Source organism: Jatropha curcas, chromosome 3 (genome assembly GCF_041381405.1).
Source record: "Jatropha curcas cultivar XTBG-Jc1 chromosome 3, XTBG_Jcur_1.0, whole genome shotgun sequence".
In the NCBI taxonomy this organism is placed as follows: domain Eukaryota; kingdom Viridiplantae; phylum Streptophyta; class Magnoliopsida; order Malpighiales; family Euphorbiaceae; genus Jatropha; species Jatropha curcas.
Window position 1 is genome coordinate 22,403,446 of NC_143153.1, and position 72,089 is coordinate 22,475,534.

At 35.6% G+C, this 72,089-nt stretch overlaps 1 protein-coding gene and 1 non-coding gene across 2 annotated transcripts in view; both read left to right on the forward strand.

Moving 5' to 3' along the window:
* The first annotated feature begins 39,879 nt into the window (after positions 1-39,879).
* LOC149497713 (small nucleolar RNA R71) lies at positions 39,880-39,985 on the forward strand. The gene has a single exon (XR_016320268.1). It is a non-coding gene; the product is annotated as a small nucleolar RNA R71 (small nucleolar RNA).
* Positions 39,986-65,735: 25,750 nt separating this feature from the next.
* Positions 65,736-72,089, forward strand: part of LOC105629573 (uncharacterized) — a 6,395-nt gene continuing 41 nt past the window's right edge. The window contains exons 1-2 of the mRNA XM_089719265.1: positions 65,736-67,895; positions 71,453-72,089. The exon at positions 71,453-72,089 is cut by the window's right edge and continues 41 nt beyond it. Of these exons, the coding sequence (XP_089575391.1) occupies positions 65,926-67,895; positions 71,453-71,999 (2,517 nt within the window). The 5' untranslated portion in view covers positions 65,736-65,925 and the 3' untranslated portion in view covers positions 72,000-72,089. The remainder of the gene's footprint in view (positions 67,896-71,452) is intronic.

The following is a 72,089-nucleotide window of genomic DNA, read 5'->3' on the forward strand; positions in this document are numbered from 1 at the left end:
TTAATTATTCTTGGTCCATCCTCTGGACATATTGCGTCTCTTGTTCGTCATTTTGAGCCACATTTTTCTCTTTATAATTTGAGCAAGCTTGGTTATTTTTTAGGAATTTCTACTCAATGGCATAAGGATGGGCTAGTACTAACTCAAAGGAAATTTGTGCACGAGCTTCTTCAGCGCGCCAATATGGCCACCTCTCTATTGTGTCTAGTCTAGCTTTGCCTAAGGATACTCTAAGTGCTCATTCTGGGACTTTGCTTACTAATCCTATGCTATAGAGGAGCATTGTTGGAGGTCTAAAATATCTAACATTCACTCGTCTTAATATTGCATTCTCTATAAACCGAGTTTCTCAACATATGCAAGCCCCTACTGATGCTCATTGGTGCGCCGTCAAGCACATTCTTCGCTATTTGCAGGGCGCTATTGATCATGGCTTGTTTATTACTAAATCTGGTTCTATGCTTCTTTATGGTTATTATGATGCTGATTGGGTGGGCCTATTGATGATCGCAAGTCTACTACTAGATATGCTATTTTTGTTAGGAATAATCTGATTTCTTGGGCCTCTTGTAAACAACGAGCTGTCTCTCGGTCTTCTACAGAGGCAGAATATCAATCTATTGCGACGGCCACATCTGAGCTCATTTGGTTACAATCCTTGTTGAATGAAATTAGTTTTTCTCTTCCTTTTTCTCCATTGCTTAGGTGTAATAATTTGAGCGCCATATATATAACTACTAATCCAGTCTTTCATAATCACACAAATTATATTGAAATTGACTTTCAGTTTGTTCGGGGTTGCATTCGGCACAATGCACTACATGTCATACTCTTCTTCTTCTTCTTCTTCCGCAGGAGGAGCCATAATTCGTGATCATTTAGGAAGCCTCATTGCCGCAAACTGCTTCCCAATTCATGCCAGAGACTCTGTAGATGTTGAACTTAAATCCTTTTTTTTTAGTCTCAGTTGGTGTCAAAGCTTAGACACCTTCCCCCTTATTGTAGAGAGTGACTCAAAAACTACCATTGACTTCATCACTTCCTCAACTGCAGCCAGAACGCCTCGGTTTGCCATACAGATCAAGAATTTAGTCTCGGGATTCAATGTCTGTCTCTTTCTGCCATACCTATCGTGAGGGGAATCAAACAGCTAATTTCTTGGCTCGTTTCAGCAGATTGTACTCAATTAATTGTATTTTTAGTACTTTTGCTTCTTTGACTCAGTTACTCAAAGGCATTGTTAATTCTGACATTTTGGACTCTCCGTATATAAGATATAAATAAGTTTTCCCAAAAAAAAAAAAAAAAAAAAAAAAAAAATATATATATATATATATATATATATATATATATGTATATATATATATATATATATATATATATATATATATAAACAAAATGTATATAAGTTGTTGGCTCAAGGTCAAATTATCCTAAGATTTTAATGATTAAACAAACCAAAAAAATTTAATATTTTTTATATGCTAAAGTTATTCTATTCAAAATTTTTTATGATGAATTTATTGAAGAAATCAAGCTCCTACTTATATTCTATCCAAGGTTTTTTTATTGAAGACAATGAAGTTTAATGAAGATATTTTAGTGGTTAGCATTTTATTAAGTCTTACAAAATTTTAGGATAGAGAGAAAATTTAATTATAAGCACAAAATATCTTTTATCTTTCTTAAAATCATTTTTAAAATATTCTCAATAAATGTCTTAGAAGAAAACACCCAAATTATTGCTTTTACATTTACCGAAATGAAAAAGATTTTTGGAAAAAAAAAAGATTTTTGGTGGCTAATAAATAAGTTTCTGCGAAAGCTATTCTATTTCTGATACGGCAGTTTGTTGTTATAAAGTAACACAACTTTTTAAAACAAACCGTTCACCTTCAAAGCTTTGCGTGTGCTAGTATTAAAAATGGTCTGACAGCCTTTTTAAATGCAACTCATGATTGTCTCATTATTTTAAAATGTTAGAAATACTCATTGCTCATTGAAGCTAAAATCCTAACGTTATTTATAATGAGATTAACATCCCTTTTGTATGAAAATATTTTCCTCTTTCAAAAGCATTATTGGCAAGAGTAAGAGTCCACTCTTAGATTTTCAAATCATCCAAGCACTTCTCTGCAACCCCTTTTGTTTCTTTTCTTCTCTGTTCTTCCAAAAATATTTTTAAGAGAAAATAAATTTTATAATAACTCTTTTGAAGAGCAGTTCTGATCTTACTTTCTATTTTCAAATCTGTTTTTCTATTCTTCATGTGCTTATAGTTGCATTTCTCTCTCTGTCTATATAAATTCATGTAATATGTTGTAGGCTAGAGATTTTTAATAAAAAAACATTTGTGTATAGCTTAGGTTGAAAAGCTATGTTGTAAAGGTTATTAAGCAACCTTCTCCTTAGTGAGATTCTAATGTCTTGATTCTTAGTTTTTTATTCTCTATAAAATAGAATGTAGAAGTCGACTAGAAACTTTGAAAATCTAATGGGCTAAAGGTTAGATTTAGGTTCTGATTTATGTTCTTATAACGTAGGTTTGCCTCTTATCCTTTAAAAGAGATAACATAGTGGAGGATTTCAAGATGATTCTTAAGGAGTGGATGTAGTTGAGTTAGTGCCAAACCATTATAAATTCCTGTGTTATTCTTCTTTTAGTTTCTAAAGTCTTGCTTGATATTATTCTAATTACACATTTGTTTACGTTTTTTAAAATGCAAAGTTGTTAATGATTTTCTAGTTATGAAAGTGTAAAAGCTTTATCTTTATGGTGTATTAGAATACTGGATCTCTATACTGTGAGTTTTCAAAGTTCTAATCTACGCTTATACATTCAGCGGAAATTAGAATATGAATTATTTTCAGTTTTCTAATCTTGCATAAGCTTTATGAAGAAGTTCTAATCGTGATAACTATCTTTTACAAAGTCTTTCTATTTGTGATCAATTTTCTAATCTTTTATAAGCTTTGTAGGAAAGTTCTAATCGTGATAACTGTCTTTCACAAAGTCTTTCTAATTCCACTGTTTTAGAATTCTGACTTGAGCTTTTAAAAGTTAAATTTTTAGAAAACTCAATTCACCCCCTCTTGGGTTGTGCCATATAAAACGAGACCCACAATATGGTATCAAAGCCTCATCTCTTGACTTACCAAAGCTTAACCACTTAAGAGAAAAGATCCATGGCTGCCCCATTGCCACTTATATCTTTAGAAGGTCAATCAATTTCTAGACTACCTTTGTTTAATGCTTCTAATTACTCTTACTGGAAAACTGGACTGAAAATCTTCATTAAATTAGTTGAGATTAACTATTGGAGAAATTAATGGTCCTCACATTCTTATGAAAACTGTTGAAAAGAGAAGAGTACCAAAAACAGAAGAAGAGTACAATGATACAGATTGGAATGATATCTCTATAAATGCAAAAGCTGTAAATATTATTCACCATGCATTAGATATAGTAAAGTATAACAAAGTTTCTAGATGTGAGGGCACAATAAAAGTTTGGGACAAACTCAAAGTTACCTATGAGGGAACAGATCGAGTTAAGGAATCTAGAATAAATATCCTTCAGAGAGAATATGAAATGTTTAGCATGAAAGAAAGTGAGTCTATTGCTGAATTAAATTCTAGATTCATAAACATAGTTAATCCTTTGAGAACTCTCGCAATGAAAATTTTTAAAGATGAGCTTGTTAAGGAAAGCCTTAGAATTCTACCCAAAAAGTGGGATTCTATTGGAACTGTCATGAACTACAAAGAGACTCTAATAACTTATGACTATTGGAAGCTCTCGTTTCAGAAGAAATGAAATCTACTCTGGCTATAGAAAATAAGAAAAAGAAAGGATTGGCTTTGAAAGTCATTTCTAGGAAGATAGTTATTCTGATCTAGAAAATGATGACTTAGCTCTTGTTGCTAGAAAATTCAAAAAGTTCTATAAGAAAGGTAGAAAGCCTAATCAAAAGTTCAACAAAAAGAACCTTTCACCTAAAAATAGCAACTTGCCTAAGAAAGCACCTTCAGAAGTAGTTTGTTATGAGTGTAAACAAACCAGATCATATCAAGCCTAACTGTCCTAAGCTGAAAAAGAAGTCAAAGAAAGAAAAAATGAAGCAACCATTTGTAGCTGCTTAGAGTGATTTCAGATGATTCCGTTTTTAAAACCTAGAATGGTCAAGAAGAAGTTGAAAATATATGTTTGATGGCCATTACAAATTCTTATCCCAAGGAAATCAGCACTCAAACTTCAACACATAAGCTGAAAGTAGCAAAATAGAAACAACTGGCCACAAGCAAGATGAAAGCGATGTAAGTATCTTTGAACTTAAATCTGAAAGTGATCTTCTAGATACTTATAATAATCTTTGCATTGAGTTTGAAAGACTTGCTAAAAAGCATAAAGTTCTAAAGAAAGATTACAAGAAAATGAAAGCAAAATGTAATAACCTAAGGATGCTTTTTATCAAGAAGTTACTTGCAAAGATCTTATTGTAGAGATCAAAGCTCTTAATGATTGCGATAAGAAGTTTTCTATGAATTTAAAACACTTTGAGGAAAAATGCAAAAGTCTGAATTTTGAAAATGAGTCTATAAAATCTGAGATTAGAATTCTAAAGTCATTTTCAGAACCTCTTACAAAAGAAAAGATAAACTTTGGCTATGATGGTTTTTCAAGTGAAAATCAGATTTCTGTTAAGAAAATGCCATTTCTAATGTTGTGACTTTAGCACGTTAAAAATACTTTGAAAATTCTAATAGTCTTAACAAAAAGAAAAATGATAGCAAGAAGAATGCAAAGGAATCTACACCTCTTACCACTAACCCTCTAGGACCCAATATTTATTGGACACCTAAATCTGCTTGATAAATTTCAGGTGTGCCTAAGGAGTGAACTGAAAATAGAAATGTGGTAGATGGACAATGCTTGCTCTAGGCATGTGACTGGTGATAGAAAGAAGTTCACCAGGTTAAAAAAGAAAAAGGGAGGTACAGTGAGCTTTTGCTGATAAAGCCAACGGTAAAATTGTTGGTATTGGTGTTGTAAGTTCTAATACTTCAATAGAAGGTATATGCTTAGTGGAAGGATTGCATTAGAATTTGTTAAGTGTTAGTTAGATTTGTGATAAAAATATAAGAGTGATTTTTGAGCCTTTTCATTGTGAAGTGCAGAATTTGCATGATAAAAAAACTTTATTTGTTGGAAAAAGATTTGGAAATATATTCCAAGTTGATCTTTCTGATATGCATAACCTAGACATATGCTTAGTTTTTGTTGATAATTCTAGCTGGTTATGGCATGGAAGATTAAGACATGCAAGCATGCACTTGATTTCTAAACTGTCAAAGAAAAATCAAGTTCATGATTGCCAAAGTTGAAATTTAAAAAAGATCACATCTTTGATGCTTGTCAATTGGGCAAACAACTAGAACTTCATTCAAATCTAAGGGCATGGTTTCTACTGCTAGACCTTTAGAATTGCTACACCTTGATTTGTTTGGACTTGTCACTCCTTCTAGTCTTGGAGGAAAATTATATCCATTTGTCATTATTGATGATTACTCTAGATTCACTTGGACACTCTTCCTTAGAAATAAGGATGAGCCATATGATTTGTTTGTTCATCTTTGCAAGAGAATTCAGAATGGAAAAGGATACAACATCAGTGCAATTAGAAGTGATTATGGAAGAGAATTTGAAAATAAAAAATTTGATGCTTTCTGCAAAGAATTGAGAATCTTCCACAACTTCTCAGCACCTAAAACACTCCAGCAGAATGGAGTAGTGGAGCCAAAAAATAGAACACTTTAGGAGATGGCCAAGAACATGCTAAGTGATTCTAATTTACCAAAGTACTTTTGGGCAGAGGCTTTAAACGCTACTTGTTATAGTCTAAACAGGGATTTGGTAAGATCTAAACTTAAAAAGACTCTATAAGTGCTTTATTCTAGATAACAAGAAAAATCATCTTTCTAAATTCGATGTTAAATCTTATGAAGGAATTTTTATAGGATATTCTAGTAATAGTAAATCATATAGTGTTTAATAAGAAAACTCTAGATGTAGAAGAATCTATTCATATTGAGTTTGATGAGATTGATTTACTTCTAGAAATATAGAAAATGATGATGTTGTAGACTTTAATCAAGAGAAGCAGAAAGAATAATCAGAAAAACTAGAACAGCCAGAACATAAGCAGAATGATGAAAATCAAGCTGAACCAGAAGATGGACATGAAGAGCAGAACAACTCAGAAAGCCAAATGCTAGAACTAGAAAATAAAAATCCTGACTTACCAAAAGAGTAGCGATTCCACAAGTATCATACTCAGGAGGACATTATTAACAACCCTTCAGAAAGGATAATGACTAGAGTTCAATTAAAAAGATATTTAGATAATGTTGCTTTCGTTTCTCAAGTATAACGTAAAAATATAGAAGATGCTCAAAATGATGAAAGTTCAATTCTTGCTATGCAAGAAGAAATGAATCAATTTGAGATAAACCAAGTTTGGAAGCTTGTTTTCAGACCCAAAAACCATTCTGTTATTGGAACACAATGTGTGTTTAGAAATAAGCTTGCTGAACATGGTGATGTTGTGAGAAACAAAGCTAGATTAGTGGTCCAAGGTACAACCAAGAAGAGGGCATTGATTTTGATGAGACCTTTGCACCGGTTGCTAGGCTTGAGACCATTAGAATGCTTTATGCATTTGCTTATTTTAAAAACTTTATGTTCTATCAAATGGATGTAAAAAATGATTTCTAAATGGTTTTATAAATGAAGAAGTGTATGTAGAACAACCACCTTGATTTGAAAGTTATGAAAAACCAAATCATGTTTATAAACTCACTAGAGCTCTTTATGGATTAAAACAAGCTCCTAGAGCTTAGTATGAAAGATTGAGTAAGTTTTTATTAGAAAATTATTTTTCAAGAGGAAAGGTAAGTACTATACTATTTATCAAAAACCAAGCACCTGATATTCTAGTTGTGCAAGTCTATGTTGATGACATAATCTTTGGTTCTACTAACAACCTTTTATAAAAGAATTTTTCTAAGATTATGCAGGGATAATTCAAAATGAGTATGATGGGAGAACTAAACTTCTTCCTTGGGCTTCAAATCAAACAATGTGATGATAGAATCTCTATAAACCAAGGCAAGTATGCTCAAGAATTATTGAAAAAGTTCAAAATGGAAAACACTAAGGTATGTAGTACTACAATGAGCGCATCCTTAAAATTAGAAAAAGATGAAAATGGAAAGGATGTGGATATTAAGTTGTTTAAAAGTATAATTGGTTCTTTGCTGTATCTAACTGGTACCAGACCTGACATTCACTTTAGTGTATGTTTATGTGCTCGATTTCAGTCAAGTCCTAAGGAGTCTCATTTAATTGTAATGAAAAGAATTCTGAGATATCTTTGTGGAACTTCTAATCTGGATCTGTGATATTCTAAAAACGATACATTTGATCTTATTGGGTATAGTGATTTTGATTTTGTAGGAAGTGGAGTAGATAGAAATAGTACATCTCGAACTTATCAGTTTTTGGATAACGCCCTTATATATTGGTTTGGCAAGAAGTAGACTTTTGTTGCTCTTTCTATTACAAAAGCAGAATATATGGCTGCTAGAAGCTGTGTCGCCCAAGTTCTATGTATTAAGCAACAAATAGCAGACAATGGTCTGAAATTAGAAATGATTCCAATCAAATGTGATAACACCAGCGCTATCAATCTTATTAAGAATCTAATTCAGCATTCTAAAACCAAGCATATAGAACTCAGACACCATTGCATTTGTGATCATGTTTAGAAAGGTGATATAATGGTTGAGTTTATTCTTATAGAGAAGCAATTGGCAGATATATTTACTAAGTCTTTGAATGAAAGCCAATTTTGCTTAATTAGAAGAGAACTGGGCATGTTAATTCTAAACTCTTGACTTTAGAACTCTATTTATCATGTTCTAAATGCTTTCCTATGTTTACAATAAAAGACCTATTCTAATTTGTAAGTTTTTGCAATTCTAATTCTAAGTGTGTACTATTTTGAAGTAAAAATAAAACTTTTATGTCTAAAAGAGCTTATCAAGTTATGATGTGGAGTTCTAATATCGCAATCTATATCAGATTCTATTAGATAAATCACGTCTGTAATTTTTTTATTATTTATTTATTTATTTTATTTTGTTTTCATTTTTATAAAAAGTGGCTGCAGTTCGTTAATGTGTGTCAATTATTTTTCTTTACTTGTTGAGTTTATCAATAGCTTGCAGAAGTCAAATCAGTTACCTTTAGCTTCCCCCCAAAAACACCTTTTCACCTTTTTTTCAACTCTTAAAAACTGCTCCATCGTTGCTTCTCTCTCTCTCTCTCCCACACCGCCTGACATTACTTCTTTAAAATTAAAAGCCACCCATTAAAGCCTCTTTCTCTCTCATCTAAAATTAAAAGTGCTATTTACCTTTATCTCTCTCCCTCTCTCTCTCTCTCTCTCTCCCCCCCAATCGTCTCCTGCTCTCGTCTCTCCCAAGGCAAATCCTAAATTCACAAAACCTCAAAACTAAAAATAAACCATGTCCGAGTCTCGCTCTTTCTCTCCGGAAACAATGACCACAGAGGAACTCAACCTTCTTATAAAACTCACTTAGAAATTTAAGGAACTTAAACCTAAGCTTAAGAAGGCACTATGCCAATCCAGTCTAAAGAAAGAGAAATCGAAGGCCAAAATGCAATCAATCCAAAGGAAAAGGAACGATAAAGTCTACCCGAGCTCCTTTTCTGAAGAACCTGTTGTCTCAAGAGTCAAATTCTAATCTCGGAATTTTGATGATTAAAACAAAACAAATAAATTTAAATTATATTATTTGTGCTAATATTATTTTATGCAGAATTCTTATGGAAAGAAAACGAACAAGACAGGTCCTATAAAAATCCATAGTGTGTGAAAATATCCGAAGACCCTAAGTGGTTAGGCATTTAGGATACATTGTAGGATAAAGAGAAAATTCATCTATAAGCACAAAAACTAATCTTTCTCTCATCAAAAATATTTTTCGAAAATTAGATTCTTCAAAATAAATCTTTTCGTCATAGTTGTTTTCGAAATTCCTTTAAAAGAAATCAAAATGATTCAATTACCTAAAATTAAAGAGATTATGTCTCAAACGATTTTGGTAATAAATCGTATGCTTTCTTTTTCAGAAATCCTCTTTGAAGATCTAAAGAATTTTAATTTATTCTCTTACCTAAAACAAAGGAAAATCTTATTCTTTTCGTTTTAGTAAGTAGAATCTTTTAGAAAAATATTTCTCAAATAAATTGCTTTCGAAAAATCTTTATGTTTAAGGAAAGGAAGATCGTCTCCTATTTTCTTACTAAAAGGATAAAACAAATTTTTGGTAACTAAGATTCTTGTATCTTCTAAATAAGGAAAGCAAATATTCTGATTTCAAAATGAAATATCCACTTTCTAAAAACGAGAGTCACAAATCTCTCTATAAAAATGAGTTTTCACTCTTTGAACTAAGTGGAAGAAAGAATTTGTGTTTTAAGAGTATTCACCTATTGATCATATCCTTTATCTCTCAAAATTTACTCTCTACCCCCATTTTTCTTTTCATCTTTACACTTCACATTTTTATCTTTAAAGAGAGAAGATTTTTTTTTTAACTACTTTTGAAAAAAGGTTCTATGTTCTAAACGATTTTCTAATCTGAAAAACTGTTTTTCCTGTGCTTATATTTGCATCTCTATCTATCTATTTAGATTCTGTAATGTTTAGTCGACAGGTCTTTATTTGATAAACAATTGTGCAATAGCTTAGGTTAGAAGCTATTGTAAAAGAGGTTATCAAGCGACCTTCTCCGTGAGAGAGATTCTAATGTCTTGAATTGAGTTTCTGTACTCTGTCAAAAATAGAAAGGGTTGAGGTTAACTAGAACCTTTGAAAAATCTAGTGGGATAAAGGATAAATCTAGGTGTTGATTTTTTGCCTTATACTGTTGGTTTGTCTCTTACCCTTGAAAAGAGATAACATAGTTGAGGATCTCAAGATGAGTCTTGAGGAGTAGATGTAGGCGAGTTAGTGCCAAACCACTATAAATCACTGTGTTGATCTTTTTAATTTCTAAAATTTCGCTTGATACTGCTTTACATACACTTCTGCTTATATTCTAGAGATGCTAAAATTGTTAATGATTCAGATGTTCTAAAACTGAAATAAGTCTTATCTTCTCTGAATATTAAAACTCTGGAATTCTGATAAGTGAATATACCAAGTTCTAAACCGTTCTTCTATTTACAGTATATTTCACTACTTGGGTTTCTAATTAGTTTTCTAAACTTGATTAAAGCTTTGTGAAGCAGTTCTAATTTCAATAACTGTCTCTCACACAGTCTTATATGATTTTCTAAACTTTATGAGGAAGTTCTAATTATAATAGCTTTCCGTCATAAAGCAGTTCTGATATTGAATAAAATACTATGAAGCAGTTCTAATTAATAGCTGCACTTTGCATAGTCTTTCTGTTTTTTATTTTTTATGAATAAAACATTGTGAGGAAGTTCTAATCCATAATCTATTCTCACAAGTTTTTTATTTTTCTGCTGCACTTAGAATTCAATATTCTGTTTTAAATTCTAAAATTTATAATTTTATTTAGAAAACCCAATTCACCCCTCTCTTGGGTTGTGCCATACATATACGGGACCCACAGAACCCCATCCGCAATTGGCATAGTCTCCATTTGTCTGGCAAAATCAACCAATAAGTTAATGTCTTGACTCTTCTGTTGGGATAAAAGAGAAAGTATAGAGGATTTGACCCATTGATGAATCTGTATATTTTAGTATCCTCATCAGGTACAGTGTTCTGGGCATATTTAATAAGATCAAGGAACTTGGTAGCGTAATTGTCCATCAACATATCCCCTTGGGCTAGAGGTTCAAATTCTCTTACTTTAGCTCTCTTCATCTCTTCTAGTATAAAACTAGTAATAAACGTCATACAGAACTGGCTCCATGTCATCTCCGTTAGAGTTGGTTGGATGTAATCTCTAAACCAGGTGTCTATCATCCCTTCCATTCGACATTCAGCAAAAGTGATAGCTCGCTCATCACTGCAATTTAGGTCATTGCAAAAGTCCCTAGTCCTTGCCAGAAAGAAGTATAGGTCTTTAATGCCTGTAAACTTAAGCGGCTTAAGCCTAATAAACCTCTCATATATGGCCTCAGAAATTGCTTCAGGAACTGCTGGTGGAACTGGTGGTATGGGTTGTTGCACAGGTCGTGGTATTGATTGTGGTGCAAAAGGAGAAGGTACTTGTTGTGCTTGCTGGTTATGGAAGAACTGTTGTTGTTGCACAACCAAATTGTTGACGGCAGCAATGACTTGCTATAAACCTGTAATAAACCTATTAACAAGAGGAACATTATCATTTTCATTCCCCTAATTTTGTTCATTCTGATCATCCATATTCTAGACTTCCATGTTCCTAACTGGCCTACCCCTACCTCGTTTAGGCAGTGCAGGAGGCCCTGTAGATTCTTCATCAGGAGCATTCTGGTCCTGATTAATAGCTGCTCTTCTTTGAGAACTCACCATACTGGGGCAAGAAAGTCCATATATTCAAAATATGATAAATACCACAATACTTATCATATATCATAGCATCCTAATCCTATCAGTAACATGTTTCTAATAACAATTAAGTTGAATCATAAAAGAGGCAAGGATAACCATTTTCAAGACGTGATAGGAACTTAAAAAGAGTCTGTAGTTACTTTCTAAGACTTTAGGATTTTTGCTCTGATACCACCTTTGTCACAACCCGTTTCCATTGGTCGGACCGGCACTAGGATCCAGGTAAGCATAAGGCTACCGATGTCCGTAGTAATCCTAAAAATCACTAAGCCCAAATTCTAGGCCCAATTAAGAATTCACTGATTCGTATATCGATAGCATTTTAAAGGCCCATATATTTTAATCATACATCTTATATAGCCAAGTCCATATTTCTTAATAAAGTATACAAGCGCCATGATCCATATAAATTCTAAGAGTAACAGTAAAATAAATACAAATGTTATATCGGGCCCAGAGCATGTAAATATAATCGATAATCATAATCGGGCCCATCCATGGCACCATCAAGCCACATTGTCATAATATATGGACATTTACAAGGACCAACAAAGATTTTAAGTTTATTACAAAAATATTTGAGTAGCTAACTTCCCCATTCATACCCAATTAGTCCTAAGTAACTGCAAAAGTTGGATTACTTACACATAATTTACAAACAAAGTTTTAATACAAAATGAAGTTCAAAAGCAGTTAAAATTTACATTAAGGCCATGTTGATGAAGGGGAACAGAGCTATTCGTCAAAAGAGGAAAAATAGCTTCTTCTTGAAAAATTTAAGATACAACGGGAATGAATATAAAACTCAATGAATAGTAATACATAATACCGAACCCAAACAATCAAGCGATATGTCCTTAGACTCTTCTAATTGAGTATTCATCAGTCATTCAATGTTAATCATAGCACCCATCAATAATAGCAATCATAATGCACACCAAGTGGTCGTTACTCTGTGGAATCACCTTAACAGGACCATGCTCACCCCCAAGCATGCTTTAATGTTAATGATATAATCCTATGGTCCTGTGACTTGTGTACCCAGGGAGCCCACCCCCGTTCGGGCAAAACAAAGTCAGGTATAAAATATTTTTCATCAAGCATTTTTATTTATCATAAGAATTTTTCCATGATAAATATCATAATTCGGGGTACACAAAGGGGGGCACTACTCCCACTGCTTATGGCCCACTGATGGCATTCTCACTATGCCCGTGCCCTCAACCCAGATGATCCACGTCATCCCAACTTCCACACAAAAATCACATATCATTATACCAAGTAATTTATTCACAACCTTAATCAATATATATATATATATATATATATATATAGGTGCTTGAAAATAGTCGGATGCAAAATTTAAAACAAATTATACATTCATGAATTTGGTAAGGCATTACATATTATTACTCACAGAGAAATCCGAAAATTCTAGCTTTGTTTAGCACCAGGAGTGGAGGAGGAAGAAGATTCCGCTCTATCACCAGCTAAAGAAATAACTAAGCTTAAATTAATAACTATTTCTACTTATTTATAAAATTTCTATACTTAGAATAATATTCTAAAAATTCTATCGAAAATTCGGCAGGGTTTCTCGTAAAAGTTTGACTTTTCCCCTAATAAAATATCCACAAATCTCATTAATATATAAAGCCCATCCATCGGGCAACATTCACATCAATGAAACCCGTCTGCCGTTAACGATATTCGTCAAAATCTCATCATTAATATCCAACCATACATTTTGATTTAAACAACGTCAATATCCAACAAAATTTACATTTCCAACTTCAAATACATATATATCAAATACTTAATGACTATGGATTCTCAATTAATAATTAAATACTACTTGTTAACATACATATTATATACTACAAAGCTTAATTTTATTTTAAAAAGGGATAAAATATTCTACTTATATATAAACCTATCTAAATAATTTAAAGCTTATTATTTTATTGTACCTAATTTGATAAATAATCAATATAAATTTGCTAAGATCACAAAATCTACCTATAAGTCACATTTCTGCGATTTTTCGCTTAAAAGCCGAATTTTCAAATTTGATTCGAATTATTGTTCGAAGGTCAAATAAGCTCATATTGCAAAACTAATTATATATCTATAATCTACATAAGAAGGAGAATATTCTCTCTCTTTGGAGTTTCGATCACTAGAACCATCATCGGCCGCAGGCACTGCCGTTGTACATTGTGACCGAAGTGGGGCCAGGCTCGGAATCAAGCAATCTCAACACCAAAATGATCCAAAATTCACGTAGAGTCTTAAGTTCATATTAATTTCTACTAATTAAATCAATTTAACCTAAACTCCCAAATTTAATCATTTTAATCTCTAAGTTCTAAATCCATCAAAACTTCATTCAAGGATCAAATTAATTAAAGAAGAACTAACTAAGAGTAATGGGGATTGATTTCCAACTAACCTAAGTGAAAGGAGTCGCCAAAAATCGATGAGCTTGCTGGAAAATAAAACTCACCCGTGTGAAGTCGAGTTTACACCGCAAAGCGACAGCTCGAGTTAGCTAAGAGAGAAAGAGAGAGAAAGAGAGAGAGAGACAGTTGAGCTCTTTTCCCGTCACCTGTAATCCCTTTTTCCAACTGGCAGGAGTAGTTTTTCGGAATTGAAGACAGTATGTGTTGATGTCGTGAAAGAGAAAGGAGATGAGAAGGAAATAAAGAAAATAAAAAGAAAAGAAAGAAGGCAATAATAAAGAAAGGAAGAATCAGTGAAATGGGGAGAGTCACATGGGTGTTGGGTAGTCTAGGTCCTTCTTTTCTTTATTATTATTATTTAAATAATTTTTCTTGGTTTTTGTAAACTTCATTAGGAAGTTGATTTAGTTCTTCTAGAAAAGGGTTTGGATTATTTGGGTTTCACTTGATTTATTTGAATCGACCCGATTAAAATAGTTTGATTCAAGAGACATTATTTACATTGCTTTTAAAATTTAATTTAATTTAATTTAATCGATTTCGAAAATAAAATTGCAGGTCATATCATAAGCATAAAACAATAATTTTAGATAATTATTTTTGTAAAAATTACAAATGATTTTAATACCTTATTAAAATTTTCAAAAATTTCAAATTTTATATTAGTTCTGATATTATATATAATATGTGTGAACCCCTTTCCCCAAATATCATAGGCATATGAATGCATGTGACTAAGGACAGAAATGCACGTGAATGTATGAGTCGCCACCTTGTTTAATTATTTCAGGGTAAACTAGGAAAAAACCCTATGTGACTCCAATTTTAATTAACCTAGTTGCTAGATTAATTATCCCAATGTTTAAGGCACAATCTACGAACCCGAGATGGATCCCGAGACTATGTCATGCTGATGAACTAACCGATGAATGAATGCTTTGCAAGGTGAATGATGGATTAATGAAATGTTTGAGTCATTTCGACTTGCCGCTCGGGGTTAAATCCCGAACGTGCCTACGTACTTCCATTTGAATGGAAGATCAAAGTCAACGTAGTTCGATAGGCCTTTTTAAAAGGGCTTTGAAGGTGTATGCTTAATGCATGAGTGTGTATGCTTTGTGCATGAGTGTGTATATGCTTTGTGCATGAGTGTGTATGCTTTGTGCATGAGTGTATGTATGCTTTGTGCATTTTGTGTGTATGCTTTGTGCATGAGTGTGTGTATGCTTTGTGCATTTTGTTTAGGCATTTCGCCAAAGATTGATTGATTTTTAGGCATGTTGCCAAAAATGTTGATTTTAATGGCTTTTAGCCAAAATGATTTGATTTAGGCAATTGTTGCCAAAATGTGCGATTTAGGCGATTGTCGCCAAAATGGTTGATTTTAAGGTCTTTGGCCAAAAGATTGATTAATTTAAGCGATTTGTCGCTAAAATGGTTGATTTTAAGGCCTTTGGCCAAAAGATTGATTAATTTAAGCGATTTTGTCGCTAAAATGATTGATTTTAAGGCCTTTGGCCAAAATGTATTGTTTTAGGCAATTAGTTTGCCAAAATGTGCGATTTAGGCTTTAATGCCACGATTATCAATTAATCGGGCGTTCGAGCTTAATCACAATTTATTGTCGAGACGTGATTGATTAAGGCTTTTAGCCACAATTATTGATTAATTGGACTTAAGCCGGATTTGTTCGAAATAAGGCAATTGAACCGTAGTTATTAATTAACTAGGCTCTTTTAACCAATATTATCGGATTTAAGGCTTTAATACCACGATTATTGATTAACCGGGCATTTAAGCTTAATCAAATTAATTAAGGCAGTTTATTTACCAAAAAATAATGACGTGGATGCATTTATGCAATTGTAGAATTATTAAGAGTAGAAGAGAAATATGCATGAAGTGCTAAAATTAAATAGGCAGAGTTTTGTTTACATACCTGATTTAATCGACGACCGCTTCTTAACTCCAGATTAAGCTCCTCGCTTAGCAAATATTAATTAATTTTAATTTGTTTAATTTTAATGTCCAAATATCACAATAAAAATGCAATAAAAATTAAATTAAATGCAAAAAGCGGTAAAGAAAACGCAAGGAGCGTGAGAGGGAGAAGGATTCGTCCGTCAACACAGACAGGGGTGTCAAAAATAGGCTGAAAATGGTCTATTTATAGGCTATTTTCGGGTCCAGGGCGGCAGGTGCCGCCTGGCTCGGCGGCAGCTGCCGCCCAAGAGGCTGGGCGGCAGGTGCCGCCCAGTCGGTGGGGCGGCAGGTGCCGCCCATGCTGGGCGGCTGCTGCCGCCGTGTCCGGCGGCCGGCGCCGCCGTAGCTGGTGGTGGCCACCATGTCTCGCTCCGGGAGCTTTTTTGGGAGTTTCCGACCTCCAAAAATCATTCCGGGATTGGTTCTGCGATCCTCGTGAAATTCCGGACGTTTCAAGTACCATATTGACATATTTTCGGTGAACTTTCAAAATGGCCTTCGGTCCGGCCGGACTGTTTGCAGTCCGGCATTGACACTGTAGCAATGTCAAAATTTGAGTATTCACAATATGTTTTTTTTAAAATAAATAAATTTATGGCAAAAAATATAATTAATTAGAAGTGACAAAATATTATTTATATGGTTCAATTTATATAATTAGATTTTACAAAAGTGAGAGATTTTATAAGTCAAATATTTAAGTTATTATATAATTTAATTTTATTAATTAAAAACTATTCTATTAAGAAGATAATTAGGATTTCATGTATATATAATATAATTTCAATTGCATAAATACATGATAAATCTTTTAACAATAACATAAATAAAAATTTATAATTATTTATTACAATTTTAAAAATTTATTTAGGGCAAATAAAATTTGAGATATTAAATAATTATTTTATCTTTAAAACTTTTTGCTTTTATAATTGTGTTGAAAAGAGTAATTTTTTTTTTATTTACACAAGTAAATAGTAATATTATATTTTTTTTGTTTTGAGTATTGGGGGGATTCAAACTCAAATCTATTATCGGGTCATATATGCACTTATTGTAACATCCACCGCCCACTCCCGAGAGACCCAATAGCGAATGCTACATTCGGTGCCGGAGAAACCGTCTTAACTTAACATATAAATCATAAAATTAGATTATGAATTAGAAGTAATTGAGTATTCACAAGTTTAGCGAGTAATAATTTTTTTTATAGATAACAATTTCATTTCGTTTTGATCTTATATATATATATATATATATATATATAGATTGAGAAAAATCCTACAGAAATACTGTAAAAATATCCCTTTAAAAACTGAGCTCGCCAAATATGTGAATACAAAATACTCCCAATTAAACTCCAAACTTCCAACATCTCTAAATAATCATTATAACACAACAACACTTATATTTTCATAATTGAATAAATCCTCAATAGTATTTAATATCCATCAATTAATTGCATTCTTTATATATATCAAGTCTTAATGAACCAATCATATCAACTATCTTAAAATATTTTATATTCAATCATTTAATAAATCTTTTGCTTATCTCCAAATATAAACACCAACATAATTGATAATTACATGCTTAAGTTATAATTCAAATAACATAAGCTCCGAAAATGTAATAATTATACATGTCATAATTCTTAATTATATAAATCTCTATCTCCTACTATCACAATAGTCTTTTCTGTTCTGATGCTACTCTTCTAATCTTCAAGTAGCAACCACGATCTTCAACCTACGCGTAATAAAAATCGACGCGCTGAGTATAAAACTCAACAGTGCTCATAATTCACATACTCACTAAAATTGTGATAGCAAATTACTTTAAACACAAATTTCATAAAATCATTTACAATCATAAAATCATTAAATTTCAACATACATTTACATTTATAGCAAAAGAAATATCAAGTAAACTATTAATTAATAACATAAATAATTTAATTCTTTATACCATAAATCCTTTACTTAAACATTTAATCCCTATAAAATACTTTAGTTCTTTACTTAGAATATCAAATAAATTGATAATTAATAACATAATTAATTTAATTCTTTCAAATCATAAATTCATTACTTGAACATGTATTATACCAATACATATACTATTTATTTTTAAAACCATGTACCGAAATATCATGCTTTGAAAATTCATTTGATAACATAATCATAAATTTCCAAAGTAAGGTTTACTAAAAGAATATGATCTCATTCGTTTAATTATTGCCTTACAAATGTTTTCTAAGGGCTCGCATACACTTAGGAGAAAGAGAAGCAGATAGGTTTTCATAACTTATTCATAATGGCCTTAGGTCGCCAACATTTTTATAACATATAGAGCGCGTCCGCCCTAATATAAGACACCCACGTGCCCAGCATATGATCATAGCTTCTTATCATAATGGCATCAAATGCCGAGCATGCTCATCTTACATAATAAAATCAAATCACGCATCAAATTCACACTAAGTATATTAGAGCCCAAAATCCTTGTTTTAATTCTTAATTCATAATACTTTTCATAAAACATGTCTTATTCTTTAGTCTTCTCGAAATCATAATGTAAGCTTACTTTAGAACTTAAGTAACTCAAGAAAACTTCATATGTAAACATAATTACTTAACATAGGAAATTTCTCATAAATTCATTTTCTTTTAAAACTTTCTTAAAGTCCTAATGAGATTTATCATAAGTCATTTCCTATCATATAAAATCATACTTTCCTTATTCGACATTCAAAGCACATACACTTTAAGTATCCTTTTTTTTTTTTTTTCATAAACTCTAAACATATGAAAGTTATCAAAATAATCATAGTTATGTTATATATCTAGCATATCATAAAAAGAAATTAAGTAAGCCTTACCACCTTAGGGTGGTTCGGCCTCTTAATGAAAACCAAAGGGAGGAATTTCCTCCTTCAAGCAAGTATACTAACATCACTCTTATGCACCAAGGTATCCATGTAAACATATCCATAACAACACTTTTCAAACTTATGTCTTAATTTCATCAAATAAATCCTGAAATATACACATAATCAAGAGAATCTCATCACACATGATTCATACATACATTTATCCAAATAAACCTATGATTCAAGGCATAGAAAATTTACAGCATTAAAATAACCTTGACCTTTGTTGGGTTTTTAAGACATAACTTGAGTTATAGATCTCCAAATTGAATGAAATTAGATTAATTAGAAAGCTAAGACAAAATTATACAAATATTATGAAGGAACCATAGCCCAGATAAATGTGTAAGATAGCAAACAAAAGCTAGGAACACAGACCAGCAGACCAGACCTGATTCAGCAGAACCAAGTCCAATGTTTATTTAATTCCTACTTAACCAAACACTCAAATTAAACCAATCCAGAACCAGGGAAGTCTCAAGACACAGGGAAACAACGTTCATGAAGAACTTAAAACCTAATCTTGTCATTATAGTGGTCAAAATGGGCACTCAATTCAGTGATGCATATGGCCCGACATAATAGAGTCAGTTTGGGTGTTTCAATCATAAGTTGAGCTATATATCTCCAAATTAGACACAAGAGGATGGGTTGGAAAGCTGAGAAGTAGACCTACAACTTTTATGAAGGACTCAGACACAAATGGAAACTATAAAGGATCGAAAAATGGTCCTTAATTTCACTCAATAACCCATTTTTCCCAAATTCAGCTTTCTTCAACCATGAAAAGAACATGAACAACAAAGGTACAAGGTAGAAATGTCTACCACATAATAAGTACTCATCAAACATCACCCAAGAGCATATTATTACAACCAATTCAACAAATCAATCATTTCATACAAAATCCCAAAATATACACATGATAGCATAAAGGCACAAAATCAAAAATTTGAGTAAGGTAAGTGTGTTTATGAACACTAACCTTAAAAATAAGCTTTAGCAAGCTTAAATTAAAGCTTTCTAAGCTCTAACTTTGCCTTTACTCCATGGTAGAGGTTTCTCCAACCTTTGGCTCAAGTAGAGAATCTCCAAATTTCTTGAAATAATTTTCCAAAAATCACTTTTCAAGCTTTAATCTCTATGATTAATAACGTAAATCAAGTTGGGTGGAAAAGATTTGGTGGATTTAGTGAGTAGGAAGTGAAGAAAAACAAATAAAAGAAGAAGAGGGAGTTGGCGTTAACATGGAGAAGAAGAAGAAAAGAAAAAGTGTTGCTCAATAATTGAGAAGTTGACATATAAAGCAACTAAAGGGTAGTTTAGTCTTTTCCACAGTTGGACGGCTAAGATTAAATCAAAAGTAATCTCATCTAATGGCTACAAATAATCTCCAATTAAATTCCTTCAAAATATTATTTGTCTCCATAAAATTCTCAAATTTAATCCTTCAAAATAATTCCTCAAATTTCCTTACTTAATATAACACCATAATTCACTATTCACTAATTATCTAAATTCTCAAAAAATATTCATTACTTATTTTCTATGCATAAAAATCATGTATGCATACTCCAAAAATATTAAATAAAATATGACACATAGATAGTAATTTTTTCCGGACCAAAATAATATTTATTCCCGCACCGATGCTACTATTCACAGACAGGTAAAACTATTATTTTAGACATAGAAAAATTAGGGCGTTACACTTATCACTAGATTGTGCGTTGGTTTGCAATAGTAACATTATATTTAATGATGAAAATAAATATTTTAATTTTGATAACCTATTATATAGGTAATAAGTTATTAGAGCCATCTTGAATCTAATGGTTTATATTCAACTACTTTAAATCTAATGGTAAAAACAATTTCTGCATTAATACAGAATTTTAAAAATCTGTGTGGTAGTTTTACCTATTAATCATTTTCAATGACTTTCTTCCGTTGTTGTTTTCTTATTTTTTTTGTTGCTTTTCAATCCTCTAGGTTTTGATTTTTTTTAAAATTACTTTATTTATTTATTTGTAACTTTTAGAGTCTACAGTTATTTAAATTGTGTAGCTATATATATTAAAATTTATTTATATTTATCTGCTAGTGAACTCCAAAGTTGTAGGATTGTAATCGATAAACTCATGAGGAGGTTTAGTCATGTATTTATATGAATGCATGAGATTGTTAGCCCATATTAAGGATGTTTTGTATTGTAATTGGGCTCGAACTATGAAATTTTTAAGATGTTAGATTTGGGTCAAAGTATAATATAATTATGAGATTTATTATGTATGGCAATATGGGCTAATTGTTTGAAATTCACATTGATACATTTGAATTTTGTAGTTTAGGTTTACTGCAAGCCTCAGGGGCCTTAAGCTTACCTGGACCCTAATGCCGATCCTGCCCATGGAAATGGATCGTGATAAAGTTGGTATTAGAGCTTAGGTTAGAATTTTAGGACACAACTGCGGAGTATAAGGTTTCTATCTCATCATTCTCAGTTTTCTTTGCCTCTTACTTCAGCGTTTCCTCCATAGTTATGGTTAGAATAAATCTTAATCACACAGAGTGTGTGTTATTCCTTGAATTTAGAATATAAGAGGGTGAGTTTCAATAATTGTTTTTAGGGATGACCCTGGATGATCATGTTGGATAGGAGGAAGGTTTTTGTGATCATTTTAGGATAGGTATGGAATAGGGATTTCTTTATAATAGGATCGGCCGTAACCAACGTAAGAAAAGAAACATGGGGATTTCTTTCTTAGGGATGGTGGACGCACTAAACCCTGTGAGGAAAATCCATACGTATTATGTAAATTAGTAAACTATAGAAAGAAACAATTAAGGATCTGAGTGAAATTAGTACGCAACAGGATAAACCTATCACAATACTTATAGGTGTTAAAGCATGTATTAGCCCTTAGACTTGGAAATAGAGTAATACCTGGATGATAGTGGATTGGCTTGATTACCCAATGCACTACTTTTCATGTGGAATCTATTCCTATTAATGTGTAGGATAATGCCAAGATATGGATAGGAGTTTCATCTGTATGGCAAATTATTGAATTTGGATACCTATAACATTAGTAATAATAAATTCTTAGTCTTTCACAAGTAAGCTATCACCAAAATAAAATAGTTATGCAATTGATCATGATTGTATTGGAGTTGCAGGAATGGCTGAATTATATGAAATAACCTTGAGTCTTTTTTTTGCTTGTCTAGTACTTTATGTTAAGAAGAGTGAATAACTTTAAGGTAATTAGGAATATGTGTTCTAGTATCTAGCTCAGCTACTGAATTTCTTTAGAGATTATTTAAAATATAAAATTTTTATCATTTTATTTACTTGTTATTTGAATTTAAGATGTCACCTTGATTTTGAATTTAAATCATATTATAATAAATAATTTAAAATTGACTATTTATATAGCAAATTATTTTCGGAAGTTGTCTATTTAAATTACAGGTCCAATTGGATGAGATGATAAAATGAAATGATCACGAGGGTAGTTAAAACTTAAAAGAAGATTTGAAGAAGAAGAATAAGATAAATGGTGATAATGATGAAAATAATGATAATAAGTAAGTAGGCATTAGTAGTCAATAAGAACATGAAGGTTGCAAAGGTTTGAGAGGACAACTTTGGTATGAAAGTTAGGTTACAACAAGATTTAGAGTACAAGACTCTTGAATGCTTAAATGAAAACATTAGGAATGGACTTGGATAAGGGTGTAAGGAATAATTTATAACAAGTTGTAATATATATGTATTAGGAGCAATGGTGGATAAAATTAGAGGAATTTATAAATACCTTTCTAGACTTGAATGAGGAAAAGATTGATTGACTAAAGACAGATGAGATAGATAAGTTGATATATGAATTGAATTCCGATTACAAATATAATTGATAAATCTATAGAAATAGGTAGATTATTCCTTTTATTGCAATTTCTAGTATGGCAGCAACTATTTTAACCATTAGCTTGAGTTCTTGATATAGTCTGAAGGAGATGGATATTATACTTTAAAACTTTGGTGGAAAATGAAACAATTAGCTTATGTATCATAGATGCTAATTAGGAACTTTGCTATTATTTGTTAATTTAGGTATAAACTGAAATTCCATATAGAAACGAATAAATTATTTAGTTTAATGCAGAATCTGGTAAAGGAAACTGAGTTATTGATGTCTATTTATTTGATCCAATTTTTGGATGATAAGGCAACATTAGGTTGGGATTTAAGAAATTTTATTGGAGACCTTCGTGTTGATGGATATTAGGTAAAAAGCGAGTATTTAGGACAAGTAATGAATGTTAGGTCGAAATATTGGTGATTAAATAAATCATGAATAACGATGATTAGTAGTACGAAAGAAATCAAGTGGACGAAATAATTAAGAAGAGTACTCTAATATCATTAGGATGGACTAATGAGCAACATTAGTGAAATGAAAGGTTATTAAACAGGAAAGAGTTCAGAGAGTTAAAAGGTGAACTGGCAAAAGATGTTATTATGAAGGTGAAATTTTAATGACAAGTTTTGGGGTAACTTGAGAGATTAAGTATTAGAGAGAGAGATTGATGGTTAAGTAGAAAGCATTAAAGTCTCTGTAGAGATAAGATAACTATGGAGTGCAGTGAGGTCCTTTAGTCCAGGAGCCATCTAATAATTGAACCGGTAAGAATATTATAGGGAGGATAGGACTTGTATAGATAGGACCAAGAGAGTGAGCTCATAAATATGTATTTTGCTTTCATAAAACACGCATTTGGATAGACTATGGAAAAAGCCTTTTGATATTAACACTGCTTACTTTTAACTCTACTTAGATAGACTATGGAAAAAGCCTTTTGATATTAACACTGCTTACTTTTAACTCTACTTGAACATTATCTTGATGGAGAAACGCCTAATAAAATATAAAATTTTCAAATGGAACTAAATAATCTTGAGAAAAATAATGTATATATTATGCATTTTAGTGCTAAAATTGGTTCATTGTAGGATTTTTCCAAAGAAAGATTTTCTAAAGATTTCAATAGCTAACTGATGATAGCAATTGGAGGTTAAGGTAAGAGGCTTAAGTTTATTGTGAGTTTTAATCAAGTGGCAACTCATGTAATAGATGGTTGAACGAAATTCATTCTGAGTATGATGGAATCTTATTTGTGAGTTTCAGGGTTTGAGTTATCATGAAACCTCTCCTCCATTTATTCTTCAATGTCAATCAAAATAATGATCATTCTGTTAATATCCTTTTATGCTCCTTGCTTATAGTACATTCCCTACCTTATCGTTTTTTTTTTAAATTCGAGGACGTATTTTTATAAGGGGGGAAGATTGAAACAACCTGAAAAATTTTTTTCAAAAATTTTTCATTTAAAAATTTAAACATAAATTTTAAACCAATGAAATTCAGCGCAAAATAATTTTATTATTACCAACCCAGACCCGTAAACCAAGTGGAAATCTTCTAAACCAAGCAAAAACCGAGCCAAATCATTGAATTAAGCCAAACTGGTTCGAATCAAATAGGAATTGGCTTAGAAAGCTCTAGAAGACCCTAGAATATTGAAACATTATTTTTTTGGCCCCATTCTTTCTCTCCTCTCTCTCGTTCATCCCTCCCTGTCGCACAACAGCCCCCGCCCCTTACTTCCCTCCATTTTTCTGCCACCGGACATGGAATCTGACAACCAAGCACTAAACTTCAAGTGCTCGATGAGAGGAATCCATCCATGGTCTTCGTTCACGCAGCAAACGCCTGAAGCAAGAGAAATCGCGTTCGAAAGTGTTGCACCCTATTGATTCCTTTTTCCGCCGATCTATAACGTTTCTGGTAGTTTCAGGGAGAAGGACATGCGTCGATCGACTAACCTCCCTCGTGTGAACATTTACCCTCCATCGAATTCGACGATGGAGCTCGTATGGTGGAAGCGCCATTAAAGGTGGTGGTGCAGTGGCTGTTGAGCTTAATTTCGATCAGCAAGCTCGCCAAAATCATAAATAGACAATGGGTTTGAGCTCCTTGTAAGATTTTGAGCATTTTGGTGTAAATCTTATGAAAATCTGACATAGATCGGTTCTCCGACCACCATACACGGCGGCCAACGACAGCAGTCCGGTGACCGGCAGGCTACACTCCAACGAGGCCCCAAAAGGCAGAATCATCTTCTCATCATGCAGATTATGGAATCGTGGTCCGGTTTTTGATTGGAAAGCTCTAAGACCCAATTTCAAATATTTCGAAGAAATTCCAATTTAAAATTTTTAGTTGTTTAATTTGATTTCAAATAAATAGATAAGTATACTTAATTTTTTGAAAAGTAAGCATATGAGTCATTTAGAATATTTTAGCCTTTATGTTAGATTAGTTGAATATTTGAGTAGATTTAATTAATTAAAAAGAAATTAGATTATTTGAGTACCTTTATATATAAATAGAATATGTTATTCTTTTATAAATAAAATAATTTTGATCAGTTTACGGTATTTATGATAGTCGATTGTGATTAATTATTTGGTTTAGGATTTAGAATTATTAAGTGCATTTATGTGTATTCGATGGTTGATAAATTTTGTCTAAGGTGAATGGGTTGATTTGATTGATTGCTCGACAGATGAGTTGTGTGAATTGAGTAAATGTTTAGATGAATGAAAAATGGTTACGGTGAACAGGATTAGTTGTTGTGAATTGCTCGATGGATGGGTTTTGAGAATCTATTGTTGAATTGTAGTCTTAAGCAGGTGGTTTAATAAAAGTTTAGGGGAGGTTCTGCCGAAATTTCGTTAGAATCTATGCTAGATTTATTTAATGGTTAAGTTAATAAGCTTATTTAGAATAATTCTTTAACTTGATATATTTAAGATAGAGTACTTAATTCAATTCAATTCTCTCCTCTCCTTTCAATGCCATTTCATTTAGATCGATGTTGTTGTTCACTGCGTCAAAGAGTTAGGACCCGAAATTAGGGTGTTTTTCCCATTTAGCAATGTAAGTAATAATAGGTAGTATATAGACCATATGCAACATACATAAACTCATTACTATACAGCGCTTCTTCTTTAGTTGTTTATTTATTTATTTATTTGTTTATTTATTTTCAAATATTAATTATTATGTCATAGCATTTGCTTCTATATATTTATTAGTACCTATATGTGAACGTCTAATTGTGCTCTTGCATTATGATATTTAGTTCTTTGATATACTTGCATTTAAATGCAATGTTTGATTATTTGTGTTGTGACATTTATTTGCCTTGTTTACATGGAACTGGGATGAAGTGGGTCACCATGGGTTTGTAAGGGTGGTCTTCGATACTGTCGACCTTGTATGGGAAGATCGACGCCCCTGTCTGCATCTGATGATATGGATTATATGAAAAATCATAGGGTAGCCTCCTGTTGGTATGGAAATAAAAGAGAGTATAAAAAAATGAGAGGGCTGGTCAAGTGAGGATTAGACTGGTCGGCCATGTATGGGGGATCAACTTCTTAGTGCACACGTCATGAGAGGATGGGCCATGTGTGAGGATGGCTCATCGGAGGTTTCGGCGACGCCACTGATTAATTTCCACTTTTTTGATTATATGAAGGTGTAATTACTTGTGAATACTGATGATGTGTCATATGCTTGACCTACTGTGTTCATTTTAGTACCTTAGGAAGCATTTCGTGTGAATGGTTGTGTTATGCAATAATTACATTCATTGTTAAACTCACATTTCTTTTCTTTTGTTTAACTTTTTCAAAAAGTAAAATATTTTTTATTTCGGTTAAAGCTCAATCTCCTTTCCTGCAGAGCTAGAAAAATAACTTTTAGAGTCTATAGTTATTTAAATTATGTAGCTATATGTATTAAAATTTATTTATATTTATCTATTAGTGAACTCCGCAGTTGTAGAACTGTAACCGATAAACTCATGAGGAGGTTTAATCATTTATTTATATGAATGCATGAGATTGTTAGCCCACATTAAGGATGTTTAGTATTGTAATTGGGTCTGAATTATGAAATAGTTAAGATGTTAAATTTAGGCCAAAGTATAATATAATTATGAGATTTATTATGTATATAAATATGGGCTAATTGTTTGAAATTCATACTGATACAGTTCAATTTTGTAGTTTAGTCTTACTACGGGCCTCGGGACTCTTAAACTTATCTGGACCCTTAAACTTATCTGGACCCTAGTGTCGGTCCGGCCCATGAAACGAGTGGTGACCTCTTCACATCTTGACTTTAGTTCCATATAAAAGACAATTAAATAAACTATAAAAAAAATTGATAGCAAGATATAATATTTACCTTGAAATTAATTAATATTTTCTTTCAAAAATATTTATTCTTTTCTTGGTTTTAGATAGCTGACAATCAAATATAAGTGTTCTCATATTGAAAATTGTAAGTTGTTCATGAAACTGAAACTGAGAATTTAAATTAATTGAAAAATACAAACAATGAATTTAATTACTAATATTAGCTAATAAAACATAAGTTTAGCAGAATTATATCATAATCAAATTAAAAAAATTATAATTTGAATAAGAGAATATAAAATCAATTATACAGTATAAAATTGTTTATGCGTTGAAACAAATTTACACTTTATCCAATCGCCCTCCCTCAAAATTTTCAAATCCATTTTACATAATCTTTTAAGTAGCCAAATTAACAAAGAAAAACTTTATATTCACATTTCACTCAAAAGCAATGTTATTACTGTGTATTAGCCAATTCGAAAAAAACAAAAATGATTAAAAGAAAATTTACCTACTGAATATGGGGCTATTTTTCCTTTAGTTATAAAAGATTTTGTAGTGGTAGTATTCAAGTTCTTCACCAAATAATCATATATGTATAAATAGATTTCAATAAAAAATTTTTTAATTAGAGTGAGATTAAACTAAGCAATTTTCTATTTAAAATTATATTAAACTTTCTAATAGAATTTAGATTCAAAAATGAAATTAACATAACTAATTAAAATTAAACTGTATTTATTTTTCAACAAATAAAATTAAGTTCCTTAATGATATTTTTATTTAGTATAGAAATATTTATTTTTTCAACCAATAAAATTAAAGTCTTAAATTATATTTTTGTCAATCCATAATTTAGCATAGGCATTTTAAGAATCCAATATTCCCCATTCGTATTTTATTTTAGTGGATAATTTATTGTCTTATCAATTTAATTTATTCTAGACATACTTTTCATGTTTTCCATGTTGAGGATCCAATAGATGTTAGATTATTTAATAATCTATATGTGGCCATGTGATTAAAGGGCTGGTTCTAATTAAGGTGGCCCAAGATGATGGTTATTGGGCTTAATGGATAAGAATCAGTTAGGATTTTAATACCCTTCCTCTGCCTTATAAAAGTAAAAGGAATCGACAGCTTAGGGTGAACACATAAAAGAAAACAAAATAGAGAGTCTGACGGCTAATTTAAACACATACGGTGATAGCTTGTTTGAGAGAGCTCATAAAAGAAACTCTTGTAGCTGTTGATTATTCTTTGACCATTGAGAGAAAACTTACGGACAAAAGGCCAGAGGAAGAAACGTAGATTTGCTATTACGGAGAGAATCGAATTGCCGCAACGAGGTAACCCATAACATAGATCTGTTGTTATGGATCAAGGTACGCTTCCGATTATTGTATATTCGTGTCAAACAAATTATATAAACAATAGATCTGGGCTATATTAAAGATTATTTAACATGTGATATCAGAGCCTGTACCTGTTCTAGATTTGTTTGATAGCGTTTTGTTTGGCTTAATTAATGAAAATTAATTTCGTATTGTGAAGTTATTTTATATGGTATAAGCGAAGCCAAAATTATAGAAATTTGAAAACTGTTTGTTTTCTTTATGTTGTATAAATTATTTTGTTGTTATAAATAGAGAATGGTTATGACATATTATTGGGTTATGTCATTAAAGTTTTGAGATCTTAATTTAATCTCATAAAAGTTTTGCATAAATCAATGTTTAATGAATGGAAAACTTGTTAGTCACCAAAGCGGCCTTGTTTGGATTGTTTTAGACATTGATTATGCAGTTTTCAATTGTTCATATTTGTGTGATGCCGTTATATGACATGAAAGTTAAAATTGGACAATTGAGTTCGTTGATTATAATTTGTTAGGTTATCCAAAGGTAGACCATTAATTATAATCAATGGCATTAAAGAGTCTTATCATTGTACTAATTAATATGAATGTATATCCAAAGATAACATGCATATTGTATGGAGCATTATTGAATAGTTGAATGGAATAAAAAAAAAAGGGGTAACTGGATTCCAGAAAGGAGCACGGGCGTGCTTCTCTCTGACTTGCATAAAGGCTCACAAGTTGCTCCACAATGAAAGTCTATTAAAGTATTTTTCTTCTTGGCATCATTATTGATTAAAGCTATACATTTAAATATTACCCAAAGGTGAATCTAGATGCATAATTAAAGTTGTTATTGGTTTGAATCCATTTTATGTTTACTCAAAGCATTAACGTATGAGTATATGTGTAATGTTGCAGCTTCTTTTAACATGTTTGCTATGGACATTGGGTTGATTAAGTTCAATGGATTGAACTATGTTGATTGGTCCGAACAAATCCTTTATCAGTTAGGAGTTCTGGACTTGGATTTGGCATTAGTCTCTGAAAAGCCAGCAGCCATTACAGAGACCAGCATTGAAGCTGACAGGTCCCATTATGAGGCTTGGGAGCGGTCTAACAAGCTGAGCTTGAACTTAATGAGGATGACAATGGCTGGAAATGTTAAGCCATCAATGCCCAGAACAGACAATGCTAGAGAGTACATGCTGAAAATTAAGGAATACTCCCAATCGGACATAGCTGACAAGTCCATCGTAGGATCCTTGATGAGTGAGCTAATGACCAAGAAGTTTGATTGGTCACAATCCATTCATGATCATGTGACAGGCATGCAGAATTTGGCAGTGACAGCGTTTTTTTCTTTCGCAAGTGTACGAAATCGCAACAAGTAGTATAGAGTAAGAAAGTATCGTATCCACAGGGATTGTTTATCAATTACCAAAATTATGTTAACCTATTATTATTTAGACGACGATAAAGGAGATTCGCTGTAAGGTAAATAAAATTTAAAATAAAAATAGAAGAGATCAAACACAAAATTCAAGTGAAAAGAAATCAGAGGATTAAGCTACTAGGGAATTTGAATTCACTTAATTCTATCCAGCTTATTCTATTAGTTCATTAATCAATTTTAATTGTTCAAGTAGGAGAACAACCCTAAAGTCACTAACAAGCTCTCCCGATTTATTGTTAGTTATTCTAATTCAGTTCAATTACCTATCTTTAATAGTGAAATTAAACATAAATCAGATTATTAGGTTTTATGGTTGTTTTGTGAGTTCACAACTTAATAATTTATTAACTTATGAAAACCTCCCTTGAGTCAAACCATATAGCTTCCGCATCAAGTTATTATTCTCAAGTAAATTATTATCTTTTTCATATCAATAACCCTTCTCCCGAATGTAGTTATTGAAATAACTCAATCCAGGGGAAATTTTCTGCCTGGAAGCATTAAGCACAATAATAATTTATAACGAGAACAAAGAAAAACAAATCTAATATCATAAACTGGAATCGAATTAAGCTACATCAAATACCTAGTATAAGAGTTTAGCTGGACATAGTAATTAAATTAAACTCAATCATGCTTGGCACATTCATCATATTTAAAGACAATAATGAAAGAAAGAAACAAGATGAAGAGTTTTAGAATAAAAACTGTATCACAACTATGTTGATGGCTTCCTTGAATCTTGGCACAATTGTTTGATGCTTGAAATCCTTGAGAGAGAGAACGAATTATGTAAAGAAATTGCCTAAAAAACGAGAGATATCTTGTTAGGAGAAGTTCCTCTCTTTATATAGAGTTCTTGAAGGCAAGTTTGACTCCTTTTAGGAAATAGAATCCTTATTTAGTGCAAAATCCTTTATAGGAGATCATAACTGTTTAGGTTCTTGATTTCTTCTTAATTAGGACTCCTTTTTCCCCAAGAATAGGTCCAGGTCTTGTTTAGTGTGTTTAGGAAACTCTCCGAGGTCGGCCCATGTGAGAAAAAGCTAGATTTGCGCATTAAATTCTCGCTGGTTCCGCCTGCGCAGCACGGGCGTGCTTCCTGGCACGGGTTGGGTGTGCTTTAGTCTGGAAGTCTGGCCAGTAAAGCACGGGGCGTGCTAGGTAGCACGGGCTGGTGAAGCATTGAGGCACGGGCGTGCCAGGTAGCACGGGCTGGGCGTGCTTTTCTCTGGAAGTCTGCCTAAAGTTGCCTTGGGCGTGCTATGCTTGACACGCCTAGGGACCCTTGTAGCACGGTCGTGCCTTTTAGCACGGCCAGGGCGTGCTACCAGTTAAGTGCCTTGTGTTATAAAGTTCTTTCTGTGCCAAATTCCTGAAATTTTTCTCTTAGATCAAGCGGATTAAAGATCAAGGAAACTTTTGAACATAATTATACTAAAAATGATTTAAAGTAATAAAAACTTACTCAAAATCTAATAAAAACTATATTAAAAACACTATAAAATTAACACTTATCAAAATTCCCCAAACTTAAACCATTGCTTGTCCTCAAGCAACAAAACTAAAAAAAAAAATATTTTGATGACACTAGCTTACCATGGTTGGAGCTGATCTCAATAAACTTTTCATGATATCATGATTAGTAAATAAGTGGATAAACTCAATTGTTCTCCATGCTATTCATACTTAAGCTTGATTTTTATTTTTTGAATAAAGCACATTCATTGAGTAAAATATAAGTTTAGAGAGATTATCAACACTAATATTTATTCCATTTATGATAAATAAGACATGAATCATCTAAGGCAAAAAAAAAAAATGAGACAATTGATAGAGCAAAAGTGGCATTCCCATATGCAGAATTAGTCATCCTTTCTCCACGATTTAAATGCATACGACTAAAAGATCAGAAGGTCTTTATTTTGGGTTGTAATGGGGCTTTCTTGGTGTAAACGTTGCTTAATCAAAGAAAGGGATAAAATGTAGACAAAGAGTACAAAAGAATGTATAACATTCAAGATGCTATTTTAATTAAACTTTTTCTAGTTCTAGGGAGTGTCTTGTTTTGAAACTTTCTTACTAGCTAGAGGCATCTTGGACAAGGTCTTTTCTTAATATTTTGGCATTTTTCTTCCTTGTCTTTTTCTATTTTTCTTGAATTCTTTTGATTGCTTTTCATGTGCCTCTTTCTTGATTCTTTCTTCTTTTCTTTATTTGCTAGTATTAATTGATGAATTCTCCCTCTTTTGTTGCTACATTCTAATTAAAAATCGAATCTTTCAATCATACAATCCTTTGTACGTAGGGTAGGAAATTTGAATTTGGCTTTAATGGCTTGGTTTATTGAGGGTGAAGAAAAAAATTTTACGGTTTTAAGGCTTCAAAGTTGGTTTCAAGAGTCATATTTTTAATTTAGGTGGTCTAGGCTAAATATAGGTTTCAACAAAATTTGCCTAAATCATCTCTTTCAAAAAGTAAACATTTAAATTTTTCGCCTCGAAGGGATTTCTAAGTTTTGTTCTAGGAATGCCAAGATTTAAATAACTTAGAGTAAAACACACTTATACATCATCACTCTCATAAAAATCAGTGTTTAAAAATCTAGAAACAAATAGTTTAGATCAATGAACATGTTTAAATCAAACTTTCAAATTCAAAACTTAAAATATGCTAGATTTGAGAAACAATTATGTTTAATACTTATTACTAGACACAAGAACCGTCAAGCTTGCTTGTAGTCATTCCAACCATGTTAAGCAAAAAACAAAAATTTAGATTTTTAGCTAAAATTCCCTTCCCCCAATTTAATCAATCACATTGTCCCCAATGTGTATAAATTCCCCAAACTTATTGCATTGCTTAGAAAGAAAGCATCAAGAGAGAAGTAGAAAACTTACCAACATTGTATTGAACAATACAATAGAAAGGTTATGGAATGTGTCTTAGCTAAAGGAGCAACTAAACATTAAGAACAAAAATTACTAAGAAGTTATAAAAATCCACATAACAAACAAACAAGCAAACAAGTTAAAATGAAAGTAACTAAAACAATGTATTAGAACAAAAGAAACATAAACATAAACCAAACAAAATGAAAAATGAGAAATCCGTCAATTATCTGGTGGTGGGGGTGGCTGCAGAAGCTGGAGGATGGTCTGGAGTTGGCCTTGCATGGTGTCCATCCTAGAGTCAAGACTGCCATTCATGATCTCAATGGACTGGAAACGGTCTGTGATCATTGTTTCCATTCCGTTAAGGCGCGTGTCAAAGAGGTCCATTCGAGACATCATCCTTGCAAGGACTTCATCATTTGACATGTTGGAGGTGCCTTGAAACGATGGACCAGCACCGGATGTACCTGCACCAAAAGAAGAGGCAAAAGGTGGAGGGATATCCTCCTCCATGTCAGCACTGCCTGCGGCCTCGGCTCCTTCATCATCAGAATCATGCTCTGGAACACCTACTACTCGATATGCATCCCCAACTTTTTCAATCAACTTCATATGAATCATAACATCTACATCTAACCTGGTACCACGCCCCCCTCCTACACTATCATAAATTGGCCTAGCCGGGTTCCAAACCTGTAGATAGCTAGCAATTCGGGTCACAAAACACCCCATCATTATAGCTCCTTTGTCGGCTCGAGCCACTTTTGCAAATCTCTGGCATAGCCAATACCCAACATTCAACAAGACTCCATTTTCAATCGCCCATAGAAAATATAGCTCATTTAAACCTAACACCCCATCACTTTCACTCCTTCCAAAAATAGTATTTGACAGAAATTTATGAATATACCGCAAGGAAGGTTTTTTCAATTTGGACGCCTTCGAATATCTAGGATTATAATTCACTTCACCTGTAAAACTTTGCCAAGTATTGCGTGCACTAAAATCACTAGATATTTGAATTTGACTATTTTCTGTGGGGAATCCGAAAATTTGGCTAATTTCATTCACAGACAGTTCAAAATCCTGACTAAGAAGCCTAAAACGAATTTTGCTTGGTGGAGATGTTGGCAAAAACCGGATAAAAGAAGAATAAGAACTTAAAAATTCCAGAGTTAATGGAGCATAAACTAAATCCTTCATTTCAAGAAACTGTCCCCACCCTATTCGCCTAAGAGGTTCTAACACAATATCTCTAAGACCCACTTGTGTTAAAGCAGTCTCATCAATAAATCTATTCGGTAAAATAGGCCGAAGAGATAATTTTGTGTACCTTTCTTGTTGATCTGATGAGGCAAAGTCGAATGGAAGTGCAGGAGGTGAAGGAGGTTGAGGAGCCGTGGTGGATCGCGCAGTTGGGCGTTTTCGAGCGGCAACTGAGGATGCGGGTCTGCTACGTTTGTATCTAGGAGGCATGGTTGGAGATGATTATGTGAAAATTTGGTGTGGAGGGTGTTTGATTTGAGAAAGAAAGGAGAAGAAGAGAGAAAATTTGAGAGAAGAGAGGTGACGGCTAGGGCGTGCGAGATGGGAAGTGGGGCGGTTAGAGGCGTGCTCTTTAAATAGGGGCGCCAATAAATGAGGGTGTCTGATCGTGGCACGGTCGTGCTGATAAGCACGGCCTGGGCGTGCTCTCCTCTGACCTGCAAGTGAAAGAAAGGGCGTACCTGGCACGGGCGTGCTGATGGGCACGCCCTGGGCGTGCTCTTCCCTGCCTCTTGAATTGAAAATTGCCTGTGGATAGCACGGGTGTGCTATCTGACACGCCCTGGGCGTGCTTGTCTCTGACTCTCAAGTGTGTTTTCCCTTCTTCAGTAGCACGGGCGTGCCTCTTAGCACGGTTAGGGCGTGCTCTTCTCTGACTCTCAAGTATCATTTCCCTTCTTCAGTAGCACGGGCGTGCCTCTTAGCACGGTTAGGGCGTGCTCTTCTCTGACCTTCAAGTGTGATTGACCCTTTTTAATGACACGGGCGTGCCAGTTAGCACGGCCCGGGCGTGCTCTTCTCTGACTCTCAAGTATCATTGCCTTTGAAAACCGCACGGGCGTGCTGCTGGGCATGCTTGGGCGTGCAAGATCCTCACCCCATGGCACGGGCGTGCTTCCTAGCACGGCTAGGGTGTGCTCTGTTCTGGATTTCCATTTTTTTTTTTTTTTTGAAACAAATAAAACATAAAACAAAACACATAAATGGAATCAAACATAAAACAAAACACATAAGAAAAATTAGATGGGTTGTCTCCCACAAGCACTTTTGTTTAACGTCGTTAAGTTCGACGCACTTATCCTAGTTTAGGCTAAGCAAGACCGATCGCACTCTTGATGGGTTCGAAGTTGTCATTATGATAGCTTCTCAGACGTTGAGCATTCACTTTGAAACTTCGATTTGTCTTACCATCCACTATTTCAATTGCACCGTGAGGAAAGATTTCCTTTATTGTGAATGGTCCAGACCATCTAGAGCGTAACTTACCAGGGAATAAACGGAGCCTAGAGTTATAGAGCAATACCTGCTGGCCTACCTTCAAATCCCTCATGATAATGCGCTTATCGTGCCATTGTTTGGTGCGATCTTTGTATATTTTGGCACTTTCATAAGCATGGAGGCGCATTTCATCCATCATGTTTAATTGTAACAGTCGCTTTTGACCAACTTCCTTTGCATTGAAGTTAAGAAATTGAATGGCCCAAAACGCCTTATGTTCTAACTCTACAGGAAGATGACAAGCCTTACCATACACCATGCGATATGGAGACATACCTATAGGTGTTTTGAATGCCGTTCTGTAGGCCCATAGAGCATCGTCTAGCTTTTTGGACCAATCCTTTCGTGATTGTCCAACAGTGGTTTTGAGGATCTTCTTGATTTCCCTGTTAGTTACTTCTACTTGTCCACTTGTTTGAGGATGATATGGAGTACCTACACGATGAGTGACACCATATTTTGCAAGAAGGGAATCTAAATACTTATTACAAAAATGCTTACCTCCGTCCGTGATTATTGCCCTAGGAGTACCATGCCTTGTAAAAATGTTTTTCTTGATGAAGCTCATTACACTTTTGGCATCGTTATTTGGAAGAGCAACAGCCTCTGCCCATTTTGACACATAATCCACTGCCACTAGAATGTATTGGTTTGAATATGATGGCGGAAACGGTCCCATGAAGTCCAGACCCCATACGTCGAAGATTTCGACTTCAAGGATGCTATTTAGGGGCATCTCATGTCTCTTCAAAATGTTACCTAACCTTTGACAACGATCACAAAGACGAACATAGTTATAAGCATCTTTAAAGAGATTAGGCCAATACAAACCACTTTCTAGTATACGCGCAGCTGTCTTGCTTGCTCCAAAGTGGCCTCCGCATTCCATGGAATGGCAAAATTTAAGGACACTTTCTATTTCAGTCTCTGGTATACATCTCCTGAATAGTTGATCACTGCAATACTTGAACAAAAATGGCTCCTCCCAATAGTAGAATTTGATATCATGAAAAAATTTCTTTCTCTGTTGGTAAGAAAAATTGGGAGGAGAAATTTTGCAAACAAGATAATTAACTATGTCAGCGTACCAGGGGGTTTGAGCATTTGCTACTAGAAGAAGTTGCTCATGAGGAAAGCTTTCATTGATTTGTAGCTCGCTTGTATCTTCTTCCCCCAATTCAAGCCTGGAAAGATGGTCAGCAACGAGGTTCTCGGTCCCCTTTTTGTCGCGAATTTCTAGGTCAAATTCTTGCAATAAAAGTACCCAACGAATGAGTCTCGGTTTTGCATCTTTCTTTTCCAGCAAGTATTTGATGGCGGAGTGATCTGTGTAGACTATTGTTTTAGCTCCAATTAGATATGCCCTGAATTTGTCAAAAGCAAAAACAATAGCCAATAATTCTTTTTCCGTAGTTGCATAGTTTAATTGCGCATCATTCAATGTGCGACTTGCATAATAAATAACATGCAACTTCTTGTCTTTTCTTTGTCCAAGAACGGCTCCTACAGCATGATCACTAGCATCACACATAAGCTCAAAAGGTAAAGTCCAATCTGGTGTAGTGATGATCGGGGCTGAGATTAATTCCTTCTTCAACCTGTTAAAAGCATCTAAACATTCTTTGTCAAAATCAAATGGAACATCTTTAACTAACAAATTGCAAAGAGGTTTAGTGATTTTGGAGAAGTCTTTTATGAACCTCCTGTAAAACCCTGCATGCCCAAGAAAACTTCTTATACCTTTTACTGTGTTAGGAGGAGGTAGTTTCTCAATTACCTCAATTTTTGCCTTGTCTACTTCAATTCCTTTTTGAGAGATTTTATGCTCTAAGACAATACCTTCACTCACCATGAAGTGACATTTTTCCCAATTTAACACAAGATTAGTGTCTTCACATCGTTGCATTACTAGAGATAAATTATGAAGACATGCATCGAAGGAAGAACCAAACACAGAAAAGTCATCCATGAATATCTCAATAAACTTTTCCACCATATCAGAAAAGATGGACATCATGCACCTTTGAAAGGTTGCAGGGGCATTGCATAGCCCAAAAGCCATTCTCCTGTAGGCAAAAGTGCCATAAGGACAGGTGAATGTGGTTTTCTCTTGGTCTTCAGGAGCTATAGGTATTTGGAAGTACCCTGAGTAGCCATCTAAGAAACAATAGAAAGGATAGCCAGCAAGTCTCTCAAGCATTTGATCAATAAAGGGAAGGGGAAAATGGTCTTTTCGTGTTGCTTTATTTAGTTTTCTATAATCTATGCACACACGCCAACCTGTGACTGTTCTTGTGGGAATGAGTTCATTGTTTTCATTAGAGATAACAGTCATACCTCCCTTCTTTGGAACAACTTGGACAGGACTTACCCAATTACTGTCTGAAATCGGATAAATGATACCGGCATCTAGGAGTTTGATGATTTCAGCCTTGACTACCTCCTTCATGTTTGGGTTCAGCCGCCTTTGATGCTCGATTGAAGGTTTGTAGTCTTCTTCCATCAAGATTTTATGCATGCACACACTTGGGCTTATTCCTTGTAGATCCGAGATAGACCACCCTAAAGCTTTCTTGTGCCTTTGTAGAACCTGTAACAACCTTTCCTCTTGATCAAGCGTTAGGTGAGAAGAAATAATAACAGGAAAAGAATGGTTCTCTCCTAAGAATGCATGTTTTAAATGAGGTGGAAGTTGTTTCAGTTCATGCTTAGGAAGTTCCTTTTCTTTTTCATTCAAGATGCTTGATTCGTTAGTGTTATTTTCAACATGCAAAGTGGTTTCCACACATTCATCAACAACATCAATTCTAAAACAATCTCCATAGTCCATAGGAAGTTTACAAGATTTAAGTACATCAAAGACAATCTCTTCCTGTCCAACTCTTAAGGTCAACTTACCCTCATAAACATCAATTAATGCTCTTGCAGTTGCAAGAAAAGGTCGTCCCAGGATTAGAGATCCTTCCCTGTCTTCATCAATGTCAAGAATTACAAAATCAACAGGAAAGATGAATGTACCTACCTTTACAAGCACGTCTTCTACAATCCCTCTAGGATATTTAATTGACCGATCTGCTAGTTGCAAAGACATCCTTGTTGGCTTGAGTTCTCCCATACCTAGCATCTTAAAAACTTCATAGGACATAAGATTAATGCTAGCACCTAAATCTGCCAAAGCTTTTTCAAAGTCAAGATTACCAATGTTACAAGGGATAGAAAACTTCCTGGGTCTTTTAACTTTGGAGGCAATTTGTTTTGGATAATCGCACTGCACTCCTCGGTTAACATTACCGTTTCTTGATCATCAATTTTTCGTTTCTTGCGTAGGATATCTTTTAGGAATTTAGCATAGCTAGGCATTTGAGCAAGAGCTTCAGCAAAAGGAATATTGATTTGAAGCTTCTTAAATACATCTAGGAATTTGAGGAAGCTCTTGTCCTCTTGTGCTTTCTTTAATCTTTGTGGAAAGGGTACAGGGGGAACACATGGTTTTACCTTTTCTTTTTCCTCCAAGTCAATGATAGGTTCCCTTGTTTGTTCTTTTTCTTCTTTTTCTTTCCTTGGTGGTTCATCTAACTGTTTGCCGCTCCTCAAGGTAATAGCTTGCACTTGTTCCTTTGGATTCTTTTCAGTATTGCTAGGTAACGTACCTTGGGGTCGAGATGTCATCATGTTTGCAAACTGTCCCAATTGGATCTCCAAATTTCTTATTGCGGCCTGCTGGATTTTGTGGTTCTCTCTAGTTTCATTCATAAACTCCATGTGCGATTTGGAAAGAGCAGTGAGGAGGTCGTCATGAGATTTCTTTTCAGGAAGGTGGAAACCTGGTGGTGCATTCAAGGCATTGTTAGGATTACCATAAGATAGATTAGGATGATTCCTTAACCTGTTATCATAGGAATTTGAATAAGGGTAATTCTTTCTTCCTTGATTCATCACATAGTTTACTTGTTCCAAAGTTTGTGGATTTAAAGAGTCCATGATACATTCTCCAATTCCATGTTGTCCATTGCACCTATCACAAACTTGCATGACAGAATTCACAGGATTAGTAGTTAACATGTCTAATTTCCTTACCATGTTATCTACCTTGGCATTAAGTGCTGTAATAGCGTCTATTTCATAGACTCCTGCGGTTCTTCTTCTTTCGGTATTGTTTTGGTAGTGGCTGTTGCTTGCCATCTCCTCTATCAACTCATATGCTTCATCAATTCCTTTCTTTTCAAAGGATCCACCTGCTGCTGCATCTAAGGTGATTTTTATGTTAGGAGATAATGCATTATAGAAAGTTTGTACCTGTAACCACTTGGGCAAACTGTGATGTGGGCACTTTCTTAACAAGTCCTTGAATCTTTCCCAAGCTTCATACAAGCTCTCTTGATCATTATGAGCAAATGTCATTATCTCATTTCGCAACTTGGTAGTTTTTGAGGACGGAAAGAATTTAGCTAAGAATTTTTGAGCTAATTCATCCCATGTGGTGAAACTTCCAGCTGGAAATGATTGTAACCAGGACCTAGCTTTATCCCTAAGAGTGAATGGAAAGAGTCTCAATTTGATTGCATCTTCAGAAACACCGTTTTGCTTGAATGTGTCACAAATTTCCAAAAAATTGGTGATGTGAGCATTAGGATCTTCACTAGGTAGACCCCCATATTGGATCGAGGTAGAGAGCATTTGGATAATTGCTGGTTTAATCTCAAAGTTGTTAGCTTCTACCCTGGGTCTAGTAATACTTGAGGTTGTCCCATTCAGATTAGGTGTTGTATAATCTCTCAAGGTACGGACCGGCTGTTGAAGTGGTGGTCCAACTATGTTTTCATTTATGTTTTCATTTTCGTTGGCCATGTTTGCTTCTTGTTCGGGTTTTATTTCCCGCGTTTTTCTTGCAGCGTTGTGCCTACGACAAGTTCGCTCAATCTCTGGATCAAAGACTAAAGGTTCAGTCCTTTTCGATCTTCTTTGCATAAAACACCTGGAATAATTCTTAGAAAAAAAAAATTAAGTAAAGAAAATAAAAAGAGTGTCTAAATTAACAATAGGGTAATTCGTATTGATATTGATACGCCAATCCCCGGCAACGGCGCCAAAAACTTGACAGCGTTTTTTCTTTCGCAAGTGTACGAAATCGCAACAAGTAGTATAGAGTAAGAAAGTATCGTATCCACAGGGATTGTTTATCAATTACCAAAATTATGTTAACCTATTATTATTTAGACGACGATAAAGGAGATTCGCTGTAAGGTAAATAAAATTTAAAATAAAAATAGAAGAGATCAAACACAAAATTCAAGTGAAAAGAAATCAGAGGATTAAGCTACTAGGGAATTTGAATTCACTTAATTCTATCCAGCTTATTCTATTAGTTCATTAATCAATTTTAATTGTTCAAGTAGGAGAACAACCCTAAAGTCACTAACAAGCTCTCCCGATTTATTGTTAGTTATTCTAATTCAGTTCAATTACCTATCTTTAATAGTGAAATTAAACATAAATCAGATTATTAGGTTTTATGGTTGTTTTGTGAGTTCACAACTTAATAATTTATTAACTTATGAAAACCTCCCTTGAGTCAAACCATATAGCTTCCGCATCAAGTTATTATTCTCAAGTAAATTATTATCTTTTTCATATCAATAACCCTTCTCCCGAATGTAGTTATTGAAATAACTCAATCCAGGGGAAATTTTCTGCCTGGAAGCATTAAGCACAATAATAATTTATAATGAGAACAAAGAAAAAAAAATCTAATATCATAAACTGGAATCGAATTAAGCTACATCAAATCCCTAGTATAAGAGTTTAGCTGGACATAGTAATTAAATTAAACTCAATCATGCTTGGCACATTCATCATATTTAAAGACAATAATGAAAGAAAGAAACAAGATGAAGAGTTTTAGAATAAAAACTGTATCACAACTATGTTGATGGCTTCCTTGAATCTTGGCACAATTGTTTGATGCTTGAAATCCTTGAGAGAGAGAACGAATTATGTAAAGAAATTGCCTAAAAAACGAGAGATATCTTGTTAGGAGAAGTTCCTCTCTTTATATAGAGTTCTTGAAGGCAAGTTTGACTCCTTTTAGGAAATAGAATCCTTATTTAGTGCAAAATCCTTTATAGGAGATCATAACTGTTTAGGTTCTTGATTTCTTCTTAATTAGGACTCCTTTTTCCCCAAGAATAGGTCCAGGTCTTGTTTAGTGTGTTTAGGAAACTCCCCGAGGTCGGCCCATGTGAGAAAAAGCTAGATTTGCGCATTAAATTCTCGCTGGTTCCGCCTGCGCAGCACGGGCGTGCTTCCTGGCACGGGTTGGGTGTGCTTTAGTCTGGAAGTCTGGCCAGTAAAGCACGGGGCGTGCTAGGTAGCACGGGCTGGTGAAGCATTGAGGCACGGGCGTGCCAGGTAGCACGGGCTGGGCGTGCTTTTCTCTGGAAGTCTGCCTAAAGTTGCCTTGGGCGTGCTATGCTTGACACGCCTAGGGACCCTTGTAGCACGACCGTGCCTTTTAGCACGGCCAGGGCGTGCTACCAGTTAAGTGCCTTGTGTTATAAAGTTCTTTCTGTGCCAAATTCCTGAAATTTTTCTCTTAGATCAAGCGGATTAAAGATCAAGGAAACTTTTGAACATAATTATACTAAAAGTGATTTAAAGTAATAAAAACTTACTCAAAATCTAATAAAAACTATATTAAAAACACTATAAAATTAACACTTATCAGGCAGCCAAACTGAAATCAATGGGAATGGATGTGAGTGAATCCTTTTTAGTTCAATATATTATTAACTCACTTCCTCTTGAGTTTGGTCAGTTCCAGGTGAATTATAACACCCTTAAGGAAAAATGGAACATTCAGGAAATCAAGTCCAGGTTGATACAAGAGGAAGGCAGATTAAAGAAATTGAAGGAACACTCTATCAATCTCACATTTCATAATGGAGCTAGTAGCGGCAACAACAAATCAGGGAAGAAAGGCAAGAAAAGGGACAGTGCCCCAATGAAGGTTAATGAGGGCCAAATCCGTAAGGAATTGAAGTGCTACCGCTGTAGGAAGAATGGTCACTTCAAGAAGGACTGTCCTAAAAGGAAGATTTGGTTTGAAAAGAAAGGTATACTTTATGTTTCGGTATGTTTTGAATCAAATCTTATTGAAGTGCCTAATAATACCTGGTGGTTAGATTCTGGTGTAACTACTCATATGTCTCATATTATACAGGGATTTTTTTCGATCCAACCCATAAACGAAACTGAAAAGTTCCTATTCATGGGAAACAGAATGAAAGCACGAATAGAAGGAATTGGGACTTATAGATTGATCCTAGACATTGGTTGTTATCTGGATCTGGAAAAGTGCCTCTATGTTCCTGAATGTGCTAGAAATCTAGTTTCTGTAGGGAGGTTGGATAATGTTGGTTTCAGTTTTAAGATTTGTAATGGTGACTTAATCTTGATGCTGAATTTATTGAATCCCTGTTTAATGTTGAACAAAATATAGGTATTAAACGTAGTGCACATAATGAATGTTCTGCTTTCTTGTGGCATCAAAGGTTAGGTCACATATCCAAAGAAAGGATTTTGAGGTTAGTGAAAGGTGGAATCTTACCTCAATTGGATTTCACTGACTGGGACGTGTGTATAGATTGCATTAAAGGTAAGCAAACTAAGCACACATTAAAGAATCTAGCCACAAGAAGCATTGGATTGCTTGAACTTATACACACTGATATATGTGGCCCTTTTGATGTTCCCTCTTGGGGTGATGAAAAATATATTATTACCTTTATCGATGATTTCTCACGGTATGGTTATGTATATTTACTACATGAAAAGACTCAATCAGTGGATATCCTTGAGATATTCATTAATGAGATAGAAAGGCAATTAAATAGAAAAGTTACAGTGGTGAGATCTGATAGAGGTAGTGAATATTATGGTAAATTTAATGAAAATGGACAATGTCCAGGTCCATTTACAAAGTTCCTTGAAAGTCGTGGCATTTGTGCGCAATACACAATGCCAGGTACACCTCAACAGAATGGTTTAGCTGAAAAGCGGAATCGTACTCTTATGGAAATGGTTAGGAGTATGCTAAATAATTATATTGTACCTTTATCATTATGGATGCATGCATTAAAAACTACTGCATATTTACTTAATAGGGTTCCTAGTAAGGTAGTTCCTAAGACCCCTTATGAACTGTGGACGGGACGGGAAGGAAACTGTCTTTAGTTTTCAACAAATAAAATTAAGTTCCTTAATGATATTTTTATTTAGTATAGAAATATTTATTTTTTCAACCAATAAAACTAAAGTCTTAAATTATATTTTTGTCAATCCATAATTTAGCATAGGCATTTTTAGAATCCAATATTCCCATTCGTGTTTTATTTTAGTGGATAATTTATTGTCTTATCAATTTAATTTATTCTCGACATACTTTTCATGTTTTCCATGTTGAGGATCCAATAGATACAAGCAACTATGCTAATCATTGCTATTTTTTCATCTTATGTACAAAAAAAAAAAAAAAAAAAAAACTTTACTAATCAAAGGTAAATTTAATTTTGTATGTTGTTTATGATTGATATTTATGTTATTTTAAATTTAAAATCACATTAACCAATTTAATTACAATTTATGATTGTGAACCCCTCCCCCAAAAATAGGCATATAATGAATATGACTAAGGGCAGAAATGCACGTGAATGTGTTAGTCGCCACCTTGTTTAGTTATTTTAGGGTAAACTAGGAAAAAACCCTAAGTTTACTCCAATTTTAATTAACCTAATTACTAGATTAATTATCCCAATGTTTAAGGCACAATCTACGAACCCGAGGTGGATCCTGAGACTATGTCATGCTAATTAACTAACCAATGAATGAATGCTTTGCAAGGTAATTGGACCAATGAAATGTTTAAGTGATTTTGACTTGCCGCTCGGGGTTAAATCCTAAACGTGCCTATGTACTTCCGTTTGAATGGAAGATCAAAGTCGACGTAGTTCGATAGGCCATTTTTAAAGGGCTTTGAATGGGTATGCTTAATGCATGAGTGTGTGTATGCTTTGTGCATTTTGTTTAGGCATTTTGCCAAATGTTGACGCGTGTTTTTTATGCCCCGCCTGATCCAATGATGATACAAGGATGTAAAATGAATGGGTTAATGCTATCTAGAAGTCTTTTAATCCAAGGATTTAAATTAAAAATAATGTTGAATAGTTTTCTGCGTCATAGCTGCGTCACGCAAGAACAGCTGTTCATCACTGTTCATAACTATTCATAATTGTTCATCAATATTCATCACTGTTCATCATGTTCAACAAATGAGTAGCGTGACGCAGCTACAGTCAGCTACAGTAGCGTCACGCAGCTACAGTAGCGTGATGCAGCTGTGTCTTGACCTACCCTATAAATACATCTCTTTCTCACAATTTTGACAGAGGACAAAAAAAACACAGAACAGAACAAAAAAAAGAGGAAGAACACGATTTTGAAACCCTAAAAAAACATACTATAAAGAAACCACAATTAAATCCTTGGATACAAAGCTTCTAGAAATATTTTGTTAAGAGATTTGATCCATTTGCAAGCATCAATCTGAGGATCAGGTAATTTCCTTAACATTCTTTGTATTTTTTATACATTTTTGTGATTTTAGTAATATTTTTGTGGTTTTAGTAATCTAAGTTTCTTTAAATTGTATTCTGTTCATATGTGGCCATTTTATATGTCTTTAAATCATATTTAAACAAGAAATGATGTAAATAAAACATTTAAAAATGAATTCTGGGCTAGGACAGTGCATCACGCAACTGTTCCTGGATGAACAGCTGCGTCACGCAACTGTTCATCCAAGAACAGTTGCGTGACGCGACTGTGCAGTTGCGTCACGCGACTGTGCACTATTCACTGTTCACTATTCATGGCTCATGAAGAACAGTTGCGTCACGCAACTGTTCATCCAAGAACAGTTGCGTCACGCGACTGTTCATCGATTTTTTCCAGAAAAATAAAAAAAAATAAAAAAAAATTAAATTTTATACGAAAATAAAATCTAATTTCTTCAATAAATTTGAAAATGCCTAATTATGAACAGATCACAGTTTAATTAAACGTAGAATACTAAAATGTAATTTTATGTGTTTATTTATATGAATTTTGCAATTTATGTTTAAATGAAAAATAAAATTAAGTTTGTTGATTTATTTATATTTAAGATTAATTTGCATGTTTATTAACAATTTGCATTTCTAGTGTTAAATAATAAATATGCATGATTTTGGGTTTATGGGTTGGATTTAAATCGGGTAGAATGTATTTTAGGTTCGGTTTGTTGCCCGCCTTGAACTATAAGGCAAGAGCGAGTCATTTATTTATTTCATTTAATATTTTCGGTTCGGTTTGTTGCCCGCCTTTAACCATAAGGCAAGAGCGGGTCTTTTATTTATTTGGTTTGATCGCTTTGATTTAATTGCTTTGATTTGAATAATTGCTATGTGATAATTAGATTTGATTGGGACGATTAATTAATTTTCCACATAGGAACTCGGTTCGATTTGTTCGGGTTGGGTTTAAATAATTGGCTTTTCTAAAATAAAATAAATTAGAAATTATAGGTTAAAAGAGGCCGGTTTTCTGGGCGTCGACTTCCAACGGGCCGACGTACCCAATTCCCTTACCCAGAACCGCATTGGTTCGCTTGACCAGTCTTTTAAATAATTTGGCCTTGAATAAAATTGGGTTTAAAATGGAGTCACTTTTATAAAATAAATCGAAAACGGTCCCATTGCCGAAAAAATGGGTGGCGACTCAAAATAATTTATAAGACCGATTTATCGGCATCGCATATCTAAAAAGATTTTTATCACCTTTTCCAAAAAAATAATAATAAACAAAATAAAAAGACGTTTTTCGAGATCCTTCCGGGGTTTGGGATTTCGGCGAAAACAGATTGGCGACTTCACTGGGGATTTTGCACCCACTAATCCCCGGTTGTTTTTAACAAATAATTTAGTGGTTGCAATTAGGAATTCACTCTAAAAAAAAAAAAACCTACTTTTTAAAATAAAATTGGTTAGAAAAGCCGATGGAAAATTATTAATCGTCCGTATATGTTTAAATTGCTTTTCTTTTCTTTCTAGGATTTTTGCATTCATTCGCATTTCTCTCTTCTCACCTCATTCTACCCATACTACCCTTAGGTACTGGTGTTAAGTTTGATGGTGGATCTAGCCTAAACCATGCGATTTAGGTGCATCCATCCGAGAATTAACATTACTACCAACCGCAAGCCTAGTACCTCAAAGGTGCGTCAAAAGGAGTAGGCCCAACAAAGCCCGAATCCTGTTTGCGGAACCCAGACTTTGTTAAGCCCAATAAGACTAAAGCCAATGCATGTAGTTGAAAACCGTAGTTACTTCCCCTAAGGACATACCCGGTTCTATTTGCTGTTGCTGTGTCGCATTCATTTCCGAGAGTTGATATCGTCAATCTCAAAATCCCCTGTTGGTTGTCGAGATTAGACCAATTCCTAGGAAACAGATGTCGAAATTTATACCAATGGAATCCGGGTGTGGGAGAAATAAGGTTGGAAGGCATGCATTTCCCAACTCCCGTTCCCCTGTATGATATAAACTGTACATATGTTGTGACATTCACGCATCATGTAACATTTTTCTTTTCAGCCATGCATTAATAAGAGCTATTTTTCAGTATGGACGTTTGACCTTGATTTTGAGACTGGACCTCAAATTCGTTTTGAATAATATAATGCAATCACTTATAGTGAATCAATACCCAAAAGAAAAGGGAGTTATAAGGGGGTTGCGATTCCTTTGTATTGTCACATTTCTCGCATTATCTGAAAATAAGTGAGCAAGAGATTACAAAATTTGTAACAAAACAAAACAAGATCCTGCTTGGGACCATATGTTCCAAGGCAAAAAGTAAAGGATATACAAAAAAAAAAAATAAAAGAAATAATAATAAAAATCCCGCTTGGAAAATCTTTCATTCCAAGGCAAAAGTTAGGGACTTGAGAGAAAATAGTCGATCGTAAAATCCAAAAGGGACGGTCTACGACAGATAATGCCGAAAATGTTTGAATACAAAATAAGTCATTGCCATGTTATTCACACCGAATTTTGGGTCCAGTCGTTGAAATCGAGATCTTATTTCCATACCGATCATTAGCACATTAGAACTGCATTTCTCATCCTATGTGCTGCTATTTCTCATGCATATATACAGGACCTACTTTAATTCAGATGTTTATATCTATCAGTCAGAATTGATCCTTCCCGGAAAATCACCTCGAGAGCTTGGCATCGACGCCCTGGTCAACGTTTGGTCAAAGTATCCCAATCCCCGAGCCTGCTCCGTTTAGTCCTGTGGTTCATTCAAGTTCTTCGGATTCAATTTCTGATTCATATTTGGTTAGGATGGCTGATAACACTGTGAATGAGACGGGTTTCTCTCCAGCCCAGATAAGGACCATTTCTGAAATAATAGCTGCTGCTCTTGCTCAAGATAGAGCCCAGAACCAAGTGCCACCTACTTCAAGTAATCAGCCTATAGTGGAGGGAAGAGAGGCTCCAGAACACAACTTGGGTAGTCAAGCATCAGCTGATAATGCTAATCCGGCTGAGAATGAGCTGATTAAGTAAATAGCAGAACTAAAGGACAAGGTGGAGAGGATATCTGTTTCGAAAGAAAAAGATCCAGTCATCAATTTTCATGTGACAGAGTATGTCTTGAAGCCCACAAATTCTACTTCTTCGAAGCATACCCTGTTCGCGGAGAATGATGACCCGAGGTCCCATTTGTCGGAGTCCATCCGTGTTGCTCAGATGAACCAATACGGCGAAGAGGATGTGTTGCGAGGATTTCCTCAGACATCGTACAAGAACTATAGGAAAAGATATGATGGCCTAGATCTGGGGATACGGAGGGCTGAATTGAATTTTGAAGAACTGCACAACAAAAAGAAAAAGAAGAGCCGAGGGTTTGGTAACTACCGGTCTTCCAGCAGTAATCATAACAGAAATGTTGGTCATGCAGCTACAAACCAATTAGGGAGTAGTAATATAGTTAGAGCTGTTAAGGAGAAAAAGAAAAGGGAATTCACTGATTTGGGCATGCCTTTAAGCGCAGTCATGAGATCCTGCATTGAGAATGGCGTATTGTCAAAGTTGCCAATTAATCCATCTAAGCCTATTCAGGGTAGGTTCACTGATCAAGACTGTGAATATCATCAGTGTAAAGGTCATTCTACTGATAATTGTCTCAAGCTCCGACATGACATCCAAGACTTGATAGATAGCGGGAAGATCACCCAGCCTCCTGAGCATAATAAGCCGGCGCCCGGAAACCATTAAAGTTAGCTGATGGGCGAATTGAACAAGCTCTTAATCTTTCTTTTTGTTTTTCTGAATATTGCTTTAAGAACAGTTTGAATGAACTTCATTTACTATTTCAATCAATGGGAATGAATTTTGATTACTTGTTTTCTTACTTCTCCTGATTGTTATGTTCATGGCATTGATTATACCACACGCATATTTGGCATAAATGCATTGCATCATTTTGCATTTAACCTAAGCACCGCCCAAAATCTCAAAAAATAATCGAAATCGGATCAGACTTTAAGCTTGAGCTCAAAAACGATTTCCAAGAATGTCTACAGTTATGCTGATATACCGGGGAATCAATAAGCCGATTACAGGACATGTCGTCCCTACCCATTCAAATATCAAGCCAGTAAAGCGGAAAAGGAGATGGGTCAAACTAGAAGTGGCAAAACAAGATGAAGACTATGGTTCAGAAAGAGCTAGATGCAAGTTTCTGGGAAGGTAATGCATTACCTTGAGTGGTCGGCGAACATAGTCCCTATGCTCAAGAAAGGGGGAGACTAACAACTTGTGTCGACTACAGCCTCGCCCAAAGGTGACTTCCTTCTTCCACATATGGATGTCCTGAGTAACAGCGCTGTAGGAATGGCATGTTATCAAAAAAATAAAAAAATAAAAAAAATAATAATAATAATGAAAAAAAAAAAGAATGATTGCTTGTTTCTACAGTAAGCTGGTACATCCAAGGACTTTGAAAAGTGGAGATTCAGTGCTGATCATACTGTTAGACCACGAATCCCAGAGTCACCCTAGAGGGAAATTCAGACCCAATTGGCATGGACCATTCAAAATCCAAACGCTGTCGGATAAGGGTGCCGCTGAATTGGTCACTTCGGAAGGGAAGCCTGTCAATCGGATTGTCAGTCAGGATCAAATGAAGAGATTCAATGTCTGAAATGATGATTTCGATTAAAAAAAAAAAAGAAATGAAAGGGCTAAGTTGAAAACCCTAAAGGGCGGCTTAGGCGAGAAATGAGCTCGCTAGGTTGAAAACCCGAAAGGGCAGCCTAGGCAAAAGTTAGAGCATAATAAAAATAATAAAAAAAATGATAATAATAAAAATAAAGAGTTTCGAGATTAACGCATGGTGCTTAGTTTAAATGCGAAATCTATGCCATGCATTTGTGACATGCTTGCAACTGGTTGCTCAATGTCATCAACCTGATTAGAAGGAGAATAGGCAAATGAGTAGTTAGAATGAATAACCATTGTATTGAAATAATTTCTCTTCGCTTCTGTATAATGTTGAAAGAAGTAAGAGCAATAAAGAGCTTGATTCTCAAATTCTTGTTCCCTTTTGTTTCTGGGGCATGATCGTCGATTACAAGACATTCTTCTCTACCTATGTGGTCAGCATCTGCTCATTTGTTTTGAAGATGTTTAGTTGTTGATCCTGCCCGGGTATTGGATTCTCTTAGACAGCGATCAGAAGGTCAAGTGCCATTTTCTCGGCGATTTCCATGGAAAGATCAATAAAACCATGGATAAAACCTTAGTACTCATGTAGGTTCATGCATACATAAAGAAGTTGCATATGTTGTTTTTGTTTGATTTGTGCAGGTAATAAATAGTCATACCATTCTTGTTCTCCCCAAGCGTAAGCTTCTGTATTTATATCAAATAATTCATTTTTATGAGCATTTCTTTATTAACCCAAGGGCAGGAGGCCCGAATAACTAACACGACAAATAATTTCAAAAGAAAAGTTTTGTTGTCTGGTGTTATCCATGTGTGCAGGAATTAATAAAAGCAGAATCAGTAAATTCATTGATTCAAAGAAAGCAGATACATTAAATAGGAGCTCAAAGCTCGAGCTCAAAAGAAGACAGAGAAAGCAATAACAACATTTATTTCAATAAGGGCTAGCATCAGACACCGATCCTTGCAGAACTTAACATCATCATGGGGTAAAAAACCAGTTCACATACTCGGGTGTCACAGTGTCCTGCATCACTCCTTCACCCAGGTACCTGGTGTTTCGGCTTCGCCAGCAGTTAGCTAAATTGGTCAGCAGATGCAGTGTCATTAGACCGCTCTCAAAGTTATGGATCCTGGGAACACGCTGAATTGTTCCATATTGACGACTGATCCTGTCGGGAAAATAGGCCATGGAACGGTCTAGACTAGCGTACAGCACATAATTGAGATTCATGCTTCCAATAGTGACCAGCCTAATCCTCCACCAAGGACAAGTCCACCGAATTGTCGGGTTATCCCCAAAGTCGAAATGTCCTTGAGTCCGAGACCGAAAGTTGGCAGGACCGTAGGTTGGAATTAAACGAGCTGGGATCGGAAGAAGTAGGCTTAACTTGTCTAGAGCCCAGGCTTGCAGCAACATTGGACAACCACGATGATGAACATTGAAGTTGGTGATGTGAAGGGCAATATCCCTGACCCAGCACATCGTTTCTCCCATGATCATCATGAATACGGTACGATGATACAGTTGCATGTCACGAACAACTGTCAGAAGACGGAAGTCTCCAACTCCGGGTTGACGGTTCTTCATGGCATACACATTTAACAGCAAGAAGCAACAAGCTCGAATCCAAGAGGGATCTAGATCCATGGCCAGAACCTTACTCAAAAAGGGCTCTAAAGGAAGACCTTAATCCGTGTTTAGGTCGTCGGGAAGGTAAACTGGACACAGGGCCACAATCTCGGCTAAATCATGCCTAGGGCCTGGGGGCAAAGCTGGAGTTTCATCTTGTTCAGGATGATGATCCATCACGGCACACATCTCCTCATAGGTCGGAGTTATTTCAGCGTCTTCAAACCAGAAAACCATGGTGTTAGGGTTGAAGTGCGTAACGAGCCAAGACAAGAAGCCATGGTTGGGTTTTATGTCTTTGAAATATTTCAACCAGGCAAGTTGGTCCATAGGGGGAATCTGCCATAAGTCGTCAGGGATCGATTGGACGAAGGATGAAACTTGGTTCCTGAAAGCCATGGAAAAGGATTATCTAAGGAATGGATTTGTTTTGAATGCTGGGTGTGAAGAGGTCGTAAAAGGAAGCCTTCATTTATAGAAGTGTAAAGGGTTTCATGAACGAAGCACCATCATTATCAGACCTGATATTTACTGTCAATACTGGTTGGAAGAGCATTCATGCATAGGTCGCTCCAGTTGGTGGACATTTATGCCTGCGTTAATAAGAAGGACGGTTTGTACAATAAGGAAGCTGAGCTTTTATGATCGCATTAATCGAGAAAGGATGGTTGAGCCATTACGTCTGCATTCACTGAGTGGACCGCCCTGTCAGGTAAGTACTACGATCCAATTCTGTTTCTAATTGATTTTTGTCGTGTTTCACTTCAAGTTCCTCATTTACTCTTTTATTTCATTTCATTCCATTTATTCATTTACAATAAATTGGTTCATTGATCACTAACAAGGTGGATCACTCTTGTGAATAAGTGGGATACCGCTATTTTGTGTTTTTGTTCTTATATTTTGTTTTTGCAGGAATAAAATCTCACAAGTTGTAAGAAATACACGTATAAATGATACTGTAATAAAAGCAAATATACTGTAAAAATATAAAATAATGTCATAAAATTAATAAAATTGTACATATAATCCTACAAACTACAAAAATGTTTCAAAAATGGTCAAAAAACAGGAGCCTGGCTAGCGACGCCTCCAGCTCGGACCAGCAGCTGCCCAAGGGGGTGGAGATGGCGATGCGTCATCGGATGAGAAACCATCATCATCCTCTCCGGAGAAGTCTAGCAGAATCCCCTCCACCTTTAACCTTGTCCGAAGTCGATCCACCTCTAGCTGGAATCGGGTAATGGCGCTGGATTGGTGAGACTGGTGCCTCCGTGACCTCCCAATCTCCAAATCCTGTAAGAGCAGAAATATGTAAGAAGGGTATGCAGACAAAAGAAGAAGAAAGTAACGCATATGAGATACATACCCTCTCGTCACGGTCAGTGTAGAGTCGAGCGATGTAAGACCGGGCGAAGCCGAACCGCTGGCACACCTCCTGATACCTCTGAGCAGGCACCTGCAAGCACAGAAAAGAACATTTGGTGCAATTGCTAAATGAAATGGTTAGAAGAAACTTACTTATAAGTAAGTGCTGGGCCCAAGCCCACCTCTCTAAGTCCAAAAGAAGGAGGGGCCCATCAACAACCCTCAAGCCCAAAGGAAGGGCCCATCACACTCGTTAAGCCCACAAGGCCCAAATGGTCCGTTTAAAGCCCATAGTGACCCGTTCAAGCAATTTGACATCGATATGCAATTTGTACACTTCAGCGATTTTGTCCACTCACTGCACAGGGGGGAGGAGCATCAAATTGCCCAAATTACCCTCAGGTAAGTTTTCTCTCAAACACTGCATCAGGAAGGGTATACCTGAAAATTCAGGCTTAAAATTCTTCTGGCCTAAAATTTTTACTAAATTTTTGCAAACCTTTCAAACCAAATTTTGACAATAAACATTGAAGGTCTACCTAAGAAGATGATACTTTTGGTCCTAAGTCGGAATTCCGGACTGGGGGCAAAAGTATAATCTTTTGCCCTGATGCAAACTTTTGAAATTTATAATTAATGCATGGGGGCATATGATGTCCCAACATTCTTCTAACAAAAAGGCAAGGTCTGTTTGTACACAGATATTGCTCTTTTTCTTGTGAACAATTTTTCAGGCCAACCGGTGATGGTGCGTTGCGAAGCCGTTTGAGTCAATCCTTCTACCGAGCAATGATGATGTATTGCGAAGCTGTTTGGGTTTTCTTTTCTCGATTCGTGATGATGTATTGCGAAGCGGATCGAGTCAATCCTCTTCCTGGTTAATGATGATGTATTGCGAAGTTGATCAGGACAACCACCAAGCAGTGATGATGTATTGCGAAGCTGTTTGGGTTCTTTTCTCGATTAGTGATGATGTATTGCGAAGCTGATCGAGTCAATCCTTTTTCCTGATTAGTGATGATGTATTGCGAAGCTGATCAGGACAATCTCAAATCCCACCAAGCCGTGATGGTGTATTGCGAAGCTGCTTGGACCTTTTCTTGATTAGTGATGGTGTGTTGCGAAGCTGATCAAGACAATCTCTATTCAAATCCTCTAAAGCCGATCAAACTGAGCTGAGGAGGTGGACGACAAAGCCGATCAAACTGAGCTTTGGAATCCTTAATCGAGTCAATGATGGTGTATTTCGAAGTTGATTCAAATCCTGATTAGTGATGGTGTTGTTGCGAAGCTAATTAGGCCAATTTCAATTCTCCCATCGAACAGTGATGGTGTATTGAAAAGCTGTTTGGATTATTTTTCTCGATTAGTGATGGTGTTGTTGCGAAGCTGATCGAGTCAACTCTCTTACTAATTAGTGATGGTGTTGTTGCGAAGCTAATCAGGCCAATTTCAATTCTCCCACCGAACAGTGATGGTGTATTGCGAAGCTGTTTGGATTATTTTTCTCGATTAGTGATGGTGTTGTTGCGAAGCTAATCAGGCCAATTTCAATTCTCCCACCGAATAGTGATGGTGTATTGCGAAGCTATTTGGGTTCCCTTCCCGGTCAATGATGGTGTATTGCGAAGTTGACCAAGGCATACAAAATCCTTCGAGCCAATCAGACCGCACCTCGGAGGTGTCTTCGAAGCCAATCAAACCGAGCTTTGGAGTTATTCACAAATCCAACTGGAGCCGACGAAAGCCGATCAAACCGAGCTGAGTAGGTGGGCAGATGATCAAGTCAATCCAACATCTTTCGAACCGACCAAACCAAGCTTCGAGGATGATTACCAGATTGAAAGCGCGTCAGTAGACCACTTTAACATTAATCGTTTATACAATTAATGATAAAGTGGGGGGGGGCAAACTGTTGACGCGTGTTTTTTATGCCCCGCCTGATCCAATGATGATACAAGGATGTAAAATGAATGGGTTAATGCTATCTAGAAGTCTTTTAATCCAAGGATTTAAATTAAAAATAATGTTGAATAGTTGGCTGAGTCATAGCTGCGTCACGCAAGAACAGCTGCGTCACGCAACTGTTCATCCAAGAACAGTTGCGTCACGCAACTGTTCATCACTGTTCATCACTATTCATAACTGTTCATCACTATTCATCACTTTCATCATGTTCAACAAATGAGTAGCGTGACGCAGCTACAGTAGCGTCACGCAGCTACAGTAGCGTCACGCAGCTACAGTAGCGTGACGCAGCTGTGTCTTGACCTACCCTATAAATACATCTCTTTCTCACAATTTTGACAGAGGACAAAAAAAACACAAAACAGAACAAAAAAAAGAGGAAGAACACGATTTTGAAACCCTAAAAAACATACTATAAAGAAACCACAATTAAATCCTTGGATACAAAGCTTCTGGAAATCTTAACTATCATTTGTTAAGAGATTTGATCCATTTGCAAGCATCAATCTGAGGATCAGGTAATTTTCTTAACATTCTTTGTATTTTTTATACATTTTTATGATTTTAGTAATATTTTTGTGGTTTTAGTAATCTAAGTTTCTTTAAATTGTATTCTGTTCATATGTGGCCATTTTATATGTCTTTAAATCATATTTAAACAAGAAATGATGTAAATAAAACATTTAAAAATGAATTCTGGGCTAGGACAGTGCATCACGCAACTGTTCCTGGATGAACAACTGCGTCACGCAACTGTTCATCCAAGAACAGTTGCGTCACGCAACTGTTCACGCAATTGTTCCTGGAAGAACAGTTGTGTCACGCAACTGTTCATCCAAGAACAGTTGCGTCACGCGACTGTGCAGTTGCGTCACGCGACTGTGCACTATTCACTGTTCACTATTCATGGCTCATGAAGAACAGTTGCGTCACGCGACTGTTCATCGATTTTTTCCAGAAAAATAAAAAAAATAAAAAAAAATTAAATTTTGTACGAAAATAAAATCTAATTTCTTCAATAAATTTGAAAATGCCCAATTATGAACAGATCACAGTTTAATTAAACTTAGAATACTAAAATGTAATTTTATGTGTTTATTTATATGAATTTTGCAATTTATGTTTAAATGAAAAATAAAATTAAGTTTGTTGATTTATTTATATTTAAGATTAATTTGCATGTTTATTAACAATTTGCATTTCTAGTGTTAAATAATAAATATGCATGATTTTGGGTTTATGGGTTGGATTTAAATCGGATAGAATGTATTTTAGGTTCGGTTTGTTGCCTGCCTTGAACTATAAGGCAAGAGCGGGTCATTTATTTATTTCATTTAATATTTTCGGTTCGGTTTGTTGCCCGCCTTTAACCATAAGGCAAGAGCGGGTCTTTTATTTATTTGGTTTGATCGCTTTGATTTAATTGCTTTGATTTGAATAATTGCTATGTGATAATTAGATTTGATTGGGACGATTAATTAATTTTCCACATAGAAACTCGGTTCGATTTGTTCGGGTTGGGTTTAAATAATTAGCTTTTCTAAAATAAAATAAATTAGAAATTATAGGTTAAAAGAGGCCGGTTTTCCGGGCGTCGACTTCCAACGGGCCGACGTACCCAATTCCCTTACCCAGAACCGCATTGGTTCGCTTGACCAGTCTTTTAAATAATTTGGCCTTGAATAAAATTGGGTTTAAAATGGAGTCACTTTTATAAAATAAATCGAAAACGGTCCCATTGCCGAAAAAATGGGTGGCGACTCAAAATAATTTATAAGACCGATTTATCGGCATCGCATATCCAAAAAGATTTTTATCACCTTTTCCAAAAAAATAATAATAAACAAAATAAAAAGACGTTTTTCGAGATCCTTCCGGGGTTTGGGATTTCGGCGAAAACACTCATCCGTCTACTGATGCATGGACCTCATGGCTGATTGAGTTGGGTCCAAATGAGGTACTGTGGTTCATTTCCTGGTATGACATCACCCGCTTTATCCAAGTTAGCTCCCGCCATACTCGGGTTTACCTTCTAAGCCTTACACATTGTACTTGGTACTGCGCTTCGCGCGTTTTGAGGCAGATGGGGATAGACCAGACTATCCCAATTGTAGATGGCATTTCAGCTGATTCAGCCATCACTCCGGGTGTTACCCGAGCCGTCCTTAGGGCTTGGGTTAGAGACCATCACATGGTTAGGCCTTTACCTAATCCTGCCGGTGTTTAGACTTCTCCTAAGTATCGGACCTGGTTCATTGCCGTTGTCTGGCCGGTTGAAAGGCCAAGGAGGAACGCACTGCTGAGTGCACTTGAAGGTTGGGCTCAGGCTGACGCTGATAATGAGGTTGGGACTGATGAGGAGATTGTGTTGGCTCCTCGGATAGGCGAGGTTGGAGAGAGTTCAGCAGCTAGGGATGACTCGAAGGATGTTGCCCCACGGAGGCGACGGGACACCTAGACTCTTATAGGCTTTTGGACTTTTGTTGTTTTTCCCTTATTTTGACTTTTTTTGACTCTTTATTTGGGACTTTGACTTTGGATTTTGGGTTTTGTTCTTTGGCTTTGGATGTATGTTTTGTTTTTTTTTTTAGACTTGGACTTAAACTTCATTATTTATTTATTTTTCTTGGATTCTTTTGCTTTCTGTTTGACTTCGGACTGTTTGACTTTATTGCTTTAATTGGGAATGTCATTCGACTTTTAAGCTTTCCAAGCATTTTTCAACTTTATTTATTCAAGCTCTAATTTTTGCCTAAGCCGCCCTTTCGGGTTTTCAACTTAGCAAGCTACCCATTTTTGCCTAAGCTGCCCTTTTCGGGTTTTCAACTTAGCGGGCCCCGACTTTTGCCTAAGCCGCCCTTTCGGGTTTTCGACTTAGCGGGTTTTTCTCTCTTTTTTTTTCTTTTCTTTTTCTTTTTTTTTGGCAAATAAGAATGAATTATGAAATGATTTTCTCATTAATGTTTAGACCGCGCCCAAAGAGGGTTGCCTACATATCTCCGATACATAATTTCTTTTTTTGTTTTCGAGGAGAATCAGGTCTAATGTAGCTCTTTTTACATTATGCAATGCTTATTATACAAAATATCTTTTTAACTGATCTAAATTACATGGATTCATGAATTCCAAACCATCCAAATCAGTCAAAATGACGGCTCCGCCAGACAATATTTTCTTCAACACATAGGGTCCAGCCCAATGAGGACGAAACTTCCCACGTGGGTCTACGATTGGCTGTCTAATTTCCTTTAGGACCAAACAACCTTCTTCCAGTTTTCGGTCTTTGACCTTCTTATTAAAATGCGGTGCCATTCTTCTCTGGTAAACTTTGAGTTTGGTGGATCCCTCTGGGTAGGCTTCATTCTGAAGATAATTCTGTATATCCCAATACCAGGGCTTGTCATCCCCAAATTCATGATATGTGCTGGCTGTTTCTGCAGCCGAGCTGTCAAAGGTCGAATAATTTGATTCCCCTCTACATTGACCACGGAAGCTAAAGTAGCCAGAGCATCAGCAAACTGATTTTTGGCTCGCGGCAAGTAGTGGAAGGATAAATCCTCAAATTGCTGAGCCAATTCGTCCAAGCGTTGTAGGTAAGGAACCAAATGCTCTTCTTTAATTTTCCATTTTCTCAAAGCTTGGGAGACTATTAAATTGGAATCCCTGAAAACCTTGAGGACCTTTATTTCCTTTTTCCAGGGCTGCTTCTAACCCCTTTATGCAAGCTTCATACTCGGCTTCATTGTTAGTGCAGTCGAAATTTAATTTGACTGCGATTGGGACGTATTCTCCACAAGGAGTTTTGAATACGACTCCAACTCCATTTCCATGGTAGTTTGAAGCTCCATCGAAGTACATTTCCCAGACTTCACTTTCCAAGCTCAATAAGTCTTCATCAGGAAATTCTACCTCCGGCATTCGGTCTTCGACCGGTAATTCTGCTAATTGATCAGCAAAGGCTCCGCCTTTCACTGCCTTTCGTTGTACAAATTTTAAATCATAGGCTGCGAGCACCGACACCCACTTAGCCATCTTACTGTCAAGAACCGGCCTCTCCATAAGGAATTTCAAGGGGTTCAATTCAGAAATAACGTATGTAGTGTAGGATGAGAGGTAGTGCTGCAGCTTTATACAAGCCCAAACTAGAGCCAGACACAACTTCTCTATCTTATTGTATTTTAGCTCGTAGTCTAGCATTCTTTTGCTGAGGTAATACACGGCATTTTCTACCCTTGTATCTTCTGCTTCTTGAGCTAGCATTGCACCCATCGCTTCTTCTGTCACTGATAGGTACAATAGCAAAGGCTTTCCTAGCCTTGGTGGCTGTAAAACTGGCGGGGATAACAGATATTGCTTGACTTGGTCAAAAGCTTTCTGACAATCCTCATTCCATTTGATGGCTACTCCTTTCCTGAGTAATTTGAAAATCGGACCACAAGTATTGGCCAATTGATTGATGAACCGGCTGATGTACTGTAGCCTTCCCAGGAAACCCCGAACTTCTTTTTCCGTCTTCAGTGCTGGCATTTCCAGAATGGCTTTGGCTTTTGAAGGGTCAATCTCTATGCCCTTCCGACTGATCATATGCCCCAAAAATACTCCGAATGTAGCTCCAAACAGACATTTCGCCGGGTTGAGCTTTAAATTGTACTTTCAAAGTCTAAGGAAGAACTTCTCAAGTGCTGTTGTATGTTCTTTAGCTGTTTTTGATTTAACAACCATATCGTCCACATACACTTCTACTTCTTTGTGAATCATGTCATGGAAGATGGTCGTTGCCATTCTTTGATAGGTTGCCCCGGCATTTTTGAGCCCAAAAGGCATAACCCTATAGCAGTAGGTTCCCCACTCCGTGATGAATGCCGTTTTCTCTTTGTTTGGCAAATGCATCATTATTTGATTGTATCCGACAGCAAGATCGGTCAAGGAGACCATCTCGTGTCCAGCCATTTGGTCCACCAACAAGTCAATATGCGGCAGGGGAAAGTCGTCCTTCGGACATGCTTTATTCAAATCCCGGTAATCCACACACATTCTGACTTTGCCATCTTTCTTTGACACCGGCACAATATTTGCTAACCACGTCGGGTAGGCAATGGGTTCTATGAACTTATTCTCCAGTTGCTTGGCTACTTCTTCCTTGATTTTCGAGGACCATTCTGTTTTCAGCCTTCTTAGCTTCTGTTTTACCGGCTTAGCCTCAGAGTATACAGGAATCTTGTGCACTGCTATTGCCGGGTCAATTCCCATGATGTCACTTGCCTTCCATATGAAGCAATCGGCAAACTTTTTCAAGCATTCAATGACCTGTTCCCTGTTCACACAGTCAGATGCAATGTATGTATGTTCATTTTCTTCTTTGCCAATTATTATTTTTTCTTTTTCATTTTTTATTTCATTTATTTGATTTTCATTATTTTTGCTTGGAAATGCTTGGAAAGATAGACACGCGGGGTAGCCAATAATTTGCAAGCTCTTATTGATTAGGACGGAATCGTCCTCAAAAATTACATCAAATTTGAAGTCTAGATTTTCTAAATCCGACACAGACGACTCAGAACTGGAACTGGGCTCTGACTCGGTTTTAGACTCGGGGTCAGACTTAGACTCAGTATAGGACTTGATTACAGACTTTGACTCTAGGTTTGACTCGGGAGGGGGTTTATCAACAGCGCGCTCCTTCTCGGCGTACCAGTTGGTGAGAGGCCCCTTTGTACGGCTTGATCAGGCTCAGCAGGTCTTGGTTCCCATCATTTTCCGTAATGACCGCAACCTCATCAAAGAGACTGGGCTGCATGAAGTCTTCCACTTCCAGTTCAGTTATTGCTTCTGGCTTGTTGTCCCAGGCATCAGCAAATATTTCCAGGACACAGATGTCATTCATTTCTAGGAATAGTTCGAAAGTATCAATCAATTCCTGGTCAGCAACGATAGCATTTATCCCGTGATTTGGTGAAGGATTAGTGCTAATGTTTGGCTTATTCCTTGGAATAATTGAATCGTTGTCCACCAGGTCTTGGATGCGGTTCTTAAGCGTCCAACACGCTTCAATCTTGTGCCCGTTACCCTGATGATACTCACAGTATTCGTCAGCTCTGTAGTGCCTTGGTAATGGGTTGGGTGGCGGCCTTGCTTCCAAAGGCTTAATGTAGTTTGCCTTGATAGCCTCTTGGAATACCAAAAGGATTGGCATCCCGAGATCAGTGTAAGTCCTCCTCGACTGGCTGCCATTTCTCATATTCCCCACACGTAAAGGATTCGTGGAGGTGATACTTGCCACTTCGTGAACTTTGCTAGCTTGGCTAGGCTTCTTATATTTTGAGGTACCTGAGTCTTCTTTCAGTTGACCCATTTGGATTAAATCCTCTACCTTGGTTGCAGTAGCAATGAGCGACTGAAACGTTGGTAGGTACTGAGTTTGCAGTTGTTGTTGGTAGACAGGCAGCAGATTTTTGATGATTATGTCTACCTGTTCTTGTTCTGAAGGCCGATTGATCATTTGGGCGGCCTTGGCCCTCTACCTCGTAAGGAACGAGGAAAAGGGTTCGTTGCTCTTTTGTTTGGTGGTTTCCAGTTCTCTCCGAGTAACATCCACCTCTATATTATAATGGTACTGCGTGTTAAACGCATTGCACATGTCTTCCCAGGTCTTCATTTTAGACCGATCCAGGCTGACAAACCACCTCAAAGCAGCATCGGTGAGTGATTGTTGAAACAACTGAGCAAGGAGCTCGCTGTTCAGTCCGAACGGGTTTAGGGCACCCACATACATTTTCAGGTGCGTTTTGGGACAAGTGGTTCCGTCAAACTTGTCCATGTTGGGCATTTTGAACTTTGTTGGCAGTCTTGCTTCGGGGAACAAGGACAAGGAGTCCATGTCCACCACTTCCTTGTGTGTCTTAAGGGCAGTGATTGACCTTTCCAGGAGTTCTAGTGTTTCTCTCATTTTCTGAGCTTCCAGCTCAAAAGCAGTTCTGGAGGGCATGTCATCCAGGTTAAGGGCAAGGTTTGTCGGTTTAGCAGTTGGTCCCTGATTAGAGGTAGCAGGTCCACTTCCCCCAGCGGAAGCCCCATTTCCATTACCAATACCTAGTTCAGCTATTAGGGCAGTTCTCTGGGTAGCTAATGCCTCATTCATTCTAGCCTCCATTCTGGCTTCTAGTTGTTCCATGAGATTTTGGATGTTAGCAAGTGATGCCATTGGTGCAGTTGAAATTGGTGAAGTTGGTGAAGCTGGTGAGGTTAGTGACAGCACTGTAGGTGTGACTGGAACTTGGATAGGCACTCGAATAGTGGGTACCTGATCGGATAAAAGGTAGCTGGATTAGGGTACAGTGGGTAGTATTGTGTATCAGGGTAGCTGAAGTAGATCGACTCCTTTGTCCAATTGTGCATGACTAAAAAGAGTACTTTGTGTTCTTTTTAATGTTTTCAATATTTATGAAATGATATGTCATGAATGCGCACAATATTACGTCATAATTCGTCTTAATGATATGATTCACATCATTGGGTGCATACAGCCCTAAAGGATAGGTTCTATAGGCTATGACACAAATAGAGAATTGGCTTATTAAGGGACCCTTGAACCTTGAGTAAGGATATACCTAACCACATGTGAAACAAAGAGTTTCGCGTGGGTCCAACAGTACGCATACTCATGGGCCACCCCCAAAAGGATTAGGGATGGTTTGCGGTAACAGGAAGGACGCTTTGGCTGTCCGTCGGCATAATCAAGGAGACCTGCCGATCAGCGCTACTTGCTATCCAGACTCAGAAATTTGAACAGGAGAGAATAAATTCATTTGAAATTCGTTTTTTATGCAATGGAGAAAAAGATTCTCAATCGTGCAAATAAATCAACAAATTTAAATGTTTTCATTAAATTTTACAATTAAGTCCAAATTTCCTTATCAAGTATTCTTAAAGAAAGAACACTTGATTCGTGTTAGAGTACCCTGCAAAATAAAGCACAACAAAATAATACTCTAAAGAAGGGCAGGTTAGTTGATGCAGCAATTGTAGTCCACTTTATGCAAAATGATTACATAGGGTCCCCAGCGGAGTCGCCAAACTATGAACCCCTCCCCCAAAAATAGGCATATAATGAATATGGCTAAGGGCAGAAATGCACGTGAATGTGTGAGTCGCCACCTTGTTTAGTTATTTTAGGGTAAACTAGGAAAAAACCCTAAGTTGACTCCAATTTTAATTAACCTAATTACTAGATTAATTATCCCAATGTTTAAGGCACAATCTACGAACCCGAGATGGATCCCGAGATTATGTCATGCTGATTAACTAACCAATGAATGAATGCTTTGCAAGGTAATTGGACCAATGAAATGTTTAAGTGATTTCGACTTGCCGCTCGGAGTTAAATCCCAAATGTGCCTACATACTTCCGTTTGAATGGAAGATCAAAGTCGACGTAGTTCGATAGGCCTTTTTTAAAGGGCTTTGAATAGGTATGCTTAATGCATGAGTGCGTGTATGCTTTGTGCATTTTGTTTAGGCATTTTGCCAAAGTTTGATTGATTTGTTGTTTTAGGCATTTGTTGCCAAAAGTGTTGATTTAAGGCTTTTAGCCAAAAAGATTGATTTAGGCAATTTGTTGCCAAAAGTTGATGTGATTTAAGCAATTTGTTTGCCAAAAGTGTTGATTGGGCGATTGTTGCCAAAATGATTGATTTAAGGCTTTTAGCCAAAAGATTGATTAATTCAAGGCATTTTGCCAAAAATTGATGTGTAATTTAGGCAACTTGTTGCTAAAATGTGATTGATTAAACTGTAGGCAATTTATTGCCAAAAAACGTGATTGATTAAGGCTTTTAGCCACAATTATTGATTAATTGGACTTAAGCCGTACTGTTCGAAATAAAGGCAATTATACCATAGTCATTAATTGACTAGATACTTTAGTCAATATTGTTGGATTTAGGCTTTAACACCACGATTATTAATTAACCGGGTATTTAAGCTTAATCTATTTAATTGAGGCAGTTTATTTGCCAAATCGATGACGTGAATGCATTTATGCAGCAGTTTAATTCAGAATTGTAGTAGAAGAAAAATTATGCAAATTATGATGAAATTAAACAGGCAGAGTTTCGTTTATTACCTGAGTTAATCGACGGCCGCTTCTTAGCTTCAGCTTGAAAATTCCAGATTAAGCTCCTCGTTTGGAGAATATTAATTAGAATTAATTCAATTAAGTGACCAAGTATCACAACAGCAGAATAAAAGCCTACAATAAATGCAGAAAAAAGTAGTAAAAGAACCGCAAGGAGCGTAGGGGAGAAGAGAGCGTCCGTCAACACAGACTGAGTGAGTAAAACTGTCGATCGGAGCTGTATTTATAGGGAAAACCCGGGCTGGAGGGTGGCCGCTGCCGCCGTTGAGGGCGGCCGCTGCCGCCGTTGAGGGCGGCCGCTGCCGCCGTGGACGGCGACTGCTGCCACCATATCCCGTCCACTCGCTAGCTTTTCGTTCCAAAGGCTTTTTCGGGAGTTCCGTACCTCCAAAAAATATTCCGGGACCAGTTCTGCGATCCTCGCAATTTTCCGGACGTTTCAAGTACCATATTGGCATACTTTCGGTGAACTTTTCGAATGGCCTCCGGTCTGACCGGACTGTTTGCAGTCCGGGAAAATAGGCTTTTTGAGCCTCAAAATTTGAGTATTCACAATGATATTTATGTTATTGTGTAGCTACTCTAATTTTATGTTATTTTAAGTTTAAAATCAAATTAACCAATTTAATTGCATATTGCGTAGCTACTTTAATTAGGAAGTTTAATATAATTAGAAATTTTATTAGATTTACTTCTTCATTATAGTAGTGTTTACAAATTTTTATACATTTAAAAAATAGTATATTAGAAAATTTAATTAGTATAGAAATATTTGATTTTTCAATCAATAAAATTAAGGTCTTAAAATTAATAATTTTATTTAGAATTAGATGAAACTTAATAGAAAATTAATATAATCAATCAAAATTAAACTACCTTCATATTTTGACCAATGAAATTAAAGGTCTAGATAATATTTTTGTAAATTTATAAACTTAGCAGACCATAGGAACTCAATGTTCCACCAATTCGTATTTTGAGATATATTATAGATTTTAATCCTAAATATTCGTTAAATTAACTTTATATTAATTTATATAATACCTACTAATATAAATTACTATATCGTATGAAAATAGTAGAAATTGTTATGTAAAATAAAAAAAATGAAATGAAATTTATATTCAAGAAAAAAACATACTGAGAACTAAATGCGAATTCAATCAGGGAGGATCATAATGATTAAATCAGATTTAAGTTTTACGAATTGGATAGAAACTCGACCTGCCAATTAATAATGACATATAGGACTTGTTATGGCTTTTTCGCCTTTTCCGCCAAATATTTTATTACACATAATTTTGAGGGTTGAATTGATTGTTTGTTATTTTAGAACTCAATTGAGTTCGGTGGATTAAGAAAGACAGCACATTCATGATAGTTTTTAAAGTAAACATTATATTTGTTTCCAAGAATTTTTTATACTCTCCCATCAACAAATATGCAAAAGCTGAACACTTCAAAAAACTTTCCAAGCAATAATCAAATCTATAAATTTAATCTAATCTATAAATCTAAGCACAAACAAAAAAGTCGAAGTGATTATTAAATTATAAAAATATAAATAAAAATTATTTTATTCATTTATAAACAGAGAGAGTGAAGATTATAAATTTTTTAACAATACAATTTTACAGTAAACCTAAAATATTTTTAAAAAACAATAATAATTAATAAAATTATTGATGAAATATACACATATTTGATCCATATTTAATTGGATATACCTTAGTTGGATTTGATAATCCTAAAACTCATATCAGTCCATTTCTTACCTTATCTCTTCCGCTAGACATATTTCCTTCATCCCTCTCTCTAAATGGGTGAGTCTAAATGAGACCAAATCCCTTCTCGCCATTATCAAATTTGTCCCAAAGACTCTATCCAAGATTGGCTCTTTCGCTTTAATTTCATAATATTATCCAAGATGCTTTCAACTACCAGCAGATGCCTTACTAATTTTCGGCTTCATCGGCTACTGGGTTTTTTTGATTCGGTTTCTTATACTAGTTCTACCAGTACACACGCCAGAGGTAAAAGCAAATCTTATTCACTCGATAACATTGATGATGCTTTGGCTTCTTTCCATTTGATGCTTCATGGTAATCCCTCACCATCTATTGTGGAATTTAGTAAATTATTATCTGCACTAGTTCGAATGAAACGTTACGAGACTGTAATTTCTCTTTACAAACAGATGGAATTGTTTGGAATTTCGCTCGATATTTATTGTATAAATATTTTGACTAATTGCTTTTGCCATCTGGACCGCGTGGATTTTGGGTTCTCTCTTTTGGGGAAAATCTTCAAACTTGGTTTTGAGCCTACCATTATAACGCTTACTACGTTGATCCATGGGCTTTGTAGAGAGGATAGATTTGATGAAGCTGTGGAATTATTTGATGAAATCGTTGCAAAAGGGTTTAAACCTAATATTTATACCTATAATGTGATTGTGAACGGTCTGTGTAAAATTGGGAAAACCAATGTGGCCTTTGGTATTCTGAAAAGAATGCTCGAGGAAGGTTGTGAACCTAATGTGGTGTCATTTAACGCTATCATTGACAGCCTTTGTAAGGATAGATTGGTGACTGAGGCATTAGAGCTCTTCTTGAAAATGAAGAGTGAAGGCATCTCTCCGAGCATTGTGACGTACAGCTCTTTAATCCATGGTCTGTGTATGTCAAGTCGATTGAAGGAAGCTTTTTTGCTGCTTAACGAAATGTTGAAAGCCCACATCACGCCAGATCTAATTACCTTCAATATATTGGTTGATGGTCTTTGTAAGTGTGGAAGGGTTTCAAAGGCTTGTGGTATCGTCAAATTGATGATTCAGAGAGGAATGAACCCTGATGTTGTGACTTATAACTCTTTAATCCATGGTCTGTGCAACTCAGGCCGATGGGAGGAAGCTTCTGTACAGCTCAATGAAATGTTGGAAGCAAACATCACTCCAAATTTAATTACCTTCAATATATTGGTTGATGGACTTTGTAAAGAAGGAAGGGTTTCTAAAGCTCATGGCATAGTCAAATGGATGATTCAAAGAGGAATAAAGTCTAATGTTGTGACTTATAACTCTTTGATGGATGGATATTGTCTACTCAACCGGATGAATCAAGCTAGAGAAATTTTTGACATGATGCTAAGCAAGGGTTATACACCTAATGTTGTTACCTACAGTATCTTGATTGATAGGAGAAAAAGGATAGATGAGGCGATGCGGCTTTTTGATGAAATGGCTAGCAAAGGCTTGATTCCAAACCATTTCACATATAATTCTCTTATACGGGGTGTGTGTACAGCACAGAGCCCTCAGGCTGCATATAAGTTGTTCAAAACCTTGTGTGCTAGTGGCCATTCTCCAGATGTGGTAGCTTACTCGAGTTTGATAGATGGCTTCTGTAAGCATCGGTGTCTAGATCTGGCGTTGACCCTATTTCATCAAATGCAGAAAAACTCATTGAAGCCTAATATTATTGTCTATAGTACCTTAATTGATGGTATGTTCAAAGTTGGAAAAGTTGAAGATGCAAAGGAACTGTTTTCTAGACTTTCCATGGAAGGGTTGCAGCCTGATGATTTCACATACAATATAATGATGAATGGACTTTGTAAAGAAGGATTACTAGATGAAGCATTCAAGGTGTTCAGGAAAATGGAAGGGAATGGTTGCTTGCCAGATAGTTGCTCTTATAATGTGATTATCCAAGGATGTCTCTGGTGCAATGACTCGTCCATGGCAAACCAACTTATTGATGAAATGGTTGGCAAGGCGTTCTCAGCGGATGCCACTACCACAGAGTTGGTAATGAATTTAGTTTTGAACAAGCCTGATGATCCTCTTGTGCAAAAGTTGCTAAGCTGCTCTAAACATTCTCAAGCTGTAAACTTGAAGTGAAATTTTAGGATAGAACAACTGTTATACTGTTGGAAGAGGTTTTTGTCATATTTCTAGTTATGCCGCCGCAATTTGTCTCGAAAACATGTTCTATTTTCTGCAATTCAATCTTTAAATGATGGTTGAATTCGGTATTTTTTGCAATTCAATATTTGTATCGGGCTTCTGCAATTCTTCATGTGTTAGTCGAAGAATTCATTATTTATGCATACGTAAAGAAAACTTAGTAATAAAGAAAACATACTCATTGCTTGACAGTCAGGTGATCCTTTTCAACTCTCATTCTTCATGAATTCAGGTCCACCAAATACTACTGCTCTGTTTTATGTTGATTAGTATTTTGGTTGTTAAAATTATACTCAGTGTGATTGAGTTGCATAACCTTCCGCTTCGAAATCGACATTAAACAAGCACAAAAACTGGCCCTTGGTTTGCAGAATGGTTGATAAATGAGTGGCTCTTCAGTATGACTAGTTATACAGGTTGATAGACACTTGTTCTTAATACAGGTTTTAGTTTTAGGTTGAAAAAGGTTTACCATTCTTTTTTTTTTTTTTAATATAAGCAAGCAAGAAGTGAATTCCATTAAAAGCTATGATATATTGATAGTTTAAAAATAAAATAAAATATTATCATTTTAAAATTTATTTTTTGATTTGGTTGGTTATTTTGGACTCCCATCTAAATAAAAATCCTATTTTACTCAGGAACATACTTAAAAAAAGAAAATTAAATCAAATTTTTAATTTTTAATTTTTTATAAATAATTATATTAAGTTAAAAAATAAAAAAAATCCAGTTGAACCAAATTGATTTAATTCAATATCAATATAGTCCTCTTGTCGATCGTTTGTATGTATTTGTATATGGATGAATCAATGCTTGTATGGATTTAAAGTGTAGGTTTAGAGTTTAGATCATAAAACCATAAACATATTTAATAATTTAATTTTTCAAATTTTGTAAATTGAAAGAAACCGCTACCTTTTCAAAACCACAGTTAGTTAGGATGGTAATAAACTATAGCTTTTTTTTTTTTTTCTTTTTATGAGACTAATAATCAAAAGTTCATTACTGAAAACTAGTGGATTGATATATGGTACCTCTTCTATCTAGATTTGCTCTTCCATCTCTAAGAGAAAGAACTAATTTTGCTAATGAATGAGCTACTTTATTATCCTTCCTAACTACATGTGAAATTAAAATGGAGTCACACTGATTCAAGAGCATGCAACAGTTCTATTCCGTAAGCTGAATACCAAGGATTGACAATCTGATTCTATCTCAATAGCTCTGACTCCCAACTCTAAGGCCTTTGAGATAGCAAAAGATACAGCCTCTATTTCGGCTTCTTCCAGCGAAAGCACATGAGAACACTTGTGAGATCCACTAGCCAATATATCACCATTTGAGTTTCTTATAACCATTCCAAAGCCAATTCTCCCATCAGCACGAAGTGTAGCATCACAATTCACTTTAAAAATACCTTCCACCAAACATTCCTACCAACAGAGCTGCTATCCGATTGGCCCTGTTGTTGTCCCTGGTAATCATACCAATAGAGACAAATCTTGTCCCACCACCTGCACTTCATTGAGCTTCTTTTCTTGGAGCAGTAGCACGTTCCTCTCCCTCCAAATGGACCAGGATATCATATACAAAATTTCCATCTGCTCAGGCTGAAAATTTGTAGAAATTGACTTGATCCACTGCAACGCCGACCCTGCATTCGAAGATGGCCTTAGTCTCGGTGGGCACAAAAACCAAATTCATTGATGTTCTGGGCAGTTAATGAGCATATGAAGTGTTGTTTCTTCCTCCTTTCCATACCAATCACAAACAGAATACACATCAGTTTTTCGCCGGATCAGTTCCACTTTGGTTGGGAGTAAATTTTGACAAACTCGAATCATAACGTGTTTAACTTTGGGCGGAACATTTTGTTTCCAAAGGAGCTTCCAAAAGGAGTTATTCGAAAGCACAAATGAGCTAGCAATGTCGTGCACAAATGAGCTAGCAGTTTTAACAGAGTAAAGGCCATGTCTAGTCCTTGGCCATGTGAGGAGGTCAAAATCCCGATTCGAACTGAGAGGAATACTACAAATCTCCATAGCTTTATGAGGTTCGAAAATAAACTCAATAAGGGTAATATCCCAATAACCTGTTTTAGGAATGAGAAGCTCCCGAACTGTAGCATTACCATCAAGTATAGCAGGGGCTGAATGAACACGAAATTTCGGTTGCCTCGGTGACCAATTATCCTTCCATATTCTTACCCTTCTACCATTTCCAATAATCCGTCGAGAACCCTTTGGAATTAACTATCTTGCCTCCATCAGACTTCTGCATTAAAAACTCAGTCTGTATCCCAATTTTACATCCATAAAAAAGTTATTTGGATAATATCTTGATTTTAAGAATTTAGCTAATAATGGCGAATGGTCTGTAGCCAATCGCCAACATTGCCTTGCAAGCATTGCCAAATTGAAGCAATGTAAATTCTTAAAACCCAGACCCCCCTCTTCCCATTTGGATAAACACAGTGTCTTCCATTAAGCCCAATTAATCTTTATTTCGTTTCCTTTTTGACCCCATCAAAATTAAGCCATAAGGGACTCAATTTTATTGCAAATATTAGATGACAATAAAAAACAACTCATAGTATAGGTGGGAATAGACTAGATAATAGCTTTTAAAAGTACCTCTTTCCCTACTTTTGAGAGCGTTGGCTCTTTCCATCCCTTTAGTTTTTTTGTAACCCGATTAGCAAGATTGCTAAACATTGTCATCTTGTTTCTCCCAATAAGAGCAGGTAATCCCAGAAACTTGTTGTGCCATTCCACACGCTTTACACCTAGTTTATTTCTGACAACTACCTGCAATGGACCAGAAATATTAACAGTGAAAGAAATCTCAAATTTTTCCAGGTTCACCTTCTGTGCCGAGCCTGTCCATAATCATTAAGGATGGAGATCAACCTATCTGCCTCTGTTTGAGATGCCTGAGCAAACAGAATACTATCATCAGTGAAAAACAAGTGTGAGAGAGATGGAGCTCTTCTACAAATTTTATAATTCCCTGGAATTGCCTCGCATTTGTTGCTTGCTGGATGAGACTTGAGAAGACCTCTGCTCAAAACAAAAACAAATAGAGGGATAGCGGATCACCCTGTCAAAGCCCCCTTTATGGAAATAAGGTTTCTTAGGGTTCACCTTAAGTAAAACGAAGTAGGATACCGTAGTCACACACCTTATGACTAAACTGACCCAACTCCAATTAAAACCCTTTTTTAACATAGTTCGCTTAAGAAAACACCATTCAACTTGGTCATATGCTTTGCTCATATTAATTTAAGTGCAAAATTCCCCTTCCTACTAGTCGTTTTATTTTTCACATAATGGAAAGTTTCAAAGGCTAGGAGAGGATTATTAGTAATCAAATGACCTAGAAAAAAAGCGGTCTGAGGCTCATGGATGATTTTAGGAAGAAAAGTTTTCAGCCTATTAGCTATTACTTTAGTAATTATTTTTAATATCAAAACCTTGTGTGCTAGTGGCCATTCTCCAGATGTGGTAACTTACTCGAGTTTGATAGATGGCTTTTGTAAGCATCGGTGTCTAGATATGGCGTTGACCCTATTTCATCAAATGCAAAAGAATTTATTGAAGCCCAATCTTATTGTCTATAATACCTTAATTAATGGTACGTTCAAAGTTGGAAAAGTTGACGATGCAAAGGAACTGTTTTCTAGACTTTCTATAGAAGGGTTGCAGCCTGATGATTTCACATACAATATAATGATCAATGGACTTTGTAAAGAAGGATTACTAGACGAAGCATTCAAGGTGTTCAGGAAAATGGAAGGGAATGGTTGCTTGCCAAATAGTTGCTCTTATAACGTGATTATCCAAGGATGTCTCCGGCATAAAGATTCGTCCATGGCAAACCAACTTATTGATGAAATGGTTGGCAAGGGGTTCTCCGCGGATGCCACTACCACAGAGTTGGTAATGAATTTAGTTTTGAACAAGCCTGATGATCCACTTGTGCAAAAGTTGCTAAGCTGCTCTAAACATTCTCAAGCTGTAAACTTGAAGTGAGATTTTAGGATAGAACAACTGTTATACTGTTGCAAGAGGTTTTTGTCATATTTCTAGTTATGCCACTGCAATTTGTCTCGAAAACATGTT